This window comes from Schistocerca serialis, chromosome 8 (genome assembly GCF_023864345.2).
Source record: "Schistocerca serialis cubense isolate TAMUIC-IGC-003099 chromosome 8, iqSchSeri2.2, whole genome shotgun sequence".
NCBI classification, from domain to species: domain Eukaryota; kingdom Metazoa; phylum Arthropoda; class Insecta; order Orthoptera; family Acrididae; genus Schistocerca; species Schistocerca serialis.
This window is the reverse complement of record NC_064645.1, coordinates 72,742,314-72,814,402: the sequence shown is the minus strand read 5'-3', so window position 1 is coordinate 72,814,402 and position 72,089 is coordinate 72,742,314.

Here is a 72,089-nt window from a genome sequence, read left to right as displayed (position 1 = left end):
ACACTTAAATCTATACTCGATGGTAACAAATTTTTCTTCTTCAGAAAAGCTTTCCTTGCCATTGCCAGTCTACATTTTATATCCTCTCTACTTCGACCATCATCAGTTATTTTGCTCCCCTAATAGCAAAACTCCTTTACTACTTTAAGTGCCTCATTTCCTAATCTAAATCCCTCAGCATCACCCGACTTAATTCGACTACATTCCATTATCTTCGTTTTGCTTTTGTTGATGTTCATCTTATACCCTCCTTTCAAGACACTGTCCATTCCATTCAACTGCTCTTCCAAGTCCTTTGCTGTCTCTGACAGAATTACAATGTCATCAGCGAACCTCAAAGTTCTTATTTCTTCTCCATGGATTTTAATACCTACTCCGAATTTTTCTTTTGTTTCCTTTACTGCTTGCTCAATATACAGATGGAACAACATCGGGGAGAGGCTACAACCCTGTCTTACTCCCTTCCCAACCACTGCTTCCCTTTCATACCCCTCGACTCTTATAACTGCCATCAGGTTTCTGTACAAATTGTAAATAGCCTTTCGCTCCCTGTATTTTACCCCTGCCACCTTTAGAATTTGAAAGAGAGTATTCCAGTCAACATTGTCAAATGCTTTCTCTAAGTCTACAAATGCTAGAAACGTACGTTTGCCTTTCCTTAATCTTTCTTCTAAGATAAGTCGTAAGGTCAGTATTGCCTCATGTGTTCCAGTGTTTCTACGGAATCCAAACTGATCTTCCCCGAGGTTGGCTTCTACTAGTTTTTGCATTCGTCTGTAAAGAATTCGTGTTAGTATTTTGCTCTGAAGGTAATAGAAAGAAATAAACAGTGAGACGATAAAAATAACACTTTTATTCAAAGACGATAACTACACTGAAGTGACCACGACTTATTGTGGTGCACTGGACATTACAAAACGAGAGACACGTTTCTTAAATGTATGTCCCAGAACGTGCTCCCATGATAGCCACAAGGTTGGTAAGGAGTGAGCCGCGCAGCTCACCTTCCTACGAAGTCCCGGTCTATCTGTTGTTTGTTTGTTCGTTTCTGAGACGATCTTGTCCTGGTGGAGGCGGTGGCGACGCGGCGGCAGCTCAATTTCAGCGACGGTGGCCGCGAGAGGACGCAATCGGCGGCACAGCGGAGGGAGTGATCGATGCAAATCAAGTCTTGTGGGGCGACTCGGGAAAGACGGGAAGTGGCAGCGCGAGTTAGATGTGACCACCAGAACGGACAGAAGGTGGCGTCATCGGTTTTCAGAATGAGAGGCCCGCGGGTGTTCGCATTCGGCTGAAGGGGGTCGTCGTCAGCCCTGGTCGTTTTTCCACTACTTAGTAACCTTCTTTTGCTTCTGTTATTTGGTGGAGTGGCTGCAGTGCTGTGATCCCGGAACGAATTTAGATCCAAGTTACAAAACTCTGACTGTTGGCTTAGCTGACAGCTTACGTGAATTCCCGAAAGAATAAACCTGGGTAGTGCCGACACGGTGGCAGTTGTTTCTTATTTATCAGCTAATGTGAAGGCTATTTACTGACATTTTCGAGGTAATTGGTGTGTGTCCTTAAGCCACACATTGAAATGTGAAAGTTTGTGTCTCCTCCAGACTTGACCCAAGTTGGGCGTCTCTTTGCATTAATTTCTGTGTCTATCTCTTTAGTTGTTCTGGGTCTCCGTAAAGTCTCTTTTGTGTTTTGGTTCGATACAGCCACAAGGGGATCGCGGGTCTTGTTTTATGCCCATTGCCTTTCGAGCCCCTTGTACCTCGGTGCTTCCATATTGGTTGTGCTCCCACAAAGGCATTGTACTAGTTTGCAGTGAACTTCTACTTTTGCCAGCGAGAGGGTCAGTCCTTGGAGAAGACGACGCCAGTCTCATGGGGTGGAAGGATGCCCTACCTGCGACAACCGAGGGATGACAGCCATGCAAATGGCTCACCAAATTCAGGATTACGTAAATCAATTTATACGCTTTTCCAAAACTGAGTTGAAAGCACATATTGGGGGTATCTCTCAAATGGTTGCTCTCCGTAACTGATTAATACCTTTCTTTAGAAAGAGAAAAGAAATTTCCTGTTTGGTAACTGAGAGAAAGATGTAAGGTGTCGCTCCACACGGATATACGTACCTTCAAACAGCTCAAGTATGCGTCTCAGGACCTACAGGATTGAGCAGGACAACGCGATGTCAACTGGACGCAGGTAGTCAGTCCAGCTTCATAGCAAAATCGCTGATTGATGATCTCAAACTGCAAACGGTAGACCGACAAGAACTAACCGTTTGTTCCTTTGAATCAAACCCTACACGCCCAAGCCACCGTAGGCTTGTTCAGTTTGTTTACTCTTAGGACAGAGTATCTTTTACATGTTGTGTTGTATGTTCTGTTACTATGTAATAAAGTGTTGTTAGACTGCTAATCGCTGCTCTCCTGTGATTACGACATAAGAACTTGGGGGGGGGGGGGGAGGATGGTGGGAAATGCTGTCATACACTTGTCGGCAAGTTCTCTTAGTGGTGCAGAAAGTAAAAATGGGCTGCAGGTCAGGCCGAATAGGAGCCTGTTATACCGGTATTGTGTTAGTTCGTCCGTCGTTTGAAGATTTCCTGTTTGATCCTGGATAATTTTGAACCACAAGAATCTAGTCAAGTCTTTGTCCTTTTCGTTCAAGATTAATTGAAGGAAAGCTTGTGTGATATCCGCGACGATAGCCGTAGAGTATAGCTTGAAGCGCAGTAAAATTTCCAGAATCTCTGGTAATAGTTTCCGTCCTACTTCTAATACCTCATTCAGAGAAGGTGCATTGTTTTCGTGAGATGAGGTGTCAAAGACTATTCTCCACTTAGTGGTTCCATATTTCTCCTTCCTCACTGCATGATGAGGGAGATAAAATAGCTCCTTTCCTGAGAGTGGGGTGGGAGCGACCTCTACTTGCCTCTTCGTAATGTAGTCTAGCATAAGATCGAAATACATTTGCTTAAAGGTCTCTTGATGTTGACATCTTTTCTTAAGGTACTTGAATCGTTTTCCCGCGATCAGTTTGTTACTCGAAAGCACTGTATGTAGCCTTTTGGGAAGTGTAACCACTGTTCGATGATCTTTTATAGAGAAAGATGCTCTAAACTCTTCAAGAAGTGCCGGCCGCGGTGGTCTAGTGGTTCTAGGCGCTCAGTCCGGAACCGCACGACTGCTACGGTCGCAGGTTCGAATCCTGCCTCGGGCATGGATGTGTGTGAGGCCCTTAGGTTAGCTAGGTTTAAGTAGTTCTGAGTTCTAGGGGACTGATGACCACAGATGTTAAGTCCCATAGTGCTCAGAGCTATTTGAACCATTTTTTTCTTCAAGAAGTCTCGTATCCTTGTTGTTCACAGGTAGATCCTGATCGGCAAAAATCCCTATAGTTTCCAAGTCCCAAAAGCGTCTGAAATCATTGTCCGAGGGCAGAGGAGATCGGTCACTCTGAGCAAAATTTACCACGGTTGCGTGCACTCAGGCTTGTGACTTGTTACCACTGAGTATCCAGCCAAACAGAGAAGGAACTAACACTAAGGTTTCAGAGATGCGTATGGGCGAATTGTGCTTCACTATCTTCCAATAAAAATCGCCTCCTACAAAAATCTCCACGGGAAGATCTGTTGAATCGGTTTTCCGATCTGCTAGCGTAACCTTACGGGTATCTGGTAAACTCTTTATATGTTGTGGAACTGAAGGCTGGTGAGAAATAACGTGAGTTCTTTCAAAGGCAGTAAGTGGCACTGAAGAATTCTGCCAAAGCCCCTTCATATTAAACTGAACAGCGATTTTGCTATGACGCTGGACTGACTACCTGCGTCCAGTAGACGTCGCGTTTTCCTGCTCAATCCTGTTGGTCCTGAGACGCATACTTGACCTGTCTGAAGGTACGTACGTTTATCCGTGGGGAGCGACAGATACCTTTCCCACGGAAGTAATGTTTGTTTCACCCGCAGGACTCCTAATATCCTTTCGTTCCTCACAAAGGGACTTATGATGCTGTCTTTTACAGTTAACACACCGAGCTTTTTGTTTCTTTTTGCAATTTGACACTTTGTGCCCACGTTGAAGACAAAGAAAGCACCTGTTTGCTAGTTTCAATTTATCTATTCGATCATTAACGCGTACGATCTTCTTACGTAAGGTTCCGATAAATATTCTGGACCCTTTGGGAGTTTAATATCTTAAAGTATTTGATACATATTGCGTAAGTTGTGTTGAAAGCACATTTTTGGAGAGCCTCATAAGCTGTTTGTTTTCTCTGTTAAGTGGTTAACATTTCTCTTAAGAATTGGGCAATTGTAAATCTATCGCAAGCATTAGAGTAGGCTTGTAGTGTACATACGTGTTTTCTATTTCAGACCTTTAAACTTTGTAATGACATCAGCAGTGAGGTGAAAGCTAGAATAGCAGCAAAAAATGTTACTTTGACACACTACCCATGCTTAGAAGCTCATTTCTATCAGCATGTTATAGTCTTCGGTGGAGATTTCAATTTACCAGATATAGACTGGGACACTCAGATGTTTAGTGACATTATACTGAGTGCACTATCCGAAAATTACCTCGAGCAATTAAACAGAGAACCGACTCGTGGAGATAACAAAAAAATGGCTCCGAGCACTATGGGACTCAACTGCTGAGGTCATTAGTCCCCTAGAACCCAGAACTAGTTAAACCTAACTAACCTAAGGACATCACAAACATCCATGCCCGAGGCAGGATTCGAACCTGCGACCGTAGCGGTCTTGCGGTTCCAGACTGGAGGTAACATCATGGACCTACTGATAACAAACAGTCCCGAACTTTTCGACTCTTCACGTGCAGAACAGGAAATCAGTGATCATAAGGCCGTTGCAGCATTCCTGAATATGGAAGTTAATAGGAATATAAAAAAAGGGAGGAAGGTTTATCTGTTTAGCAAGAGTAATAGAAGGCAGATTTCAGACTACCTAACAGATCAAAATGAAAATTTCTGTTCCGACACTGACAATGTTGAGTGTTTATGGAAAAAGTTCAAGGCAATTGTAAAATGCGTTTTAGACAGGTACGTGCCGAGTAAAACTGTGAGGGACGGGAAAAACCCACCGTGGTACAACAAAAAAGTTAGGAAACTACTGCGAAAGCAAAGAGAGCTTCACTCCAAATTTAAACGCAGCCAAAACCTCTCAGACAAACAGAAGCTAAACGATGTCAAAGTTAGCGTAAGGAGGGCTATGCGCGAAGCGTTCAGTGAATTCGAAAGTAAAATTCTATGTACCGACTTGACAGAAAGTCCTAGGAAGTTCTGGTCTTACGTTAAATCAGTAAGTGGCTCAAAACAGCATATCCAGACACTCCGGGATGATGATGGCATTGAAACAGAGGATGACACGCGTAAAGCTGAAATACTAAACACCTTTTTCCAAAGCTGTTTCACAGAGGAAGACCGCACTGCAGTTCCTTCTCTAAATCCTCGCACAAACGAAAAAATGGCTGACATCGAAATAAGTGTCCAAGGAATAGAAAAGCAACTGGAATCACTCAACAGAGGAAAGTCCACTGGACCTGACGGGATACCAATTCGATTCTACACAGAGTACGCAAAAGAACTTGGCCCCCTTCTAATAGCCGTGTACCGCAAGTCTCTAGAGAAACGGAAGGTTCCAAATGATTGGAAAAGAGCACAGGTAGTCCCAGTCTTCAAGAAGGGTCGTCGAGCAGATACGCAAAACTATAGACCTATATCTCTGACGTCGATCTGTTGTAGAATTTTAGAACATGTTTTTTGCTCGAGTATCATGTCGTTTTTGGCAACCCTGAATCTACTATGTAGGAATTAACATGGATTCCGGAAACAGCGATCGTGTGAGACCCAACTCGCTTTATTTGTTCATGAGACCCAGAAAATATTAGATACAGGCTCCTAGGTAGATGCTATTTTTCTTGACTTCCGGAAGGCGTTCGATACAGTTCCGCACTGTCGCCTGATAAACAAAGTAAGAGCCTACGGAATATCAGACCAGCTGTGTGGCTGGATTGAAGAGTTTTTAGCAAACAGAACACAGCATGTTGTTATCAATGGAGAGACGTCTGCAGACGTTAAAGTAACCTCTGGCGTGCCACAGGGGAGTGTTATGGGACCATTGCTTTTCACAATATATATAAATGACATAGTAGATAGTGTCGGAAGTTCCATGCGGCTTTTCGCGGATGATGCTGTAGTATACAGAGAAGTTGCAGCATTAGAAAATTGTAGCGAAATGCAGGAAGATCTGCAGTGGATAGGCACTTGGTGCAGGGAGTGGCAACTGTCCCTTAACATAGACAAATGTAATGTATTGCGAATACATAGAAAGAAGGATCCTTTATTGTGTGATTATATGATAGCGGAACAAACACTGGTAGCAGTTACTTCTGTAAAATATCTGGGAGTATGCGTGCGGAACGATTTGAAGTGGAATGATCATATAAAATTAATTGTTGGTAAGGCGGGTACCAGGTTGAGATTCATTGGGAGAGTGCTTAGAAAATGTAGTCCATCAACAAAGGAGGTGGCGTACAAAACTCTCGTTCGACCTATACTTGAGTATTGCTCATCAGTGTGGGATCCGTAGCAGATCGGTTTGACGGAGGAGATAGAGAAGATCCAAAGAAGAGCGGCGCGTTTCGTCACAGGGTTATTTGGTAACCGTGATAGCGTTACGGAGATGTTTAATAAACTCAAGTGGCAGACTCTGCAAGAGAGGCGCTCTGCATCGCGGTGTAGATTGCTCGCCAGGTTTCGAGAGGGTGCGTTGCTGGATGAGGTATCGAATATATTGCTTCCCCCTACTTATACCTCCCGAGGAGATCACGAATGTAAAGTTAGAGAGATTAGAGCGCGCGCGGAGGCTTTCAGACAATCGTTCTTCCCGCGAACCATACGCGACTGGAACAGGAAAGGGAGGTAATGACAGTGGCACGTAAAGTGCCCTCCGCCACACACCGTTGGGTGGCTTGCGGAGTATAAATGTAGATGTAGATGTAGAAAATCAAACATCCTCGTTTACAAAACAGTTATAAAACAAGTTGTTGTGTGCGGTGCCGAGACGTGGACCATAACTGCAAATGAAGAAAGGACCTTTAGCATTTGCGAGAGAAAGGATCGGCTTAAAATATACGGCCCAATATACGATCAAAAATGTTGGCGTATCCGCACGAGTACAGACTTAGAACAACTTTTTGAGGAACCTGACATTATCACTACCATTAAAATAAGAAGACTGCGGTGGGCCGGACACATGGTCATAATGGAGCAAGACAGAACATGTGAGACAATTTTTGATGGCAAGACTGGAGGCAGACGACGGAGGTGACGTTGCAGAATGAGATGGGTAGACGGAATTAAGGAAGACATGAAAACGTTTGGAGTCAGAGGGTGGAGACGGACAACTATGGATCAGGCAGAATGACAGCACATTGTGATGCAGGCTAAGGCCCTTCAAGGGGTGTAGAGCCGAGAAGTAAGTGAGTAAGTAACCAATCTTTGTTATTATACTTTTTGAAACACCGTGAATGTTTTCTTATCGAAAAATCTTGGGTGTTGTTTAAATAATATTAAAAGATGAAAAATGTTTTCCCTGAACCTCGCCTAGCCGTTCCACGTTCCCTTGGCCTTCTTTCTAAAACTGTTATTACGTTTTGGTTGACCATGTCAAGTAGTCATTTAGAGCGTGGTTTTTATTGCTGGGGCAGGGCAGGAACTTTTGAGTATCTTTCACTTTCATTGTTTATTTAATGATATAACATTTTTGGTAAATTATTTTTACTTACAAATTTTTGATTCTCAGGCTACGATTTACTATGGAGGAGCGGGCCTGCGGCTCAACTTGTTACAGAGAGAGCGGATTGCCTACGAAGCTAAGATCTGCTCTCAGGTTCACAAGGGAAGCGTTACCGATGTCACTGCGTGGTAGAGGGCGGCGTTTCAGCAGACCCTCGTCGTCACTGCACAAACTGTTGGTGAGGCAGGTGACGTGTTGTCACATTATACTGCTGCGTTGGCCACTTTAGCGCAGAACATCCATTTTCTTGACGGCGCTCCTCACACTTGTCAACAACTTGCTCGCCTTCAGGTACAACTAGTGCACTGGAAAAACCGGGTTAGTGATCTTGGCCTTCCTTAGCCTGGAGCCGACCAAGTGCAAGTTATTCAACAACTGCAGGGCCAGGCTGCGAAATTGAAAGGTGTTGTAAATCGCTTGCTTTAGAGGATGAAGCAAGTTCGAGTGAGGACCAGGTTTCTGACACCGAAGTTGGGCTGAATAATCTCGGTCAAGTGGTTACTTTGCCTCAGCGTTTTGCCACGAGTAATTTTAGTAAACTGCCATACCCTATGGGAATTTTGTCGAGGGAAATTGATAAGTAGTCCATTGAGCCCGTGAGTGACGTCGAACCGGTTTTATGGCCTTCTGTTAAATCTGAGCGTCATGGTGATGTGTAGAATTTACCTCACGATCAGGGTCTTCAGTTTCTGTACCCGTTAACTAGTGGGACATTGAGTCAAGTTTTTGCTGACATTTTGTGAGAAGGAAAGGTGTTGAAGGACTTACGTGAACGGGCGAGCAGTTTCAAACCGTCCCCCGTTTGAACAACGAATTGCAGTGTAAGAATTATTCGTGGGTTCAATCAAGTAATGAGTCCTTGAATAAATATAATGAGCTATCCGAACCGCTGTTTTGGCTTCATAATTGCAAGTTCCCGAGGGTCAAATTGTCGACAACATATTGGAAGGCATCAGGCCGGAGTATCGATCTTGCATCACTTTAGCTAGCAAACCCTCCACTTTTAAACAGTTCAGTTATTTGGTTTCCAGAATTGAGGGATAATCAGCGTGTTCAGTCATCTTTTGGTTGTTTGGGAGCTAGCGGTTGTCTGGTGCCACCTAAATTCGATAGTGTCCGGCGACAACTATGAAAAGTCTGACTTCGTTGCCGGCAGATGGGACGTTTTGTTCGTTAGTATCTGGTTCTGTCAAAAGTGGAGGCTGACAGTTGACGGTGTCGGAAGTCGAGAAAGGATTTCATACCTTTCTTTCCCAGGCGTTGTCGTCGTATTGGGGGCGTAGTGGCTGAGCCCTTACCCTTTGTGAGTGCTTAGTTGAATCAGAGCCAGTTGGCACCCTTGTTGATTCTGAGAGTTCAGTATCGCTGCTGGACTATCATTTGTACCTGGGGCAGAGATGTTTATTGTTTCCTGTCTTAAAAACTTCTTCTCGGAAGCGTCGATCTGTTAGCGGCCATCAACTGCTTTTAGTCGGCGAGTTTGTGGATAGTTTCAATATTTTGAAGGATTTCGAAGTTTTCTTGGCCGGTTAAGTTGATAGTTGTAACGTATTTGCCAGTTAATTTTACCCTAGGCTTTGATTTTATATCCCACAGGGGATTAATGTTAGATGGTCAACAACGCGCTACTTGTTGCCTGGGGAGCAACTCGGTTTATGCTCGTGTAATATTCATTGCCGGTGTGTCTGTTTCGCCTGCTACTGGGCGTTATGAACTGAAGCATTTGGAGCCACAACAAAGGGAACATTTGTAGTGGGTGTTCGACAAGTTTTCGGAAGTCGTCACCAATAGGCTTGGCATGACTAACAATATCCAGTATAAAATGCGGTTGAATGACGATATTCTGTTTCGACAATTGCCCTACACATTATCCATGCCCTTCTCGCCCTCTCCCGCTCCCCACCCCCTCCCCCCGTCCAATATTATTGGTTCCTAAGGGCAGTAAGGCCGAGTTCCGACCGATAGTGGATTACAGGTTGGTGAACGAAAAGGTTGTCTTGGAATCTGTACATTTACCTGATATTCATCACTGTTTCACATGGTTCTCTGGATAAAAGTATTTTACGTTTTGGACTTGAAAAAAGCCTGTTACCATATTCCGCTGTCAGAGGATTCCAAGCACATTACCACCCTATGTGCTGATGGAATCTCTTCGAGTTTAACACGGTCCCATTTGCTCTGCCAATAGGAGCGGCTGTTTTATCTGGGTTAGTGGATCGGGTGATCGGTGACTTAAAACGTTTATACATCTACACTCCTGGAAATGGAAAAAAGAACACATTGACACCGGTGTGTCAGACCCACCATACTTGCTCCGGACACTGCGAGAGGGCTGTACAAGCAATGATCACACGCACGGCACAGCGGACACACCAGGAACCGCGGTGTTGGCCGTCGAATGGCGCTAGCTGCGCAGCATTTGTACACCGCCGCCGTCAGTGTCAGCCAATTTGCCGTGGCATACGGAGCTCCATCGCAGTCTTTAACACTGGTAGCATGCCGCGACAGCGTGGACGTGAACCGTATGTGCAGTTGACGGACTTTGAGCGAGGGCGTATAGTGGGCATGCGGGAGGCCGGGTGGACGTACCGCCGAATTGCTCAACACGTGGGGCGTGAGGTCTCCACAGTACATCGATGTTGTCGCCAGTGGTCGGCGGAAGGTGCACGTGCCCGTCGACCTGGGACCGCACCGCAGCGACGCACGGATGCACGCCAAGACCGTAGGATCCTACGCAGTGCCGTAGGGGACCGCACCGCCACTTCCCAGCAAATTGGGGACACTGTTGCTCCTGGGGTATCGGCGAGGACCATTCGCAACCGTCTCCATGAAGCTGGGCTACGGTCCCGCACACCGTTAGGCCGTCTTCCGCTCACGCCCCAACATCGTGCAGCCCGCCTCCAGTGGTGTAGCGACAGGCGTGAATGGAGGGACGAATGGAGACGTGTCGTCTTCAGCGATGAGAGTCGCTTCTGCCTTGGTGCCAATGATGGTCGTATGCGTGTTTGGCGCCGTGCAGGTGAGCGCCACAATCAGGACTGCATACGACCGAGGCACACAGGGCCAACACCCGGCATCATGGTGTGGGGAGCGATCTCCTACACTGGCCGTACACCACTGGTGATCGTCGAGGGGACACTGAATAGTGCACGGTACATCCAAACCGTCATCGAACCCATCGTTCTACCATTCCTAGACCGGCAAGGGAACTTGCTGTTCCAACAGGACAATGCACGTCCGCATGTATCCCGTGCCACCCAACGTGCTCTAGAAGGTGTAAGTCAACTACCCTGGCCAGCAAGATCTCCGGATCTGTCCCCCATTGAGCATGTTTGGGACTGGATGAAGCGTCGTCTCACGCGGTCTGCACGTCCAGCACGAACGCTGGTCCAACTGAGGCGCCAGGTGGAAATGGCATGGCAAGCCGTACCACAGGACTACATCCAGCATCTCTACGATCGTCTCCATGGGAGAATAGCAGCCTGCATTGCTGCGAAAGGTGGATATACACTGTACTAGTGCCGACATTGTGCATGCTCTGTTGCCTGTGTCTATGTGCCTGTGGTTCTGTCAGTGTGATCATGTGATGTATCTGACCCCAGGAATGTGTCAATAAAGTTTCCCCTTCCTGGGACAATGAATTCACGGTGTTCTTATTTCAATTTCCAGGAGTGTATTTTGACGATGTTATCTATAGCCCCACCTTTGAGAAACAAATGCGTCATTTACAAGCAGTGTTGGAGAGGTTTAGGGAGGCAGGTTTGATCGCGAAACCTTCTAAGCATACCTTCCAGCGCCAGCAGATTTCCTTTATAGGCCATTTAGAATCTGCAGAAGAGATTAGGATGGATCAGGAGCGTTCGAATGATCTGCGAAAATTTTCCCCTCCTCTTAATAACGAGGACGTCACCAGATTCACTGGCCAACTATTTCCACAAATTTGGGCCTAACGTCCCACAGTTGGCCACCCCTCTTAATGAATTACGTAGGAAATTAGTTAATTTTCGTTGGGATTAAACTCACCAGGCATCCTTCGAAGCTACTACGCATGCTCTTAGCAATCCGGTCGTCCTGAGTAGCCTAAACGTCGAGTTGCCCTCTGTGGTCCAAATTGACGCCTCTACTTGCCAGGTGGCGGCAGTCCTCCTCTAACAACAGGAAGCGGAATGTGGACCAGTGTCCTGTGTGTCTAGAAAGTTGTCCCTGGCAGTGCGTAAGTATTCTGTCTACGAATGGGAGGCTCTAACAGTCCTTCTCTCTCTAGAAGAGATTAGGTTTTACTATGAGCACCGCGAATTTTTCCTAGAAACTGAAAATCAAACACTAAGTTGGACGATGGAACGCCCACTTAAGATAGGTCGTGTAGCTCGCTGCACCGTTCGGATTTCGGTTTTTCAATTCAAGGTGAAGCACATCTGCGGCCCCGAAAATCAGGTGGCCGACGCCTTAGGTCGGATGTTTGAGGTTGGGCTTCAGCAGTCGGAGAAGTATTCTGGTCTAGAGGATTGTGTACGTGGGATATTATCACAATACCCAGAACTTTTCGGGGACCTCACACATAGACAGAACAGTGATCCCAGGGAGTTCATCAAGAATAAACTACTGAATGACGAACAGGTACCCTGTAATCTCAAGCATAAAAGCACAGTTTGCTGTCATGGGGCGGGGACATGTGGTTTCCGGATCGGTTTGGCCAGTCAGCTCGTCCAGCCTGCGTTTTGGAACTTTCATAATATGGTGGCTGGATGGCGTGTACGTGCCCACAAAACTATCGCTAACGTTTAGTGCCTTATGTCTTGTTGTTCCTTACCAAGGATGTCCGGTGGGTGGTTAGAAACTGTGAAGTTTGCAAAAAAGCCAAACAAATTCTAGTTCAAGTAAAGGTCTTCTGCAATCCTCTAGGGGAAGTTATCCCATGTATACGTGCTTCATCAATTATACTGGTTCTTTGCCACGCACTCGCAATGGTAACCAGTACAAACACGTGGTGGAGGACGCCTTCTCACGCTTCTGTTGGTTAATCCCTAGTTGCGGCGTATTAATGTTCGACATCTCTCGGGGATAATTTCCATCTTTGGCCCTCCGACGTATGTGGACAGCAATAATGCCCCGCCGGCCGGAATGGCCGAGCGGTTCTAGGCGGTACAGTCTGGAACCGCGCGACCGCTACGGTCGCAGGTTTAAATCCTGCCTCGAGCATGGATGTGTGTGATGTCCTTAGGTTAGTTAGGTTTAAGTAGTTCTAAGTTCTAGGGGGCTGATGACCTCAGAAGTTGAGTCCCATTGTACTCAGAGCCAATAATGCCCCCGTTTTTTAAATGTAAGTGCCTTATGAGATTTCGTCACAATTAACCGCTATCATCCTTAACCATCTTTTGCAGAACGTGTTAATCGAAATCTTAAAGGGGCTCTCATGGCCTTATATAGTAATTCGCAGAGTAAGTGAGACCGCTCCATGAGGCAGCTTAATTTTGCACTTAATATGGCCTAACATGAGTAACAGAAAGCAGCTCCAGCTTCCTTTGTGTTGGGTTATCAAGGTAATTCACTCCTGTCCAACTTGTGGTCAGTTAACGATTTCCTCCTGGAGCGAATTCATACTAAGACTCAGCAGGAGAACTGGAGCAAGGTGCTTCGAAATATTCAGAGGACCCATCAGAGGTGGACCGACCGTTATAATAATGGCGTAAAGAATTCACGGGTGAGGTAAGTAATCGGTCAATTGTATATAACTCTAACGTTAATCAGGACAGGGAGAAGGACTATTCTGGGAAGTTAGTACTCCGGTTTCTGGGTTCATTTGAGATTGTCTGAGTATTGGGCCCAGTCAACTTGTTTGTGCGCAGTCTAGAGTCGGTAAGTTTCCCAGCTTTCGCGTCTTCTAGGTTAAGGAGAACTAGCCTTCTGCAACAACACTCAACACATCGGAAAATGGAGGGGGTGTGTGTATAGGTTTGGCGTAGGAGGTTGAGCCGTACATATCAGATTCCTTCGAATTCCCAGGGTCTATCTGTCCGTTGTTTGTTTGTTTCTGAGAGGTTCTTGTTCTGGTGAAGTAGCTGGCCTCGCAGGGGCAGCTGGGTTTCAGCAGTACGGCGGATGGAGTTGTCGATGCAAGACAGCCCTATGGAGCAACTCTGCCTGATTCCAAGTGGTGGAGTGAGTTAGGATCCAAGTGCCAGAAAGGACAGGAGGAATCCCCATTCAATTTCAGAACAGGAGGTCCACATATGTTTGCGTTCGGTTGAAGGGGATCAGCGTCCGTCCTGGCCTACTTAGTGACCCTCTTTAACTTCTGTTTTTTGGTGGAGAGGCTGCAGTGCTGTGATCCCGGACGCGAAATTTGATTCCATTTACAAACCCTGACTGATGGCTTAGCTGTTTGCTTACGTAAATTCTCAAAAGAATAACCCTTGATGGCAGTTGTTTCATATTAATTCAGTTAATCTGAAGGACCCCCACTGTTCTGTTCTAAAAATTTCATCTTCGAGGTAGTGGGTGTGTATCCTTAGGCCACACCATCGAGCTGTGCAAGTTGCTGTCTTGTGTAGAATTGACCGATTTTGGGCAGCTGTCTGGATTAACCTATGCGTCTGTCGCCCACCTCTTTAGTCGTTCTGGGTCTCCGTAACATCTCTTTCGTGTTTTGGTACCATATAACCACGTGTGGTTGCGATCCTTGTCTTTTGCGCAGTGGCTTTTGAGCCTCTGGTAGCTCGGTGCTTCGATATTGACTGTGCTTTCACAAAGGCGCGGTGCTATTTCGCAGCAGAATTAGATTTCCCTGTGAGGTGTATTTACTAAACTACTTCTGGACAAGTGGCATGGACCGACGGTTAACACACGCCTTAGTGTGTCCTCGTTTTGTCTGCGTGAGGGCCACGCCTTGCGGAAGACGGCGCTCGTCTGACGAAGTGGAATGACGACCGGATCTGTCACAACCGAGGGACGACAGCATTGCAAACGGTTCAGTAAAGCAATCCATACGCTTTTGGAAAACTGAGTTGAAAGCACATTTTAGGGTTGTCTCTCAAATGGTGCTTTTTTTCTTAAATGATTAATTCTTTAAGAAATTTCTTAGTTTTTTTAACTGAAAGAAATTTTAAGATTTTACTAAGGAGTGTGGAATCACAGGGATTTTAAAGTTTTAAAGCAATTCTACATAATTGGAAGCTTGTCTTGGAAGCACATTTTGGGGTTGTCTCCCAAACTTTTTATTAAATGGTTACTACAGTAAAAATTTACCTGTTTGTTTAACTGAAAGAAATGACAGGATTTTATTAAGTATGGTTGTATCACTGAGACATGATTGAAAACTTGGTTTGAAAGTAAATTTTGGGGGTGTCTCTTAAATAGCTGTTTTCCTTAAATAGTTAATAACATTAAAAAGAAAAATTATATTCGTGGTGCTTGTTTAACTGAGAGGAAATTGTAAGACTTTGATAAATATTCTGTACTCATTGGGAGATTAATATCTTAAGGGAAATGATACATAACGGCTAAGCTGAGCTGAGAGCACATTTTTTTATCTTAAATAGTTAACGCTTCTTTTAAGAATTGGGCAGTTGTAAACCTTTCTCACGCCATAGAGTAGGCCTGTGGTTTACGTTGCGTGTTTTCTTATGTAAGTGATTTAAACTTTGTTGTTGTGATATTTCCGCCGGCCGCGGTGGTCTAGAGGTTCTAGGCGCGCAGTCTGGAACCGCGCGACTGCTACGGTCGCAGGTTCGAATCCTGCCTCGGGCATGGATGTGTGTGATGTCCTTAGGTTAGTTAGGTTTAAGTAGTTCTAAGTTCTAGGCGACTGATGACCACAGATGTTAAGTCCCATAGTGCTCAAAGCCATTTGAACCATTTTTATGATATTTCCTAAAACACCGGCAATGCTTTCTTATTGAAAAAATTTGGGTCTTGTTTAAAGAAAGTGTGTAAACTAGAGGGTGAAAGATGTTTTCCCTGAACCTTGCCTAGCCGTTCCAAGCTCTCTTGGCCTTGCTTCTAAGACTGTTATTAAGTTCTGATCAGCCATGTCAGGCGTTATTGTGTAGGGCGTCCTATAGACATAACTTCACCGACTGGATATTTGAAAAATGCTTACATGTTGATATTCATCTTCCACATAGTCATAGCCCAATTTTAAACTTATGTTGTACCATCCCATCAGCTTTTATATCTCTTCGTCAAAGAGTGTACTGTCCGGTCCTCCTCTTTTCAGTTCGTGGCAGTATCCTTCCTCTCAACACCCACAGTCAGGCAATGAGTTGTGAAAAGGTGAAAGTAGTTTGGTGCCAGGTGTGAACCGTGCGGAGGATATAGAAAAATCCGCTAGCCCAAAGGTCCAATTGTTTTCTTTCGATTCGCTGTTTTGGCTCGCGAACTGTCATGAAGGAAGATGATTCTTTCGGTAAACATTCAAGGCCGTTTGTTTTGGATTGACCTACGGAGTTTCCTAAGAGTCTCACCAAAAATTCAGATTTTACGGTTCTCAAGCGTTACTCTCGTGAAATTCTTTTATCAAAATTCCTCGGCGGTTCCGAAAAACTGGAAATATCATCTTGCAATCTGACAGTAGCTGCTTTATTTTTTGTGGTTATTGGAAAATGAGTGTGTGCATAGTCTCTGAACTGTTCCTCAGCTGCAGAACTCTTATAGAGCACCCATGTCTCGTCTCCAGTCACTTTTCTGTTCAGAAATTGCTTTCCCCTCTTCATGATAACACCGAACGAATGTCAACGTGAACTCATTTAAGTCATTCACGTTTCTTCACTATCGGTTAGACGTTTTGGAACCCACTGTGTTCAAAACTTATGATAATCTATGACGTGAAGTGGGCCTACTGGCCCTGCAGGCAGCCCTGCAGTCAGCAAACGTATACTATACTACTGACACCTCCAGACAGGTGAGCGGGCGTGAAGACATCCGGCATTGAATCCACAAGCCTCGGAGTCACTAGGAGCGCCAGACTGTTGGAGGCAGAATCGACAATAACGGTTCCAGCGCCGGGACAATCAGGTGTGGCTGGTGATTCGTAGGGCAGCTGATTCGTCCTGATGATGACACTGGTAGGTGAGGCTGAAGCTGTACTGTCACACATTGGACCATCGGGTGGCTTGGGGATTATCACATCGTCGGCTGCGTTCGGAAGTCCAGGAACAAGTACAGCTCCTACCTGGGCGGTTATAGTTAAAGTGCAATTGCTCACGGAGTCCACTGTGGGCTGCAATTACCGTATGGCAGTGGAACTTAGCAGATATGCAGGATGTCCGGCGGCAGCTGCGTGGTCCAGTCTAAATCGCAATCTACGACAGTTGTCAGTCTTGGTCAGCCTTCGACATTCGCCCCTGCAATAGTGGCGCGACCCTCACACTGCACAAAGCTCATTAGTTGACATAGTGTAATAGCTGGACTTCGTTGCTGTTTGTTCCTTTCAAAAGTTTCTTCGCAACGCTTGGAGAAACTACAAGTTAAGTAGATCTTCTGTTTATTGTGTTTACGTGTCCGCTACTCATTTCTGCCCCTGTCCGGTCAGCATCCCCGTCGCGAGGACCCACCTCAGCGTCGCTGTGGCTGCCACTTGACTTGGGTCCACATCCGGTTGCACTGCTCAATTTCAGCCGGCCTGAGGCGGACGTTTGACCTACTCGCCACACTGTATACGGTGTTAGAAAACAATGCCTCAATGACTGATCCAGTTTTACGTGTTATTCGTGAGGGGGCTTTTCACCACACAGTCCAAATGTGCGCGTCTGGGCATCTCTCCCAAGCCTTCACCCTCCCTCCCTCTAAACTCTTCCTCGCTCTTTCTTTGCTGTTTGTTCGCCTTCGTGTTTATTTTTTCCCCATTTGTGTTTCTCTGGCCTTGTCTTTTTAGACTGCAGACTTTAGTGTGTTGCATAGTGGCTGGCTCATCCCACTTTTATTCTAAAAAAAACTACGTTTTGTCAGTGGAGTGAGTGAGCGATTATTTTGTAAAAAAATATTTTTTATTTATAGATGCAATCACATTCTTATGACACATTCATAACCAGTTTCGACCATACAATTATCATCTTCTGATTCTATAACAATACAAAAGAAAATTTATACTGAAACCTAAAAATACATATAGTACATTGCTAAAGGCGGCATACACTGAACACAGGTACACGCATTGTCAAACTAGCTATAAAATGTAAAACACCAGTCTTATACAGATGTGCAAATTTGTTAGAATTTGTTCCCCCTCTCTGCGCTAGATGAGTGCGTCCTCTATAAATAGACTATCTTATAGATAGACTATGTTATAAATAAACTACCTTCTTTGGAGGCCAGCATCTAGGGCAGAGATGGTGAACAAAATCTAACAAATTTTTATATCTATCTAAGACCGGTGTTTTACATTTAATAGCTAGTTTGGCAACGCATGTACCTGTGTTCAGTGTATGCTGCCTTTAGCTATGTGCTACATGTATTTCGCATACATTCAGTTAGATTACTAATAAGCTTGGTTGAATATTGCACTTATATTTAGGTTTCAGTATAGATTTTCTTTTGTATTGTTGTAGAATCTGAATATGGTCATTGTATGGCCGAAACGGGTTATAACTGTGTCATAAGAATGTGATCGCGTCTATAAATAAAGAAAAAATATTTACCTCTTTTATTCTTCCGATCAGCGAGCCCGGGAAATCTCCTACATTATTTTAACAACTTCAACCGCTTTTTTTCCTTTTAGTGAACATTTTTCCCTTTTGGCTTTCTTTTTTCGTTTCCTCTTTCAGTGTGGTTCACAGATAGTTTTCCGCCTTTCTTACTTTCCCCGACTCTTTTGGGGATTGGTTTTAATCCGCGACCTTTTCTTTTTGAATGAGGAAAATGGGACTGATGACGCTGTAGTTTGATCCCTTTCTCTCCAAATCAACCGAGCAACCATCCTGTTAGGCTTCCACACGACGACAGATGCTGCAACACTCTACATCCCACCTCTCTTTACCATTGTATACGAAGTAATATACAACACAGACGACGCATTCTTCAGACGAGTTGCTGATCACCCACTGAGGAACATTTGTCAATAGCAGTGTCGTCCCCAGAGTTTCGACGATATTTCTGCATTGAAGCGCATAACCTTGCTACGTATTTGGCAAGTGACTATCTACTGCAGGACGGATATCAAGTAGTCCTTCACAAGAACGCTATTTAAAAGCAATTATTAGTGAGAGCGTTTGCATAACAACTGTATACAATATATGAAAGAAAAGGTAATCTCGCGTGTTACCTTCGTACTGCTTACTGCCTGCTGTCGATGCTGAGCAGTAAATGACTGGCACTTGTGACTAGAACCAGACAAGTATCTCCACTCCATCACTACATTGTTTGTATACAGTCCACCGTCTCGTTGCATGGAAAATGGGAAAGGGGTGTTTCTGAATTTAAATCGTTGTTTTATGTAAATAAACTTCCATTCATGGTACGTTATTTGGAATCTCATCTTGCTACATTCTTAATCTGAAATCAATCACCACTAACATTTATCATCATCAGCAATTTAAATCCATTGGTTGATAAGTGTCTCCCCTGTAGTTTTTCTTGCGTTTGTTTCTTCCATTAGGCGCGTCCGTGTCGCCGGCACATGTTTTTTAATGATCATTAAGAATAATTGAACAATTTTACCAAATGTGCATGCCTATCGCTACTCAGCTTTAGAGTGAAGAAAGTTTTCTGCTGTGGAAACTATACAGTTCTTTTCTTTTTGTTTCTAAACTGATGACCACCACATGGCTGATGCAAGCAATATCGGTGTAGGATAATCGTCCTGGTCTTGGAAGTATCCGCTAGCTAACTATTGTACCACAGAAGTTCCTAGTGTGCCTCAGTTCATTGGTGCATTTGCAGGACGGAACGCAATTCACGAACTGCCTACTGAATGAATGTGTGAGATGCTATGGATGTTAATCCCTTAGTTGAACGCTACCCCGTATTGTCTGTGAGTACTTTTCCATGTCCATAAATTGTATTAATACTCATATCTGTTGTCTTTGATACGACGTTGGGCTTACACAGAGCTTACACAAGTTAACGACATTTGTTTGGGAATTATGGGTTAACACACGCAACTGTAATGTTAAAAGACATCCATTGATGTACTAAGTGAATTTTTTCTTTCATGCAGGGTTAGAACTATTTAACGCTACACTTTCGAACTGTCAATGTTGTACGTGAGTTTCACACATATGTAACATACAGGTCGTTGAGGCTGGGCACAATTTCCATAGTTGAAGTGACAAAATCTGGAGTTTCAGCGGTATAAGACTTTCCGTAGCTATTTTACAGTTCTGTATATCATGCATGGCAAACGGAAAGTTTTATCGTAAGTTACGTGTTGATTCATAAATTTCGAAAAAGCTGTTGACTCGGTTTCAGGTAATAATTTTAATTTCTGGTTCAGAATGCTAATTTGGATCAATGAATGCCGAATAAAGAGACAGGTAACATATACAATCTTCAGCAATTGTAAGACCTTACGAGGAACACTATGTCAGGGAAAAAAATTTAATTTTAAAAGAATGAAGAAATCCAAAAACGGTACTTGAACTGCCTAAGGGGCCCAAGGTCTTCGATGGACGCGCCGAGAACAAAAGGGAAATATCTCAGTCTTCAGTTTCTTCTTTTGGTGACAGCTCAGATCCGTAGCGCAAGAAAAACTTTTTCAAAGGACAAATAAGTTTCACCATCCACCTAAGTTTTTTGTCTCCATTTACTTCACGCCAGAAATACGAAACTGTATAAATATTCTCCAGCATATGAGTTATGCATGAAGACATTGAACTTACTGCCACTGCTACGTCCATGAAAAGTTAATGACGACTGGGATGGGTTGTATCGGGTCATGAAAAAGAAACACCTCGGCTAGCTCATGCCTTCTGTGTACCTAACAAATGCGGTCTGTCATATGAGCACACAGTCAGATGAAGGGTCTGATAATACATACCCCATTTCTCTTGGAATTTGACCATAAAGCCGAAGAAAAAAGATGGAGAATGTGAAAAAGTGCCATGTAAGAACTACAAGTTTTTCAGAGCACGGTATTCAGTGCTCATTGTTGAACAGTGGATTCCACAATAGTCGACTCCTAAGTGCTTCACGCAACGACATCGTCAATTACGATACCAGATGGCACGGGATCATAGAGATTAGGCCGTGAATAAATGGCAACGTGTCACCTTGTCGAATGAATGACGTTCGGTGGCAAAGCATGTCGATGGTTGTGTCCGATTATGTCGTCACCAGCCATGATTGCTCGAAACATGCACAGCGCCACGGATGATGGCCGTTGGGACTAGTATTGTGTTACATGGAGCATTTACCTTTTCGTCCGTGGCAACTGTGGTCGTAGTGAAAGGGATAATCAATGTTGTAGACTATGTGATAGTGTGGAGGACAACCTGCATCCCTTCAAGCTTGATGTCATCTGCGATGGCCTTGGCAGGTTCCAGCAGCATAAGTGCCTGTCTCACTCGTCCAGAATTGCGCTACAGAGATTCGCCTGATTTGATCCCAAATTAACGCCTCTGAAACGCTTTGGGGTACCAGTTTCGCACCCACAAACCACTAGCCTTTAATTCACAAGAATTCCTTGGGCTGTGTGTAGACATCTGCAGCCACATGCCTCCGGAAGCCGACCGAGGACATGTCGAATCCATTCCACACTTAATCGCTGCGGTATCGCTTTCCGAAGGTGAATGAACACAATATTAAACAGGTAGTGATAATATTTTGTCCCTTGAGTATGCGATGGCTATTCATATTTCAGTCTTCAATAAGCTATTAAAAGTAACCTTCCTTGTCTCTGTATGTGTTGCGTCAGCCTCAGGCCAGACTTTGCATCCAGCCGAGAGGTGTTAACTACTGCTATTTCTTACTAAAATACCGTTCCATGGCATTCTGTAATGCAACAGTCTGCCGTAGAGGCTTGGCTGGGTTTGCAAACGCCGTGGTGCTACTCTACTTTGACAGACACTTACGTGGTAGGAGATGGGTCTTTGTGCAATATGCAACACATAGAGATCCAGTGTGGGCTGTAAATGTCATACGGCAGCGAAACTAGGTAGATATGTTAATGCGTTAATGCGGAACCAATTTACACTCGAAAAAATTAGTTCCAGTTTTCGCAAATCCTAGGCTGTGAATGCGAGAAAGACGTATCACATCTTTCCACATGTAACGGCTTAGGAACAGAATGCGACCAGAAAAGATTAAACAAGTGAGATAGGCATAATACTAGGTACTAGGTACTAACATACACTTACACTATTTGTTCAGTATGAACAAGGGAGACGTCGACGAGACGCTGCATCCGTAAAACTACGAGACCAACAGTTGCTCTCAGCATTTCCTGTAGAGTCCGAGCAACGTGTTTGGGTATGGTGGCCTTCAGATCGAGTGAGACGTATCCAAGGTGAACGCATTTCCTTAGATGTCCCCAGACCCAAAACCCACATGGATTCCGATCAGGAGATCTTGCATGAAATTTATGTGGAAAAGATCTGGAGACAACACTTTTATGGAAAGTTTCATTAAACAGATCTCTCAACGGGCGAACAAAATGAGGTGCTGTCACATCTTGCATGAAAACCGTGGTTTCCACATAGTTGCGTGCTTCCAAAGGAGGACTCACATGATGTACAAAGAGGTCTCTGTAACGTGCAAACGTCACAATATACCTGATAGACCCTCCGGGTGTATTCTCTCCAAACGAGAACGGACTAAGAGTAAATTTGTTTGTGAATCCACACCTTACACTAACATACGGTGAGTGAAGTGACTCGTCGTGCACAACACATGGTTTAACAGTTTCGTGAATTCACTGCACCATATAGTGTAAATGTGCTTTGTCACTCCATAGTATTTTGTCTGGCCATATGTCATCAACTTCGATCCTTGCCAGAAATCGAAGAGTAAATACAGACCGTTGCCTTATGAGGTTACATTTACTTGTATCACATACGAGTGTAGTTGTTGTTGTGGTCTTCAGTCCAGAGACTGGTTTGATGCAGCTCTCCATGCTGCTCTATCCTGTGCAATCTTCTTCATCTCCCAGTACCTACTACAACCTACATCCTTCTGAATCTGCTTATTGCATTCATCTCTTGGTCTCCCTCTACGACTTTTATCTTCAACCCTGCCCTCCAGTACTAAATTAGTAATCCCTTGATGCCTCAGAGCACGTCCTACCAACCGATCCCTTCTTCTTGTCAAGTGGTGCCACAAATTTCTCTTCTCCCCAGTTCTATTCAATACCTCCTAATTAGTTATGTGATCTACCCATCTAATTTTAAGATTTCTTCTGTAGCTCCACATTTCGAAAGCTGCTATTCTCCTCTTGTCCTAACTATGTTTCACTTCCATACATGGCTACACTCCATACAAATACTTTCAGAAACGACTTCCTGACACTTAAATCAATACTCGATGTTAACAAATTTCTCTTGTTCAGAAACGCTTTCCTTGCCATTCCTAGTCTACATTTTATATCCGGTCTACTTCGGCCATCATCAGTTATTTTGCTCCCCAAAAAGCAAAACTCATGTACTACTTTAAGTGTCTCATTTCCTAATCTAATTCCCTCAGCATCACCCGACTTAATTCGACTACATCCCATTATCCTCGTTTTGCGTTTGTTAATGTTCACCTTATATCCTCCTTTCAAGACACTGTCCATTCCGTTCAGCTGCTCTTCCAAGTCCTTTTCTGTCTCTGACGTAATTACAATGTCATCGGCGAACCTCAAAGTATTTATTTCTTCTCCATGTATTTTAATACCTACTCCGAATTTTTCTTTTGTTTCCTTTACTTTTTGTTCAATATACAAGTTGAATAACTTCGGAGATAGGCTACAGCCCTGTCTCACTCCCTTCCAAACCACTGCATCCCTTCCATACTCTCGACTCTTATAACTGCCATCTTGTTTCTGTAGAAATTGTGAATAGCCCTTCGCTCTCCTTGTTTTACCCCTGCCACCTCCAGAATTTGGAACAGCGTATTCCAGTCAACATTATCAAAATTTTTCTCTAAGTCTATAAATGCCAGGAACGTACGTTTGCCTTTCTTTGGTCTATATTCAAAGATAAGTCATAGGGTCAGTATTGCCTCACGTGTTTCAATATTTCTACAGAATCTAAACTGATCTTCCCCAAGGTCGGCATCTACAAGTTTTCCATTCGTCTGTAAAGAATTCGCGTTAGTATGTTGCAGCTGTGGCTTATTAAACTGATAGTTCGCTAATTTTCACGTCTGTCAACACCTGCTTTTTTTGGAATTTGAATTATTATATTCTTCTTGAAGTCTGAGGGTATTTAGGCTGTCTCATACATCTTGCTCACCAGGTGGTAGAGTTTTGTCAGGGCTGGCTTTCCCAAGGCTGTCTGTAGTTCTAATGGAATGTTGTCTACTCCAGGGATATTGTTTGGACTTAGGTCTTTCAGTGCTCTGTCAAACTCTTCACGCAGTACCGTATCTCCCATTTCATGTTCATCTACATTCTCTTCCATTTCCATAACATTGTCCTCAAGTACTTCAGCCTTGTATAGACCCTCTATATACTACTTCCACCTATCTGCTTTCCCTTCTTTGCTTGGAATTAGGTTTCCATCTGAGCTCTTGATACTGCTACAAGTGGTTCTCTTTTCTCCAAAGGTCTCTTTCCTGTAGGCAGTATCTATCATACCCCTAGTGAGATATGCCTCTACAACTTTACATTTGTCCTCTAGCCATCCCTGCTTAGCCATTTAGCACTTCCTGTGGATCTCATTTTTGAGACGTTTGTGTTCCTTTTTGCCTGCTTCACTTACTGCATTTTTATATTTTCTCTTTCCATTAATTAAATTCAATATTTCTTCTATTACCCAAGGATTGCTACTAGCCCTCGACGTCTTACCTACTTCATCCTCTGCTGCCTTCACTATTTCAGCCCTCGAAGCTACCCATTATTCTTCTACTGTATTTCTTTCCCCTCTTCTTGTCAATCTTCCCCTTATGCTCTCCCTGAAACTCTCCACAATCTGTGGTTCTGTCAGTTTGTGCAGGTCCCTTCTCCTTAATTTCCCTTCTTTTTGTATTTTCTTCATTTTTAATGTACATGTCATAACCAATAGAGTGTGGTCACAGTCCACTTCTGCCCCTGGAAATATCTTACAATTGAAAATCTTGTTCCTAAATCTCTGTCTTACCTTTATATTATCTATCTGAAACCTTCTAGTATTTCCAGGTCTCTTCCATGTATACAACCTTCTTTCATGATTCTTGAATAAAGTGTTAGCTATCGTTATGCTGTGTGCAAAATCCTACCAGGCAGCTTCCTCTTTCAGTTCTTAAACCCATTCCACATTCACCTACCACGTTTCCTTCACTTCGTTTTCCTGCTATCGAACACCAGCCACCCATGACTACTAAATTTTGGTCTCCCTTCACTATCTGAATGATTTCTTGTATTTCGTCATACATTTCATCATTATCTTCGTCATCTGCAGAGCTAGTTGGCATATAAACTTGTACTACTGTGGTAGGCGTGGGCTTCGTGTCTATCTTGGCCACATAATCTGTTCACTATGCTGATTGTTGCAGCTTACCCCCACTCCTATTTTTATTCATCATTAAACCTACACCAGCATTATCCCTATTTGATCTTGTATTTATAACCGTGTATTCACCTGACTAGAAGTCTTGTTCCTCCTGCCAACAAACTTCACTAATTCCCACTATATCTAACTTTAACCGATCCATTTCCCTTATCAAGTTTTCTAACCTACCTGCCCGATTAACGTATCTGACATTCCACTCTCCGACCTATAGAATGCCAGTTTTCTTTCTCCTTATAACAATGTCCTCCTGAGTAGTCCCCACCCAGAGATCCGAATGGGGAACTATTTTACCTCCGGAACATTTTAACCAAGACGACGCCATCATTATATAACCATACAGTAAAGCTGAATGCCCTCAGGAATAATTATGGCTGTAGTTTCCCCTAGCTTTCAGCTGTTCGCAGTACCAGCACAGGAAGGCCGTTTTGGTTAGTGTTACAAGGCCAGATCAGTCAATCATCCAGACTGTTGTCCCTGCAACTACTGAAAAGGCTGCTGCCCCTCTTCAGGAACCACACGTTTGTCTGGCCTCTCAACAGATATCCCTCCGTTGTGGTTGTACTTACGGTACATCTGTATCGCTGAGGCACGCAAGCCTCCCCACCAACGGCGAGGTCCATGGTTCATAGGTCGGGGAGGGGGGCGGGTGGGGGGGGCCATGTACGGGTACCAGTGTAAAATAGACGGCAATACTTCCTGCACTGTTGAACACGCGATGGACAACTGTCGTACACTGCATGAACACTAGCACCTGGGACAAGTGCTGCATGGTCAATTACAACAACAGCAAGCTTGCCAATAACTTCTACCAGGATACGACGCCTTCCTCCTGTAGGTGACACACCACTCTTAATTCGGCGATACTCTCTCAATGTAACACTCTACACTTAGGCACCAGAAGTCATGGGATTTGTTTTCATCAGTCTTGGTACTGGTTTGATGTGGCCCGCTATAAATTCCTTTCCTACGTCAACCTCTTCACCTCAGAGCAGTTTTTTACCCTGTATCTCTTGTACTATGGAAGTTTTTCCCCGTTGGCCTAACGGATGTCTTATCATCCTGTCCCTTCTTCTTGTCAGTCTTCTCCTTATATTCCTTTCCTTTCCGAATCAGCGCAGAATCTCCTCATATCTTGACTTAATTTGGTTTGATTTTGACAGGGAAGCTAAAACAGCTTTGGTCGAACCCACCATTGCCCGCACCAAAACCGATTTTATTTTGAGGTATCGCTCCCTGTGTATCTAGTAAAGCAAACCACTGCCCTTAAATAGAGCAAGGAGTTAATTTACCAGTTTTTTGTTAGACACAATTTCTTCCGGCCTAGTTGTCCTGAAGAATCCGTATCTTTTGCTCTCCAATGCCATGTATTGGAAGATTAGGTGTGATCCAGAGATTCTGCATTTAGGATCTTCTTCCGTTATACCCATTGTGTGTAGGTGTTTTTCTTTTAAATTCCCATAGCCGGTCATTAGTCCAGTCATGAGTTTGATCTCTTTCCTGTTCATTCCTAGCATTACAGAGCTTCTTTTAATGCATGGCTTGGGCATCACTACCTTACCATGTTTTTATTTAAGGACCTTGATCCAATATTCTACGTGCTGTTTCCTAAGTCAGTTCCGTAGTTCTAGTTTGATCATAGCCTTGGTTATTGTCTGGACAGGTTCCAGTCCAATAAATGGAGTCGTTGCCCCCATCTTGGCCAATCTGTCGGCTTGTTCATTGTCACTGATCCCTGAGTGGCCAGAGACCCACACTAGGTTTACGCTATTACTTCCCTCTAGCTCCACCAGAGCCCTGTGGCATTTGCAACAATCTTAGATCTCGTTGCAGGAGCTGCCAGTGATTTCAGGGCGGCCTGGCTGTGTGAGTATGTGTAGATGCTACGGTTCTTGTAGCACCTACGCATATTCCACACATGCCCTGACTGCAATAATTTCAGCTTGGAATACAGAGGCCAGTTTTCCTATAGAGATGACGCCCTCCAGTCTTGGCTGAACCCCATACACTACTGCCCCAACGCCTTGCTCTGATTTCGAACCATCTATGAACCGAAAAATGACCCTCTTACGGTGTCGAACTGTTTATTACCACTGCTCCCTACATCCAATCATTATGATATAAGGCTTCTTGAGGCAGTCGGGAGTTATTATAAAGTCGGTAGGCATTTACCCAGTCATTCCTGTATTTACCTCACTCACTATGCTAGTGTGTGATTCTGGATATCCAGATGAGATCCAGTTTTTGCCAGTTGTAAGTCTGTATGCACCAGCTGCTGCCTCCAACTTGACCCAAAGGTGTAGAGGAGGCATGTCCAGCATGACATCCGTCTCAGCAGTTGGTGTGCTGCTAATTCCGTCTGTTATGGTTAAGCAGGCCAGTCTCTGCACCTTAGCAAACCCCTTAGCTACAACTCGCTGTTCTATCTTCTTTCACCACGTTATGGCCAGGTAGTAAATCCCAGGTCTAACCACCGTGGTGTATATCCAGTGCATACCCCTGGGGCTTGGGGCCCGGTTTTTACCACAAGCCCTTCTGGTACTCACTAGAGTACTTTTCGCCTTGGAGCAGATGCGCTTAATGTGAGGGGTCCATGTTAGTTTCTCATCTAAGGTTACGACTAGATATTTCACTATCCCCTTCACAGTTAGAATTTCATCGAAGAACTTTAGATTCCAACTTGAGTGTTCGATATGCCTCTTTGTAAATGGCACCACAACAGTCTTCTTAGGATTAACTGTCAGATCCTGTTTAATGCACCAGTCTTGCACAGTGTCCAATCGTTCTTGTGCCATATTTCCAATTGTGTCAGTAAATTTGCCAAGTATTACCATGACGAGGTCATCTGCAGATCCTTGGCAGAGGCATTGTCTGGAATTTAGTTCCTCAATGAGTTCGTTCACCACCAGTAAAGGGGACAGAACTCCTCCCTGTAGGCAACCTCTAGTGGTGTAAACTACCATCTTTTCATTCATCATAGTAGTCTGTACCTTCCTTCCACTAAGCATTGCCCTGTTCCATCTACATATAGTGATCCCTAGGTCATACACCTCTGCTGCCCTTACCACAGAATCAAAGGCCGTCTTACTGAAGGGCCCCTCGATATTCAGGAAGATGCAGAGAGCTATTTCTAAGAAGTGAAGTGCATTCCCCGCCCTCCCAACGAATTGATAGAGAGCTGTCTCACATGAATTACCTGTTTGACATGCGTGTTGGTTTGAATGTGAAGGGGCCTTAATTAGCCTCCTCTCTCCAACGTATGCATTAACCAGTTTTTACAGTGTTTTGTGAATGAAGGAGGATAGACTGATTGGTCTCATATTCTTGGCCTTTTAAGATCAGTTCTCCCTGACTTTGGAATTAAGACAACCTTCAAGCATTGGGAATGATCCCTACAGCTGGCTAACTCTGAATAGCCTGCATAGGACTCTTATGAGATTCTCTCCTGCTGGTTGCAGGGGAGCTGGAAGCATTCCATCTGGGCCAGGTGACTTGAATGGTTGGAATGTTCGCACCGCCCACTGGATTTTATTGAAGTCCACACTCCTTGACCGATTCCGAGTCCTCTCTTCGAGTGTATGAGAACCATTGTCTCTCCAGGATCAGATTCTGGTCTATGTTGTCTGGCAGAGCATGAGGAAAGTGAATTTTGAGGAGCAGCGTGTCATGTGCTGTCTTTGTATATTCCCCATCCTCCTTCTTCAACGTATCTCCTGGGTTGGTTGGTACTGTAGTGAGGATTTTGTGGAGTTTGGCTTGAGCAGCTGTGCTCTCCACTTCCTCACAGAATACCTTCCAGGTTGCCTTCTTTGCTTGTCTAATTGCAAGGTTTTGTTGACAAGGACCTCACGATATTTTGCCCATTGTCCTTTACGTCTCGCAAGGTTAAACAGTCTTCGTACCTGTATTCTTTGCGTTTGCAGCTTATTATTCCACCAAGACACAGTCATTTTTGTGCACTTCTTGCTGATTGTGCAGTTGTCCTAATATGAGGACACTGCGGCATTCCTATAGGTCATACTCTGTCTGATTCCCATTTCAACCTTGACTTTAATGTACATGTGGTCCGATGAAGATGGCTCTAAGGCCACATGACATTGTTTGAATAGGTGCCCAACGTTATGGAACCAAAGTGTATGTCAATTACTTCTTCCCTTCTGCTATTTCTGAATGTTGGTTCATTGCCCCTATTCAGGACTCCAAGTTATTAGCTAAAAGGATTTCAAACTGGTACACACCTGTACTGCTGGTGTCCTTGCTGTCCCACACTAGGTTGTGGGCATTGGTGTCGCAGCCCACCAGCAATTTGTCATCTTGCCGATGGCAAGCCTCTACCAGTCTCCTCACCTCCAAAGGAGGAAGAGAGCTGTCTTCGTAAGGCAGATATGCTGAGGCCAAAACAATTTCGCTCTTGATACCGTTCTTACATTGCTGCATTCTAGTGGTCACTAGGTCCCTGGAACAGAAATGCACCATTAGCATGGAACAAATCCCATTTCTTACATAGATGCATGATCTGGAGTTTCTTAGATTTATAGCATAAATCAGCTTACCTCCAATGCCACCGAGGCCTGATACACCTCCTTACATAAACAAGTTTCTTGTATCGGGGCGACGTCCTCTTCCTGCCTCCCGAGGCAGCGGTTCAGGGCAGCAGAGGTCCCTTTACTGTTCTGCAACTTAATCTGCAACACCTCCAATCTCCGTCTTGCTGTCATCATTGCCATTGAGGTCTTTGATAACGCTGACAGTGACCTAAGAGAACTCTAAAAACCGTTTTAGGTCTTTCTCTCGCATTGCCTTCAGGGACTTCTCATCGATCTCCACCACCAGGGTTCGTCCTTCATGTACAAACTTCAGGTTGATCACTCTCCTGTCTTCTGTCGATAGTTTTGGGTTCTGGGCCCCTATTTCCTCGAACAGAGTCTTGAGAGAGACATCCTTAAGGATCTTTGGTACCCATATTGATATCTTTGCGGTCTTAAGAAGCTCCGCTGCCGTCTTGACCAGCAGCTTCGCATCTTCCCATGGGGATATCATGGGCACCTTGTCCTTAAGCCATTCCACCGTGTGCACCCCCTCAGAGACAAAAGTGAGGGCACCACGATCTAGGTAGACCCTCCTGAAGTTGCGTCCTGTATAAGCGTCACTCCCCCCCCCCCACCCTAATCTTTTCAAAGAGGGACATCTCTACAAGGTCCTCCTGCTGCGAGGTGATGGCCACCGAGATTGCAGTACTATAGGTCTATTTCCCTATTTCTTGCCTCGATTTTATCTGGGCTTGATTATATAGAGAGAAGGGAGTCTTAGATTCCTTACTTATCCTCTTGCTGCCTGTCTTCGACGTTGTGCGGGTATCCCCTTCAGTCTGAGACAGTTTTTTGTTTGATGTCCAATTCACTTTAATTTCCTCCACTTGTCATTAGGAAGCTATTCTTTCTACACACCAACGTGAATAGTCGTTTTGTTTCTGCTTCCCCCAATGAATTTAGAAATTCTGCTGGAACCTTATCTATCCCTTCTGCCTCATTTCATTCTTTAAATTTTGGGCCGGCCGGCGTAGCCGAGCGGTTCTAGGCGCTTCAGTCTGGAACCGCGCGACCGCTACGTCGCAGGTTCGAATCCTGCCTCGGGTATGGATGTGTGTGATGTCCTTAGGTTAGTTAGGTTTAAGCAGTTCTAAGTTCTAGGGGACTGATGACCTCAGATGTTAAGTCCAGCAGGGCTCAGAGCCATTTGAACCATTTTAAATTTTGAGGCTAATGCTCGATCCCTTATCTCATCTCTACCGACTCCTCTTTATTTTTCTGTCATATCAAACAAATTTTTCCCATCACAGACAACTTCAGTGTAGACTTTCGACCTATGCGCTCTTTCCTTTGCATTTGACAGTAGAATTCCCATTTCACTGTTAATGGTACCAGCCTCGCTTCTAATTTCACCGAAGGTTGCGCTGACTTTTCTATATTCTGCGTCAGTCCTTCCGACAATGATTTCTTTTCCTATTTTTTCACAGTTTCCATACAGCCATTTCGTCTTAACTTCCCTGCACTTCCCATTTATTTCAATGCTCTGTAACTTGTATTTATGCGTTCCAGAACTTTCCTGAACATTTTTGTACTTCCTCCATTCACCGACCAACAGAATTTTTTCTTGTTACCCATGCTTCCTTTGTAGTTGATTTCTTTGTTCCGATAAATTTCCTTCCAACGTTGGCGACTGACCTTTTTAGGCATGACCATTCCTCTTTAGCTGAATTGCCTACTAAGCTAGTCCTCATCGCTGTAACTATAGAGCTTCAAGGGTACGTCTTCATTCCTTAGTGGTTCCATACACCACTTCCTTGGGCATTTACTCTTTCTCATTAATCTCTTAAACTTCAGCCTACTCTTTATCATTCCTAAATAGTGTCTCATTCTAATTCTGCTCCTGGATATACCAGATTTCTGAACCTCTGCCTGACTAAGTTACAATCAGACTGAATTTTTCCCGTATCTCCCAGCCTTTTCCAAGTATACCTCCTCCTCTTATGATTATTGAACAGAGCATTCGCTATTACTAGCTGAAATTTATTGCAACACTCAATTACTCTTTGTCCTCTCTCATCCATAGTACTAAGCCCACATTCTCCCATAAAATTTTCTCCTGTTCCTCCTCTACAACCTCAGTCCAGTCCCCCATGATTACACTATTTTCATCTTCCTTTACATACCGAATTACGCGTTCAGTTCTCTCATATACTTTCTCCATCTCTTTATCTTCCGTTTGCGACGTCGATGTGTATACGTGAACTATCGTTATTGGTGTTTGTTTGCGTCGATTCTGATGAGAAGAACCCTATCACTGAACTGTCCCCAGTAACACACTCTCTGCCCTACCTTACGATTAATACATACAATTTTCTGCTGCTGTTGATACTAACCTATATGCATCTCACCAGAAATCCTTGCCTTTCTTCCATTTCACTTCACTGACCCCACTACTTCTAGATTAACCCTTGGCATTCCCTTTTCAAGCTTCTCACACACAACTCCCCAAGCCGTAGAATATCATCCTTTTGTTGGTTATTCAATCATTTTCTCTCTGGCACCTCCTCTTTGGCAGTCCCCTCTCTGAGACCCGAAGGGGTACTAGTCCGGAATCTTTCGCCAGTTGGGAGATCATGACACTTTTTCAGTTACATGACACATGTCTTGTGGCTACACATTATTTGTCTGTAATTCAGGGGTTTCCATTACCTTCATCACCCTCATGCTGTTGATCATTGCTGATTCTTCCTCCTTTGGGGGTAGGTTCCTTCCCCAAAAAAAGAGAGAGTGCCCTGAACCTCAGTCTGCTCTTCCGCCTTCTTTGACAAAGCCGTTGGCAGAATGAGGGTGACTGCCTACGCCGGAAGTCATCAGCCGCCAATGCTGATGATTTTTATTCGAAATTTAAGCGGTGGTCTGGTGCAAACCCCGAACCGAGAACCTTTTGATTACTAATCAAAGACGCTACCCCTAGACCATGGGTGGTGTCGATATTAAATGCCACGTCCTTTCCCGAGACCCGCCCCCCTCAAACCTCCTCACCAACGTCGTGCACTCTGTATGAGCCCCCACGTCATACACACTGGAGAGGGGGGAGGGGTGGTGTGGGGGTTGGGGGGTCATCGCTCGATGCCGATGGCAATGTGGAAATGGTAGCCGAAACGAACGACAGCTCCCGCCCATGCCCAGGCATACGGCCTGAGTCCACTCAGGAATGTCAGCCAAAAAACTGGGTTCAGATGGTACACACCCACATCCAGAGGTGGAGCAGCAAACGAGGACGAAGGCTGCTCTACGTCTGCAGAGGGATTCGAAGCAACACGTGGGGTAGCTGTTGGGAAGAGGCTCCCATCCACAGACGATGGTGGCTTTCGAGACAGCGACGACCATCTAAGGGCATCGACTTCCATCAGCTTCAGTAGTGGCGCCGGGAGGTGGATGCAGCGAAGGCTGCTGCTTCCAGGTAGCCGTAGACCTGAAAGCACAAAACCTGCAGCAGGATCACGCAGATGGACGAATTTATTTCTGTTGGAGTCTTAGCAAAACTCTCGTTCCCTGTAGTAAAAATATAGAATTTCCAAGAGGTCGTACAATGATGCCTGACTGCCAGCGCCTCAGTCCGCCAAATAATATGCGAAACATCGAATCTTCAGTGTGATACACTGCCTGATAGTAATTCGACAACAAGTCCTGGATTGTGGGAGGAGCCGCAGAGCACTGCATAGAAAGCTTGAAGCGAAATTTACTGAAAGCGTCAATGACGATGAGCCGACGCCTATTCTAGTAAGGACCCACGAAGATCAAGTACGAACTTTGCCGAGCTGCTCGTGCTGAGGTACGGCTGACTGGTGTTCAGGACTGGCTTAGCACAAAGAAGTCAACTGTTCAGTTTTATAGCATTCAGATCACGTCTTGTGCAATGACATCGCATCGACATCTTGGTGCAAACGACTTTCGAGTTACCGACGTATAGCAAACGCAGCACGTCAGGCTAGAGCACCTTATCTAGCCCAACACGTGACTGGTCATTATTGGTACGAAGGAAAATGGCACTTTGGCGAACTGCCGACCGGAAAAATATCGGCGTATTTGTCTGGCTGAGTGTGGGCAACCAGTGGAGAGGAAGTACAACAGAATCTGAAAATCAGGATTCGCTCCTGTGGCCTGGGTACTTTTCCGGTGATTAAGCGAGAAGCTATGGAAAGCTTCGGTGTCTTGTGCATCAACGTAGCAACAAGATGCGGAGGACTCGTCGAATCCTGATTCCAGGCCAGTAGGAAGGCGAAAATGAGCACCTGCAATGGCGTGCTTTGAAGTATGCCGATGTAATTTTACAAAGGAAGATCTCACCGTTGCAGCTTCTGCACTGTGCCAAAGTGGACTGACTGCGAAGGGCTAAACAAAGAATGAAGAGGTTTATGTTCAGTCAGCAAGTAACATCTTCTGGCAAAGAGACGCTGGTTAAACTTAGTTACTCCATACACAATGGCGAGAGACTCCTCTTCAATTTACGATTAATGGTGTTGGGCTTTGGTCAACAACTTTGAAGGAAAGGCAATCGGCCTTTCAACAAAGACAAATGTATACGACAAAACTGCACCAATGCCAAAGAGAAAATATCAACAGCCAAGAACACTTGTTTTACTGGCTCAAAGCCATCGATAACTAAGCAGAGCATCTTTCAGTTTCTGGAAAGTAGATTGACACTCTGGCGACCAATCAAAAGGAACGTTCTTCCTGTGCAAGTGATGCAAAAGAGCCACGATGTGCGCGACATCAGGATATAACAGAAGTAGTACATGAACTTCCCTATCACAGACTGCGGTACCCTCACACTTTTTGGGGTGGAAGGCCAGGTCTAGCAAGCAAACGGGTTTGCAAAGTGTGAATACCCTGGCAGTGCTGACGTACTCAAGTTCTGTCTGAACAAGGCACATATTTGTCGCTGTTACACTTCACACCAACTGCAGACACCACTTGAAACACTGTATGAAGACTATTAATTTGTTCTTGAGGAGTGCTATGCGATCTGAGACGACAATGTCATCTAAATAATTCTACCAAAAAGAAACTTTTGCAGTCATCTACTCCAGAAAATACTCAAATATGGAGGGTGCAGAATCACGTCCAAACGGCAGTCTAAAAGATTTGAAGAGACTCAGATGAGTATTAATGTCAGTGATCTCTGGGAACTGCTTATCCAGAGATGATAGCAAATAAGTGTCGTGCAAGTCAATTTTGGAAAAGTAAACTATGCCACTGAATTTGAAGGGCTTATTTCCATAGTGGTACAAGTCCATTTTTGTTCATTCTGAGATACAGAGTTCTAAAGTTAAATGAGCGCTGAAAATTCTGCTGTTGAGATACCAGAAATATTCAAGCCTATGGCTTCTTGCAAGAGATGAACCTTTCTTTCTGCTTGTTTGGATCATTAATTTCAGAAGCATTATAGGCAGAAAAGTGGAGGTAATGGACTTGTACCACTACTGAAATAACCCCTTCATTTGTTCTGCGCGACAAGGGGTAACTGTAAATGACTGTTGGAGATACCACAGTTCTCTTAAGATCGGCGCGCAACCGGAGTCTTCAGAACAACAAGAGGGGATGGCCGGTGTCTGGCTGTAATGGGTGCTACGACCCCTTTGCCTAGCAAAGCACTAAGTCCCAGCTCCACCAGTTCTCGAAGAGCATGAAGAACAGCACGAGCCCGTACAAAACACAGTTGTGCATTGTCCTTCATTGTGACATGCGCAACAAAGTTACTAGTATTGCCTAAACCCTTAGGGAACAAATTCTGAGATTCTGTACATAATCTAGCAACACTTCTCCAAGGATCAAAGGAAGTAACAGATTGTACATTGTCCTGAATGCTTAATCCAAATGATTCAAAGCTGTGCCGGGAGCATGGCGCTGTAAACATCACTGTCTTGGCCAGATTACCGAAAGTTGCAGGTAAGCTACAAGTGGCCAGGACACGAATGTCACGGCCATTATACGCTGTCAGCGTAAGGCGATGAGCGTTAATGTTCAATGTTTACGGTCAACGTTTATGTTGAGTGTTTAAAAAATCATTAACTTATGCAGAAAACGAAGAAAAATTAATGAAAATAGTTAGATTAAATTTTATATATCGAGGTAAAAAACAAAATAAAGAGAAATCGGTTCATGTTACTGAATTTTAATGGATTTTACAGTTTTTATATGTTTTTCAAAATTTTAACTGAATGTATATAGTTTGTTGAATATCAGGTTTTTTATATTTTTTAATTAAATGGAAATTTCCTTCTTCGGTATGGATAAATTTTTTGAACTGAGACACAGTAAAATCAAAATCTTTGTCTTAAAACAGGAAATTTTTAAAAAGTTGCTCTCTTTGTCTAGAAATGGCATACATTATCTACTAACTAACTTATCCGTTGCCATCAGTGAGACGCCGGTGGGGTGGTATCAGTCTATGATACTACAGCCTGGCTGGGATTTCCGATGTGATTTATTATCCGTTGAGTACACTTCTGGAAATTGATTGAACTTTCGGATTTATTCTAGAATAAAACTCCACAGTTTGGCGTTGCAAAGTGCGTCCGCAAAATAAGTGGCGAGCTCTTCGTGTCTCGCCTCGCGGGATGATCAAGGTTGGCAGCACATTCATTTCGCTGTATACGCTAGGGGCGGGGCTTCAACCGTACTGAGAGCAAGGATTCAATATTATAACAATTAAAGCAATGAGTTTAATTAATACATGACTTACATTTAAATACACTGTACTGCCCAAAATCACAGTGGGTTCTGAAAATATTTTCCTCGTCCCTGAAGGCATAGCTCAACGCTTTCACATTTATTTGTGAACACCTTTGTTTGTACTGAATGCAGAGAATCAATTACTGTAGTCCTCAGTTCCTCTGCCAGCCGCTGTGACCGAGCGGTTCTAGGCGCTACAGTCTGGAACCGCGCGACCGCTACGGTCGCAGGTTCGAATCTTGTCTCGGGCATGGATGTGTGTGATGTCCTTAGGTTAGTTATGTTTAAGTAGTTCTAAGAGCTAGGGGAGTGACGACCCCAGAAGTTACGTCCCATAGTGCTCAGAGGCATTTAAACCATCAGTTCCTTTATTGTCTTCGGGTTACTTTGATACACAGATGTTTTACCCATATCCCAGAGGAAATAAGCGGACGAAGGCAGATCCGGTAAGCTCGGGGGCAGAGACTATTCGTAATTACTCTGTCTCCGAAGTTTTCATCTAAATGTCGTAGGGACTGCTGTGCTGTATGAGCAGTAGCGTTGTCCTGTTGGAAAAATGTAAGATTGATGTCATTTTCTTTCAGCAGGAAAGTAAACGTATAAGTTATATGGAAACAGAAGACATTGGAAGTGACGTTGGTATCGGAAAAGATCAGCCTTATAATTCTGGATGGTGGTGTGGAAACCGAAACTCCGATGTTCTCTGCGTCCAATGGCGTTTCTGTCACGCTATATGGATTTTCTGATGATCAAATCCGTGATTTTTTTAAAAATTTATATAGCCTGGTGGATGAGACCAAGCCTCATCAGAGAAAACGTTCGATCTGAAACACCAACTCTGTGTCGGTTAATAAATAGTTGAAAACAAACACAATATGGTCCATACAATGTATTTGTTTCACAGCATTAATTTTATACGCCAGCATCCCTCGTTCATAGGTTACGGAATTTTGTGCTGTTATGCGAGAGACATTACCCTCTTGGTATAATCTCCTGACTGATTGTGCTGGAATCCGCCAACATGATGTTCGAAATGTCGTCAAGCTTCCGTCTTGTTAAAATTGTGGGGCTACCAGTTAGTTGAGGGTGCATCACTTTTGGTTGGTTGGTTTTGGCGTTTGATGGGGGCTAAACATCGAGGTCATCAGTCCCCTGTTCCAAACAGACATACTTGTAAAAGGGCTATACAGTAAAAACGTAACCTCTGCACCCAAACACCAAGGGGTACATAGCTAAAATGGACACCGCAGTAACACAAAATAGAGGACATTTAAAAGGAGCAGAGCAAATAGTTGACTAGAGTGAAACAGACTACAGTGGTTGATGGACCAGGTAAAAGGTCTACCACTCAACTACAAACGAAGAACCTCCAGCTGGAAAGCGTTGATAGAGGTACCAACACAACTTGTTACCACAAAAGACACTATTTTGGTATCCACGTCACAATCAAAAGTCGCTGGAGTGGGTGTAGCCTGAGAAATCATGCGAGAGCGCCAACACTAGAGCGAGTGATAAAACCCAGCTGCACGGATCAAACGTAGAATTCAGTCAGCTATAGAGGCATCGTCACCTAGAATGAAGGGAAGTGCCGCTGGTAAATTAAAGGATTGCCGCAAGGGGGCTAAAAGGGGCAGTCGATCAGAAGATGGACCACTGTCAGCTCTGCATCACAGCGACACTTGGGCGACACTCACGGCGAAGGAGATAGCTGTGGGTCATCCGCATATGTCCAATTCGAAGACGGCAGAGTCCCTACGCGTGCTCCTCCAGGATGAGTTCCATACGACCGTGGACGACTTTACCATGCCGATCTTATTTGGAGTATTCAAGACAGACCATTTAGAGCTCCAGACATCGCGGACTTTGCGATGTAGGGCTAACCGGAGGTCTCTTTCCACGAGACCAAGCTCCAAGGGTGGCGAAGTGGTGATCAGCTTGGCCAACCGATAGACACGTTCGTTTCCTCCAATGTCGATGTGGCCCAGGGTCCACACAAACGTCGCTGAACGACCACACTCGGCGAGAGCAAAAACAGCATCTTGAATACCGTGCACCAAAGGGTCCCGAAAAAAACACTGGTCGAGCGCTTGCAATCCACTCAGGGAGTCACTGCATATGACAAATGACTCCCTAGGGCGGGAGGAAAGGTGAGCGAGTGCACGATAAAGAGCAACCAGCTCCGCAGTGAAAAACACTACTCCCACAAGGCAGGGAATGCTGCTCAACGTAGTCGACGTGGATGAAAGCAAACCCAGTGCGTCCATCGACCACAGAACCATCGGTGTAGACTACATCGGCATCTCGTAACGAGGCAAGAAGAGCCATGAATTGTTGACGAAGACTTTCAGGTGGAACGGAGGACTTGGAGTCTCAGGACAAATCCACGCAAAGCCGCAAGCGAGGGAGGGACGAAGGAGGGGTAGAAGAAGAAGCCCGGAAAGATGGAGGAAGGAGAAAGGACTCGAGTGACGAAAGAAGGCAACGAACGCGGATAGCGATCGGTGCATCATGAACTGAACTTGTTGTCTGGAATTTGCCGAATTAAAGCACGTTCAGTATCACGATGAGGACACCCCGAAGCAGAGAAACGTAATCTAAATTGCCGCCTCACATGCTCCGTTAAGTTTCCTCCCTCACAGAAAACCTCTTCCACTAAGAACGCTCTGTCTGCCACAATAAAGGCCGGTTCCCACTACGGCGCGGCAGAGCGGCGTGCGGCAACGGCAGCGGCAAATGTTTTCCGCTTTGACGCGGCGGCTCGCGGAATTGGCGTTCCCATCTGGAAGCGGCAGACGCTAGCGGTAGCCAATGACGGACAGCCACTGAGGTAAGGGGCGGGACCCACTGAAACGCCCGGTGTGTTTGGTTAACTGTATCTTACACCTACATGAAGGAAAGACGAAGTTGGGTGAAACACACCAATTTTTCATTTTCTTTACAATGTATCTTTCACATATTTCATTATTCATGTTTTCTCATGACTACCGTTCATGATTGTCCACTATCTCCTAACGCACTAAAACAATGTACGATATAAGAGATTATTCAGATATTTAACCGAAACAAAAATTTAAAATGTGATACGGTAGCAGGTACAGGAAAACAGTAAGAACACAAAGGTTTGAGGGGAGGGATGAAAGTGGAAGCTACCTCATAGAATTTCTCGCAGAGCATAATAGAATCATCGCCAGCACCTTGGTTAAGAATCATGAAAGAATAATATATATTTGGAACAGAGTTTTCGAAACCAGATTTTAAATTGTAAGCCATTTCCCGGTGCAGACGCAAACCGACAATAATTTATTGGTTACGGCGTGCAGTTTACAACTAAAGAGGCAGTAAACTGTAGCAAATTAAGGAGATGGAATTTGAATAAGTTTTTCGATAATTTTAAAGTCACCGATATGCGACGACTGACTGAAACAGGAAAGGACTCCGCTAGATTACGAATGGATATCTTTAAGAGAAGAAGTGGTGAAAACGGGAAAAAGGTACAGTAGAAATCGTTAGACAAAACGTGGTATATTAAATTTAATTGACAAGAGGGAAAAATATAAAAACGCAGCAAATAAAGAAGGCCATAGGAAATATAAATGTCTAAACATGACGTCTTCAGAGAGTCTAAAATCGCAACGCGATTTTGCACTAGGAAAACATAAGAGAATGAAAATGAGAAACAGGAAAGGAAACTTTGTACAAAGGAGAAGCAACTGCCAAGAACTCATTTGGCAAGCCAGAACTAAGCAAATAACAGAAGGCTAGAAAGTGGAAGGAATATGACGAGAGGAGAGGGGAGGGGTTATGCATACTAACATAAGCACAATGTTAGATTCCTGTGAAATGTCTGAACACTCAAGGCAATACTGATCCTACCACTTAGCTAAGTAGACAGATGGAAGAACTGCAAAACTGTGTTTATAGCATTTGCATGTTTAGAGAAAGATTTTGACAATCTTAATAGAAAAAACATTCTTTGAGCACTGGAGATGTCGTCGATAAAACACAGGGTCACAAGATTATCTAGAACTTGTACAGAAACGAAACTGCATTTCTAAGACTTCAGGTGCTTGAAAGGGAAGCAATAATTGGAAGGCAAAACTAGAGAGGACATAAAATGAAGACTGTCAATAGCAAGAAAAGCGTTCTGAAAAAGACAATATTTTCACATCGAATATAAATACTAATGGCTGGGTACTATTTTACAAAGGTATTTGTATGGAGTGTAGCCTTGTATGTAAGTGAAACGTGGACGATGAACAGTTCTGTCAAGAAGACCATGGACGCTTTCAAAACGTTGTGATAAATATGAATGCTGAAAATTAGATATGAGGATCGTGTAATTAAAAGAAGAGGTTCGGAATTAAATAGAGCAGGAAGAGGAAATTATGGCATAACTTGACTTCTAGAGGGGTAAGTTCACACGACATATTATGAGGCGTGAAGGAATCGTCAGTTTGATAATGGAGTCTAAATGGTAGAGTGAGACCAAGGCTTACCAACTGTAAGCAGATTAGAATGGATGTAGGATGCAATAGTTATGCACAGATGAAGAGCCCTGCAGAGGATAGACTACTGTGGAACACTGTATCAACACACAGACAAATTGTATTTCTTGTTAATGCAGCCCAACAGCAAATAACATCACTTTTCATTAGGTAGGTCAGTTGCGTATTTATTGCCGGAATATTTGTTTAATGTACCCTCTAGCGCATATATTTGTAATGTATTTGTGTATACATCTTTTTTAGTCTCTACAAACAGCCTTATGTTAGGGAAAAGTTAGAACTTGAATGCAGTTTTCTCATGGAGACTGTCAGAAAATGATGAAGTTTAGTTACTGTTATGGCCACTCTGCCATTTGTACCATTTTCCGTAAGACATGTATTCCTTCATGAAACAACAACCAGTGAGTAGTTACGTGTCAGCCATGACTTTCGAATGTAGTGGCAGTTCTCAAACTATGTAGAAGTCATCAGGGGCAAATGTATCGTAATGCACTTGTACATATGCTGGCATACGTTTTTTGTGCAGTGGAGGCTTTTCCGCTGATTTCTGATATCATGTGACCATTCTCAGGCATATTAAATGATGCACGAACGTCGTATGAAACCGTTTTTGTTGGGGAAAGCAGGTTAAACAAAAAATAAATACGGTATTTTGGCACCCAAATATGGAATCGGCAACAGGATTATAACGCCTAAAGTGGTAACTGTGGATGCAATTATTATGACCGGTCCTTCATAAATACTTGCAAGACTGTGATCAGTGAGACTTTATGGATATTGAAAATGATTCGCATAGTATTATATTTGGTGCTTTATGGTTCAAATGGCTCTGGGCACTATGGGACTTAACTGCTGTTACCTAAGTACATCACACACATCCATGCCCGAGGCAGGATTCGAACCTGCGACCGTGGCGGTCACGCGGCTCCAGACTGTAGCGCCTAGAACCGCACGGCCACTCTGGCCGGCTTGGTGCTTTATGCCAAGGTGTTTGACACAACAATTCGATCAGGGATGTAAAATCTTTCGGTAAAAGAAAACGACTCATCAAAGACTATACATCTGACTGTAAAGATTGTTTTAGCGATGCTGGGAAGAGTAATTGGCAATCAAGTGTTATTACATATAATTATAAAGTTTTCTAAACGTTGCAAATAAACAAAATATCTTCAGACAAAATGAAATAATACATAAGAAATTTGTTTACGTGGCCATCACCTGCTGCAAGTAAAGAAATATTCGTTTTGTAAATAACAAATGCCATTTTCTTCCTGTGACGTATTTTGTTTGTTCTATACGCTTTTCGTCTTTTACTTTAGGGCACTTCCAGTAGAATCATTGTGTTATTTGCAGATTATGGAAAAGCTGAAGTCTTATTATTTTACGTGAATAAGTGGTAACTGGCAGTTAATCGAATGTGTGGCTGGCGTCTGCATTTCCACCCATTTCGTCGCAGGCTGTAGATCGCACTATAAAACCTTACAAGACGTAAGCACATTAATTTCACGTTACAGACTTTTTCCTTCAAATTTTTATGTCCTTTGCGCTAATTGGGTTGGAGCACAATTATTCTTCTGTCACTAGCTGGGAAATTTTACCAAAAACTGATTTAGAGTCGTAACTACTATGTGTTCAATTTATGTCTCTTCTTATTTGGTTTGTTTATGTACACGTTGCCAACCTAACGAAGCACATGCTGAAAACTGAAGTCTGTTCATTTTGTTTCCTTTATATCTCTTTATGTGTGCATGTAGTCAGTCAGTCTGAGCTGAAGAAATTGAATGTGAATGTAATATATGCCAGACCGTAGCTGAAAGTTTTCGTGTTCAGCTGATATGAGTTATGATTTAAATATCTTGTGGAGGAGTTCATGTGAGACTCAGGACAAAGGGTTTCTGTGCTAGTATTCTAATGACAATCATCTGTTGAAATGTTATTCTACTATTTTATCTATTAATGCGAGCAGTGAATTTACTCTTACATGAACTCCTCCACAAAATATTCAAACCAAAACTGAAATCAGCTGAACATCAAACCTTTGAACCACTGTGTGACAACTACTGCATTCACTTTCAACTTTCTATAACTATCATGGATTAGCCACACACACATAGAGATATAAGGAGAACAGAAATAAACAAACATTTGTCTTCAGGATATTATTCTTCACTTAGGCAACATGTACATAAACAAACCAAACAGGAAGGGACATGAGGTGAACAGACTTTACGACATTAATTCAGAATTTCGGTAAAATGTCAACAGCTAGTGACAGAAGAAAAAAGGAGCGAACTTGAAATTGTGCTTATGTGCCATAAGCTAAATTTTAGGTTAACCTCCAGCATGTGACCAGGTGAGGGGCAACGCAGATATCCGCCAAAAACGTGATTAACTGTAAGTAATCAGTATTTCACGTAAAAAAAATAGATGTGAACTATTTCATAATCTGCAAGTATCACATATCAAAACAAAACTGATTCATTCTACATTCCACTGAAGATGCCTTAAAGTAAAAGGCAAAACGCGTTTTGAACAAATAAAGTACACTGGAGCAAGAAAAAAACGTTTGTTACTTACCAAAGGAAATAATCAATAGCTGTAGATACTTATCAAATTACATCTTATGACATACAAGCAAATTAGTTTCGGTTAACTTCTGTAAGTCTATATACAATATTGTAACTGTTAACGTGTTCCATGTCATTGTAATTCTTATTCCCCATGCTATTAAATGCCGTTTAAAAAAATTCATCTGTCCATTCTGAAAAACTGTAGTTACTTCCATATCTCGGTAGATAAACAGATTTTGGATGTTTATCATGCGACGAAATACACGAGTTTTTACAAATTATCGTTTGCAAAAAAAAATACATTTAAATTTCTTGAACTGTTTACGAAATTTGCGGTTCATACAACCGCGTGGTTTGTCACATCGCGAGCGACCCGCGCGCGGTCACCACACAGCCCGTCCGCCGACATATCACTCAATATCTCGAGAACGGTGATAGCTATCATTCTGCTCTGAGCTTTAAAAACAGTTTCGATATGTTAGCTAATTTTCATATGCAATTACGTAATACCTAAAATGAACTGTACGCAAAGTCCACGCAATGCGTTTTTACCTCTGCACACTCATTAAAATTTCGTGTAATGGTTTACGTAAATGCGATACAGCAAGTAACCACGACGCATGACGAAATGAAATTCGGTCTTTTATCGAGAGAACATATCAGGCTGTAGCATGCATAATCATATTTTTCCACCGAATAGTTTCTTTGACATAGAATGATAAGTATTTCATAGCTACCGCCGCGTCCTCGCCAGCGGTTCGGCGATAGTTAGTATGACCCAGGGGTTTCCATACCTGACGTCACGCTCAGCGCGTTCTGTGATTGGTGGCGCGGACCTGGAGCGCGGCACACAGCAGCGGTAGCAGCTCGACATGGGCAAACCGTGACTCAGACCTCGCTGTGCCGCGCCACTGACAGTGTTTCCATGGCAACCACACTGCTGCCGCGCGATTTTGATGCGCAACAGCCCTAGTGGGAACCGGCCTTAATCCTTCTCACTACACTCAGCTTGCGCAAGAACTAGACAAGTACACAGCAGCTGCAACAGACACGCGACACTACAACCAGCACACTGTCACTGCAGGTCCACAGACCACGTGCAAGCGAGACTTGAATGTGCGGCCAACATTACGTGCCTCGTAAGGCGAGACACACATTGCTCGCTGATGCAGAGAGTCCTAGCGGCTGCACAGTACAGCTGTAAGATTTGAGGACAGAAACCCTTTGTCTTTCAAGTTACTTTAATACCAGAATATGGCTTCCTCCTAGTCACATATAAAATGTTACATCTGTTTAATGTGGAGTGTCACATATGACCTCATACGACTATGTGACTAAGGCTAGTGGACTCTGTACTGGAGTTCACTTCCCATACTTATCACTTTTTAGTGTCTTTGGCATGAACAGCAAAGTGAGGTGTCTCATAATCCACAGTAGTGACAAAAGACCCCGTGAGATTGATTTGAGGAGATGTGGAGAGACACTCAAAACTAGTGTTTCATGATAATGGCAAACCTCTTGTAAACTAAACATTTACATGAAAACTATAAAAAAATAAGGTGTCCTACTTACTTTCAAGCAACAACTTTCTATACTTCCACAATGCACTGCATACTGCTGCTGGGCGTTCTATCACTCCATACTTGAAGCAGTGAGCGACTGGGCAAAAACAGTCTTGATCACAAAACAGTAAGCTTGATTACCAGTTCCATTTCACAATACTAACTGCATTACCTAACTACACTTTACCCATTACCTCAGTACCAGGATTGGATTAACACATAGAGCCTACTGTATTAAACCCAACACAATCTTCCGTCCTACTATTCTTTCACTGTTGTTACATAAGAGATTTTTCATTGCTTTCAAATAGCTGTTGTTGTCGTTGCGACTTATACTACAGGAAACAGGTACTCACTATTAACGCTATAACGTGCAGTGCTATTTGAGGTCTGCCTATATATTGTAGTATGTTGATGACCACCAAGGACTGTGTGTTTTTTAATTCTTTCTTTCCCCCGAAGATTTGGTTGATGGTTTTATCCTATAAGACATGAATTGTCATGTGCTGTACGGGTTCCTCTATTGACAGACGTTTGGAGACGTTTTACTGATCATGCAGGGTTCGGACAGGACGACTATCTGCGTTTCATTCATGGTTTTTTTGGTATCGATGCCACAGCACAGTTTCATACGTTGGCACTAAGAGACACGGACGAGAGCGCACTCTAGCCGGAGCGGGAGAGCTCTACGAACTCCGCTCCAGTATCAGCCCATTTGATGAAGAGCAGACGACCGGGACACTTCGCACCTCTAGCAAAGTTATGCATTCATTTTTACTAGAGAAGGTGATTTAAATTAATACTGCAGTACCGACATGTATTACCTTTTCCTGCTCCTACCCATGTGCCGCCTTCCAGGCGGGATATAAAGGTTTTCTGAGTAGTGACATGCTTGTATGTGAACTTGCACCTTGGAAGTCGTGGAAAATGAAGTACTAGTTGTATGTGACGTGAAGATATTTCTCCAGGGTATGAAAGCGGTCGTCATACTGGGATAAACACACTAAACAGCTACCGCGGATTTGGACTTTCACTCAGTTTAATACAGACTATTTTACCATCTTTGATTCTAAATTGTTTGATTGTCCTTCACATTATGTGGTAGCTCTTTAGCTGTGGTCGCCCAACCTGTAAGGTTATTTGTAGTAAATGCTCACTCTCCGAGTTCTGCAAAACACTCACTAATCGGACACCTAAGTTTCACTGGTGTGGTGACATGACTTTTTTCTTTTTTGTTCTTCATCACAAGCCACACTAAACGCGAACAGATATGAAATCGAAGTGTTCATCGGTCGACATCACTGGTTTGTCGACATATAGCTACTGCTGGAGAATTATATTAGATCACTGGTTTACTTGTATGTGTTGTCCATATTCAGCGCATGCACCTCTGTGTAACAAGGCTTCATATGCCGGAACATTTATCTAACCTTTGTTGTGCATCGCAGCAGAAACTACTAATTGGGTAAGTCAACTAGTGATTGTTCCGATAAGTACAAATTACAAAATCCAGAACGACAACTATGTGGTATTTCATGAAACTGAAACGAATAAAAAAATCCAATATGGTAGAAAGGTGATTTCAGAACTAAGCTAAGAGAAACCAGTCAAGAAATGCGGGAATATGTTTGGAAGTGTGATCACATGTGTACCACTCACTGCACATGCGCCTTCCGTCATGTGTCAGCTCCTTGCACTTGCCATACAACCAACCGGTGTTGGAATGCTGGGAGTACGAAACACTTGTCTCCTTGGCTACAGGATGTGGTTTCCTCAGCGACGTTTCTCATAAATAATGCGAGGCAAGTGGCTTGGATGTATACTGTAAAAGGAAATCTGTTTACTGTTTATTAGGCATCGATAAACACCCGCTAGTTGTATATTTTACATTCAGACTTTAGTGACTGACTCTTAAACAAGGTATCAGTCTTTGCATTCACTGACCCCCCCCCCTTTTTTTTATCATATGTCTCCTGATATTTTTAATGTAACACACCAGGAATCCCCTCATATGTCTGTCAGAGTAGCACTTGCAACAAACATCATCATTTATTCGTTGGTTTTATTTCAGTCTTAGTTCTCTATTACAACTGTTGTCCTCTATTCGACCAATGTAGTACCATGGAAATATGTCTTAGCACATATGTCCTCTCAGCATGTTGTACCTCTTTGTCGTTAGTTTGCCACACATTCCTTGCACTGTCGATTGTGCAGAACTTCTCATTTTGTAACATTGCATTTCATTTTTAACGCTTCTGTTCTCTACATATATTGTTATCAACAGTCTTTGAATCATTCCCATAGAATGTTGGCAGGCTGGAGTGGCCGAGCGGTTCTAGGCGCTACAGTCTGGAACCACGCGACCGTTACGGTCGCTGGTTCGAATCCTGCCTCGGGCATGGATGTGTGTGATGTCTTTAGGTTAGTTAGGTTGAAGTAGTTCTAAGTTCTAGGAGACTGATGACCACAGAAGTTAAGTCCCATAGTGCTCAGAGCAATTTGAACCATACAGTGTTGTGCTCCGAAATTACATTATCAGAAATCTCTTCCTCGAATTATGGGATACTTTGATACTAGAGGATTTCTTTTAATGAGGAATGCCATCGTTTCCTGTGCTACAATGATTTTCATATCCTCCTCACTTTGTCCGGCATGCGTTATTTGCTTCCAAAGTAGCACGCATCCTTTCCGTCTTCCGCAACGTTTTCCTCCACATTGATAACGCGTTGCTGCTAATCTCATATCTGCTGCACCTCATTTCTTTACTTTGGTTTTGCTTTCAAAATACACACCTCAAAAAATGTTTTGCATCATCCCGGTTCCCAGAACTCCTGAATACAGACGTTGACTGTGGATATTCTGTCACAGGCACAGTCCCTTGGCTGTTCAGAGATGTCACTAAACCCGTGCAAAGATGTAAACAACTATGCATGAGCAGCGCCTATTAGACGGAGGGGATTCGACAGCCGATCAGTTTCAATCATTACACCAAGAAGGAGGTACACGTCTCGTGTTGTGTGTAGTTCAACCATGTCTAGAAGGTCAATACCGCGTTTCGATCATGTCCGCATTGTTACTTTGTGCTAGGAAGGGCTCTCAACAAGAGAAGTGTCCAGGCGATGTTGTTCGGACATGGAGGCGGCAGAGAGAGACAGGAACTGTAGGAGGAACCCTGACAACAACGTCACCATGTTGAATAATGCTTTTTATGAAGCCAAAGGTCGTCGTGTTATGACTCAAACAGTGTGCAATAGGCTGCATGATGCGGAACTTCAGTCCCGACTTCCATGGCAACCACGATATCATGCAGCGCGGTACAGATGGACACAACAACATGTCAAATGGATCTCTTCATCGATGAATGTCGCATATGCCTCAACCCAATCGTCGGAGACGTGTTTGGAGGCAACCTAGTCAGGCTGAACGCCTTAGACACACTGTCCAGCGAGTGCGACAAGGTGGAGGTTCTCTGCTGTTTTGGGGTGGCATTATGTGGGGCCGACGTATGCCGCTGGTGGTGAAGGAAGGCGTCGTAAAGGCTGTACGATACGTGAATGCCATCCTCCGACCGATACTGCAACCATATCGGCAACATATTGGCGAGACATTCGTCTTCATAGACGACAATGCGCGCCCCCATCGTACACATCCTGTGAATGGCTTCCTTCAGGACAACGACATCGCTCGAATAGAGTGGCCAGCATGTTCGCCAGACATGAATCCTATCGAACATGTCTGGGATGGACTGAAAAGGGCTATTTATGGACGATGTGACCCACGAACCAATCTGAGGGATGTACGTCGGATCGCCGTTGAGGTGTGGGACAGTCTACATCAACAGTGCCTTGGCGAACTTGTGGATAGTATGCCACGACGAATACAAGTACGCATCAATGGAAGCGGACGTGCTACTGGGTATTAGAGGTAACGATGTGTATAGCAAACTGGACGACCACTTCTGAAGGTCTCGCTGAATGGTGGTACAACATGCAATGTGTGGTTTTCATGAGCAATTGAAAGGGCGGAAATGATGTTATGTTGATCTCTATTCCAATTTTATGTACAGGTTCAGAAACTCTCGATACTGAGGTGATGCAAAATTCTTCTGATGTTTTACATTCTGTGCTCAGTGGATTATTCTTTCTACTCAAGACGTCCTGTGATTCTGCCTCAGGTGTGCGATTCGTAATGTTCCCTTCTAGGCTTTGTACATTTAATGAGCCATCCGTCTTCCCGTGAAATTGTTCTTACTGTAAACATCTTACGCCTTTGTACGTTGCTAAATGCCCAGATCGACAGGTCATCTGAAAAGTCAAGGTCTTCTCCAGTCATACTTCTGTTACCGAACTGAACATCGGAACTGCCACCATGTGCCTGTACGTTCCCAAAAGGCTGACTGATCGTCATATAATATTCTTTATTTTCTTTTCCTTTCTTCTGTGTGTTATTATAATCATAAATTTGTGTACACCAGTCGTCAAGCTGCACCAGGATGTTGAAGGTAGTGTTCCAATACTTGTCTGCGCTAAGTAACATTCCAGCAGGGAACTGTCTAGGAAATTCATGTGATTTTCAGCCCATTCATGAAACAGAAACGATTTATGACATAAACGATTGGAAGATTCGCGTGCTTCATAATGTTTCCCTTCTCGACGTTACGTTGCATGGCTTTGAGAAGTTATTTAATGCTCTGGCACTTACTTAAAACTTTAGAAAGAAAGCTGTTTTGAAAGAAACATTATGTCAGGTTTTCCGTTTAAGATTATTTCGCAGTCAGGCAGTTTATAGCAGCACGAAACTTTAAGCGAACATAGTTGCTCTTTGTCCCAAAAGACCGGCTTGACAGAGTAAAGTGATGGATGGTCTCGCAAACTGAGTGCAGGACCTGCTTAGTCCATTCTCTTGAGAACACACAGGAGACCTTCGCCTGGAACGCTGAAATAAAATGCAGTTTACTTACGATCAGCTTCGAGGAGTTTGGCTAGGTGAAACATGAAGACGTAATATGTGTCTAACGTAGTCCAATCATTTGCTCCCCACAAGTGTATTCTGTTATGTACTAAGAGCACGGTCGATTTAGCAGACCGGTGGTCAGTAATATTGTACTCTGCTATAGCAGTTACTCCAAGCAGATAATTTTGCGATTTTCAATTCCTGTCTCCCTACTCTACTTCCAGTAATCCGTTTAAGAACACAAAGAATTCTGATACAACAATTTTATTTCCCGCTTTTCGGACATATAGGCTACATCCTTTCATGTATCACAGAAGTGCTCGTTACGTTACGTTGCATGGCTTTGAGAAGTTATTTAATGCTCTGACACTTACTTAAAACTTTAGAAAGAAAGCTGTTTTGAAAGAAACATTATGCCAGGTTTTCCGTTTAAGATTATTTCGCAGTCAGGCAGTTTATAGCAGTAGTGCTCGTTAAGTCGTCAGCAGTCGTTCAGATATATGGAGGAAGACGAATGATTCGTAAATGACGAACGTTTCAAGAAAATAAATCTTTTGCTATTAGAGCTGTGTGGTTGAATAAGCTAAGGGACAGAGGCCACATTCTTCCAAAGTTTTGGTGAGGCACGGTGGTGTAACTTCTGGTGTCATAGTGTGGAGAGAAATCGACTGTGGTCTTACATCACGGCTGGTGGTAATCGAGGAAATTCTCACGGTGCAGTAAGAAGTCACGAATGCCCTGCATCCCCATGTGTTATCTCACATGAAATATTATCGTTGTGCCGTTCTTCAACAGAAAGATGCTATGGAACTTGACTTTATGACTACCTGCACGTTGTTGAGAAGGAACAGCAGATCTGTCCCAGAGAGAATGTCTGCGGGAGAGTCTGGCGTGAGGCACAATGACCGCTCTGTTGAGCCATCCACGCAGTCTGAAACAGTACAGTTATCTAGCACTATATTATTCATGTGACACTATCAGTAAAGAAATTTTCTATCAACCAAAAAATGGTACATACAATGCCGCCCTTTGTCATGAAAACCTTCCGTTCACACCACAGCTTTCCGCTTCATCGTATACAAACACTTAGGCTACAGTCAAACTTTCTGCTGATAAATACCATTCCCCACAGATCGATTTGTAAACCAGATTCATACAGCAAAGTCAGACTTCAGCAAACAACTTTTCTTTTCCTCAGACAGATGATGCGAACGATCAAAAATCAGACGCCACATAGATTTCAGTCTCAACACAGAACAGAGTTTGTTTCCTTCCGTCACGCATACTAAAAATATTAAATTGTCACTGCGTCACAACGCTAAATTTTTTGAAGAAAAAGACGACTTCCCTTACATTGAATCTCTGCATTGTGAAACTTATACTGTGTAAAAGCAAATTACTTATACCCTTCGCAGCCCATTGACATACTTAGCAGCCCCTACTGATAAGAAAATTTTTTCCTGACAACACATTTACTAATGCTACGGATAATTGGTAAAAGTGATTCCTATGTTGAGTAACCCCAGAATGTACGTAAACAGTTTTGATATGTATAGGCTAGTTAGATACTTCGCTTTTATAATGTTTCTAAGATTTGTCGACACAGCTATACGTAATTTGATGATTTGCCTTTCTGGTTTTTAGTGATATTAAATCGTACTTGCTGTACAAATCTCATTGTTTGTGATTACGTCAAGAAAGAAAAATTTTCATTTAGTAAAAAAGGATGTAAATTATCTGAGTAATGTAATTTCAATTGTCAAATGTTCTGAAAGGCCAAAGTTAACTTCGAATACAACTTCACGACTGAAAAAGTCAGTGTCAGTAATTCACCCAAATCACTACCGCCTCTCTGTCCCATTCATATGTTTTCTTAAAGGCACTGAATTTTTCTTAAATGTTTTCATTGATCAGCGAAAAGAATTTCGCATATATTTCAAAGTATTACGGCTAGCTTTGCACACCACTATGCCTGTAGCTAGTTATTTTATTCTTCTTCATGAAAGAGTAGAATATAACGCGATCCACAGTTGTTGCTTAAGAGGTAAGACAATTTTATTTATTTGTATTGTGCACATGAACCGAAGTTACCATTTTGAACAGGGCCAGGGGATTCAGTAACTAAGGGACAGAATGTATTTTGCAGTGACTGTATTTCTTTTTTGGTTTTGGGAGTTTAATTGACCAGTCAGTTCGTATTAAGTTTTGCTAACAATAACACAGAGTAGGCACACTACTTACAGAAAAGACACGCTACGCGATAACTCCAGCTTTTTATGCATTCCCAGTTGAGGCATTCATTTATGTATTTCAATAATATTAAAGGGCGTTACAAGGTCTTTAGCCTAATCAGATAGGAACGTGATAACAACGCACTCACAATCGTCTATGACGTTGTTACGACATAAATGCTACGTATAGACAGTTAATAATAGTACCGGAACTGTCAAGAAGTTACACTTGGTCATGCATATGTGAGAATGCACAGCTACGTTGCTTTTGCAATCCGAAGATGGTCTGATTTTGGACTGAAATCGATCGTGTTTAATAAAAAAATTCTGGTACCGCTGCACATTTTAATATTCAATTTTTGACCTTACTAAAAGCCGATCAGCACTACATACACAAAATACTTCTAAAAAATTAATGTTCGCCGATGACTACAATTCTGTTGGCAGAAGGAGAGGCACGTTAGTTGCAAGGAATGGTATATGTTTTAAAAGGAAGTGTAACATGAAACTGAAAGAAAGAAATGAAAGAGTAAAGAAATGTCTTCGGATTAGGATCGATGAAGCTGGGCGAATCAGAGAAGGAAATCAGGAAAAAGTAGTAGATGTGTCTTATCTTTTTAACAGAAAAACAATTGCAGAGGCAGAAATGAATAAAATATGAACTGTGAATAGGCAACAATTATAAAATCCTTCATCTCAAAGAAGTTTCCTTTAAAAAATATATATAAATTTTAGTAATACGAAATATGTGGCTGCTCATTTAGTGAGGCTTTAGTCGAAAGATATTACCAAAGTCCGCAAAAGTCATACTTAGGTTGAAGAGCAAATTTCTGAAAGCCGCTACCATGGCCGCGAACACTTTGCCCCCATCCCTGGGTAACGGTGTCTGACGAATTAGTGGGCGCGGTGGATATTGTCTCCGTCACTGGGAAGCCAGAAGGCTGACTTACCTATAGGCTGAGCTACAAGTGGCCGGGGAATATCGGACGCTGCAAGTTTAACCGGTTAACGCTACTGGTTGCAACAAAGTATATGTAACGCATATAGTTGCTACGGAACTATAGCACTTCCGGGAACTGCAAGGCTATCAGCAGACACCGAACGGATGTGGGTTGGCAGCTGCAGAGCTTCCTGTTAATGTTAATATTTATGGTCTCCCGTCAGGGAGTAGCAAGTAAGACAGTACGGTAGAAGGGAGACGAATGACCAGTGTGAGCACGTCTGTGGATGTTGATGAGGCAACTAACCAAAAGAGTGAAGAGACCAAAGATGTGTGTCATTGTACGGAAGCTGGAAGGGCACAGAGTCAATAACTGTTGGGCTAATAACATTCTGCGTGGTGTCTGTTTGTTCTATATCGTGTCTCCCAACCACTTTCGCGCAAGGACGCTCTGAGCGTGTTTTTTAGGGAATTGTCTAGTTTGTACCTGGGACCTGTTGCTAGTAAGGAGACGTCAGACCACACATGACATGTAGAATTCAGAAGAGTTCAGTGAGACTAGCGGTGATATAACCAAATACTTAATGATTTCAGCGTCAGCTCCACTGCACTCCCTGTAAAAGAATCTTAATACTAACTAAATTTAGTGGAAGGGGTTCAAGGCTTTCCTATTTTTAGTTAGCTGGTAAAATAACGTGGAAAAAGCAGTTAAGTTTACCATTGGAAATTTTATTCTACTCACAAAACATCGTTTATAAATTGCACTATTAATAAAAGGAAATGTTTTAATACAGCATGGTAAAAACCAACTGTGTTCAACACAAATGTGAACGAATATTCCCTGAATGGGTTTCCAAGTTCTACAATGGCTCGAAGGATGACCTATGCCATATCACATTTATAATCTAGGTTTAAATTAAGTTTCAGAAAAGAGAAAACTATCAAAATGATCTACAGTAACCCACAATTATCGTTAATTACTTATCTAACTTGTCGTAAATTACAGTTCCTGATATGGCTTCTCAATAACTATATAACAGAAAAATCATCGCATTTCGGATTTGTACTTCAAGTGGCAAATGTGAATACCATGAGCTTTAATTGACGATCGACACTAGTATTACGCAAAAAGGGGGTGTAACAGATGAAACTTCTGCAGTTCTCAGTGAAGCTTTATGCGGTGTTATGCGGCATCGCATGCGTTCATTATCTTGTCGGTGTTCGTCAGGGGGCGGCGGACAGCACAGCTCCGCTCACCTCGTCATCTCCGAAGCAACTCTCTCCTAACTTCTCCTTACTACAATTTAGCGAAGTTGGTTTAAAAAAACTATCTGGCTGTGTTTTCATCTTACCAATCAGGTTCTCAATGTCAACCTTAAGCTCCGCCTACAAAAATTCTATCTGTCCAATGAGAAACACTATACTTTTCGTGGTGGGGGAACGTTTTTAAAGTTTGCAACGTAACAGAGACGCGAAAAAGTCTCACCCTAAAACTTGCAGCTGGTGTGGTCCTTTTAGCGTTATCGTGAGATCTATACTGTTCTTCTGGAGGGTTCTATCTTTTAACATGGACTGGGGGTGGTCCTGACGTAACAGAGACGCGAAAAAGTCTCACGCTAAAAACTTGCGGGTGGTGTGGCCCTTTTTGTGTCATCGTAAGATCTATACTGTTCTTCTGGAGGGCTCTAGCTTATATCATGGCCTGGGGGGTGGTCCTAACGTAACAGAGACGCGATAAAGTCTCATGCTAAAACTTGCAGCTGGGGTGGCCCTAGTGGTTAGCTGGCGGCGTGGGTGTCCAGTCCGTCCCTTATCGCAGGACTTTCTAGCTTAACACAGTTCTGCTCTCGGCTTCTGTTCTCGTTTCTTCCCTCGGAACTGCGTCTGTCTCACGGTGGGAAGGTATGACATGCATTTAGGCGTTCTTGTGTTAGTCTGTGGCATTCCATTTGCTCACTCGTTACTCGTATTACTTTGGTTAATTTAATGTCACGATTTATTCGGTGCTATGTGACATACTAAAGGATTTGCTTATCATGTCAGGGTTTTCATGGAAGGTGTTGGATTTGCTTGACACCTTACAGGCTGGTGCTGGCCGCCAATAGATTGACTGTCAAATGTAGTGTGTAGCGATAGGTGCAGGAACTCGTTTGCCAAAATTGGCCATAAGCTTGTAAACAATATTTGTGATCCAGAATGAGATTTTCACTCTGCAGCGGAGTGTGCGCTGATGTGAAACTTCCTGGCAGATTAAAACTGTGTGCCCGACCGAGACTCGAACTCGGGACCTTTGCCTTTCGCGGGCAAGTGCTCTACCAACTGAGCTACCGAAGCACGACTCACGCCCGGTACTCACAGCTTTACTTCTGCCAGTACCTCGTCTCCTACCTTCCAAACTTTACAGAAGCTCTTCTGCGAAGAGCTTCTGTAAAGTTTGGAAGGTAGGAGACGAGGTACTGGCAGAAGTAAAGCTGTGAGTACCGGGCGTGAGTCGTGCTTCGGTAGCTCAGTTGGTAGAGCACTTGCCCGCGAAAGGCAAAGGTCCCGAGTTCGAGTCTCGGTCGGGCACACAGTTTTAATCTGCCAGGAAGTTTCAATATTTGTGATCTACAGAAAACAACATCTCATGCTCTTTACACAAACTGTAGTTTATGGGGATTTTCTTAAATTTCATTTGAAGGTAATCTTGCATTAGTGCCACTCGCCTTGCCCTTTTGAAGTGCGTCAGTGTACATGATATACATTTCTTTAGCTTACTTTTGTCAGCTGTTAGTTACAGATCTGAAACACAGCTCTTTTCGGAAGGTTCTGACTGCCAGAATCTAGCTACATGTGTAAGTAAAAAGTTGTGGTTTAGCTGCGACCAAAGGTCTTTGGTTATATTTTGTTTACTTACTGCGTTCCGACTGAGAAATGCGTAAACATCGTACATTCAGCTGTGCTATTATACAACCGTGCATGTGTTTTCTATGTTAAAGATGCAGACAATAAACAAATTTTACACGAAACGGAGGTTTCGAGCCAATTACTTCAATACATTATACACATCATTTGATTCGACAATCGCTGATGGCAAATATGTGTACATGCGGTAGCTCTAAACGTAAACTATTTCACTGTGAATGTACACTACTGGCCATTAAAATTGCTACACCAAGAGGAAATGCAGATGATAAACGGGTATTCATAGGACAAATATACTAGAACTGACAGGAGATCACATTTTCACGCAATTTGGGTGCATAGATCCTGAGAAACCAGTACCGAGAACAGCCACTTCTGGCCATAATGACGACATTGATACACCTGGGCATTGAGTCAACCAGAGCTTGGATGGCGTGTACAGGTACAGCTGCCCATGCAGCTTCAACACGATACCACAGTTCATCAAGCGTAGTGACTGGCGTATTGTGACGAAACAGTTGCTGGGCCACCATTGACCAGACGTTTCCAGTTGGTGAGAGATCTGGAGAATGTGCTGGCCAGGGCAGCAGTCGAACATTTTCTGTATCCAGAAAGACCCGTACAGGGCCTGCAACATGCGGTCGTGCATTATCCTACTGAAATCTAGGGTTTCGCGGGAATCGAATGAATGGTAGAGCCATGGGTCGTAACACATGTGAAATGTAACGTCCACTGCTCAAAGTGCCGTCAATGCGAACAAGAGGTGACCGAGACGTGTAACCAATGGCACCCCATACCATCACGCCGGGTGATACGCCAGTATGGCGATGACGAATACACGCTTCCAATGTGCGTTCACCGCGATGTCGCCAAACACGGGTGCGACCATCATGATGCTGTAAACAGAACCTGGATTCAAATCAAACGACTCTGAGCACTATGGGACTCAACTTCTAAGGTCATCAATCCCCTAGAACTTAAAACTACTTAAACCTAACTAACCTAAGGACATCACACTAATCCATGCCAGAGGCAGGATTCGAACCTGCGACCGTAGCCGTCGTGAAGTTCCAGACTGAAGCGCCTAGAACCACTCGGCCACCCCGGCCGGCCCAGAACCTGGATTCATCCGAAAAAATGACGTTTTCCCCAGGTTCGTCGCTGAGTAAACCATCGCAGGTGCTCCTGTCTGTGATGCAGCGTGAAGGGTTACCGCAGCTATGGTCTCCGAGCTGACAGTCCATGCTGTTGCAAACGTCGTCGAACTGCTCGTGCAGATGGTTGTTGTCTTGCAAATGTCACCATCTGTTGACTCAGGGATCGAGACGTGGCTCCACGATCCGTTACAGCCATGCAGATAAGATGCCTGCCATCTCGACTGCCAGTGATACGAGGCCGTTGGGATCCAGCACGGCTTTTCGTATTACCCTCCTGAACCCACCGATTCCACATTCCGCTAACATTCATTGGATCTCGACCAACGCGAGCAGCAATGTCCTGATTCGATAAACCGCAATCGCGATAGGCTACAGTCCGACCTTTATCAAAGTCGGAAACGTGATGGTACGCATTTCTTCTCCTTACATGAGGCATCACAACAACATTTCACCAGGCAACGCTGGTCAACTGCTGTTTGAATATGGGAAATCGGTTGGAAACTTTCCTCATATCAGCACGTTGTAGGTGTCGCCACCAGCGCCAACCTTGTGTGAATGCTCTGAAAAGCTAATCGTTTGCACATCACAGCATCTTTTTCCTGTCGGGTAAATTTCGCGGCCGTAGCACGTCATCTTGGTGGTGTAGCAATATTAATGGCGAGTAGTGTAGTAAAGGCAAGATTAGTGGTATTGTAAACAGGGGAATAATTAAATATTATCATGGACATAAATAATTTTGAAGAATCATGAAAAATGCAGTGAAATGTAAACACTGCTATTGTGAAGCAAGTATCGAATTTCCTGAGGACTTCTCCGCAAGGAAAGGTCCTTCAAGTCGCAGAGTAATTTGCTCTATCTCGTGTAAAATAGGCACTGATACTACGACGTCACCAGTAAATATTAGTCGACTTAGAGTACAGCTATTCAGCTTCTGCGAGACGCTTGTAGGGTAATGGAAGAGGAAGGAAAGTTGCCTAGACATTTTGGCACTGTCGTGTGTTAGGTAAACATTTGTAATGTTTATCTAACAGGCGGTAGGTGACGGTTGAGGTGGTCACTGTAACGAGTAGATATCTGCTAATAACAGTGTTGCTGGCCCCTGTTTTGATCACAAGCTAGTAGATTATTCCTACACGTCGCTCAGGGGCCTGAAGATGGCATAGTAAAACGCCGAAACTATTTTCCCAATAAAATAAGGTTGACTACTGATGGCTGAAAGGGGTTTAATTTGACACTTGTGCTTAGGGATGATTTGCGGCTGTGGATCTCGTTGAGGATACGTTCCATTTACGAGTCAGTCACTGTATTACAATCCATGCAGCTACAATGACGTTGCCATGACTCCCCCCTGGGCGTGAAACGGTAGAAACATGCGGCAAACGACCAACCACGTGCCACACTTTGTGCTTGTGGTGCCAGTGGTACAGAAGATGGCAGGAACACTTGCAGAGGACGTCGGTTGTCCAAAGGGAACTCACGTTTCTGTAAGTGGTGACCGGAAGGAGAGCAACTGTACTGCTGCGGTCATGACCCACTGCCGCTGGACAGGAGTCGAACTGGTGTTGGAGTTAGCCTGCAGGTGGCCCACTAGTGGAAAGGCACCACCTCCCAGAAGGAGATGCGGCTGCTGGCTGACCCACGGCGCAGCGCTGCCTGCAGTAGGCCGTCATCGCATGCCTGCAGGACTGTAAGTATCTTTGTTAAAAATATACTTATACAAGATAGCGGCCAATTCGTTGTGGTGATGTGTAGCTTTCAGTCACGTTTCATACTAAATTTCCACTGTCCGGCAGTGGATAAAACACTTGGCCCGTTCTGGAAGATGCCTACTTTACTGCTGCAGTGGCAATATTTATATCTTGTATCCACGGCCTTTGATGTATGAGATTGAAAGCAAATCTTATTGTTCATTGTTACATTTACAACTGAGTGATTATACAATTTGTTGATTAAAATTGATTTATTCGATTTTATTCTCCATGAACCTTAAAAGAATTCTCTCCCCGTCCACTGCCGTCAGTAAAACCAAGGAAACATTTCAGGTGCTTGAGACTTCAGTTTTAAATATTTAAAACGCAATGAACGTTTGCATTGTTATGAAACTTCCTGGCATATTGAAACTGTGTGTCGGACAAAGACTCGAATTCTGGACCTTTGACTTTTGCTCGCAAGTGCTCTGCCATCATTTTATTATTATTTCTTTGTTTGTAAAGCATTTATTTAAGGAACAATGTTAGACATTCGAAACACATACTGAGTACATGTAATGACCGTGGACGCATGTTATACATGAAATGAATTAAACAAGAACAGTTTGACCATTGCAGTTATACTGATGTTAAAGGAATACAAAAGAAGATTGTGTTACTGCCTAAATTACCTCAAAGAATTAATTTGAACATCAAGAAAAGTTTTTTAAAAACATTCAATCGCCTCTCAGACACGAATAAATAAAAAACTGCACTTTGAATTAGATGTGCTCCAGTCTTTATAGAAGCATAAATAGCATTTTATGGAGGATATCAGCAAGTTTTTGGGATAATTTTCAATATATTAATGTACGCAAGGAAATCGTCTCTGTGAGCGACAGGTTAAGGGAAGAATCTGATCTTTAACCTTCTCAGCTCAGCCAGACAAGCTATGAGCATTTCACACTGTTATATGGAAATCACCAAAACTTATACAGAATATGGAAGATTTATGCCCATTGCACATAAAAACAATTTAACAATCATATTAGACAATCTATTAAATACTTGAGAATGGAGGAAAAGAGATATTTTAAAGTTGACTAGCTTTCCAACTAAACTTTCTGGACATTAATGGAATGACAATTATATGAAGTGATAACACCTATATAATACGCCTTTCACTGGAAAACTGACACATCACAGTGCAGAAATGAACAGGGCAATTTGCCAGCCATTGAATATTACATAAAGTCTGATACAATCTTATGGTTTTAACCAATCGATAAAGACATTTCCATAAAAACTGTCCATTTTCATAATTATACTATAAACCAATAATGCAGAATTAATGTTTTGTGTTTTTACTTTATTAGGCACACAATCTGACTCTCAAATAAGTTCTGTACATTAGCTTATAAAATTTCAAAAACTACTCTCTGAAGGAGAAAAAGCTCACACAAAAAATTTACATTAAAAATTTAAATAATATCCTTAAGGTAACTATAATACATCACTGTCAACGCAGTCTTCTCTTTTTATATTAACTAATGCCCATTCTTTCAAATATAAATTTTCAACATATTACCGAACTTTTTCCTTGTGATTTGAATACCTTCTAATTTTGTGGTATTCACGCAGCATGTGCACCTTGAACTCTATGGTGCTGTCGGATCTTAGTTTGTTAATGACGTAATTAACAAACTTACCAAGCAGCCAGTGCACAGCATTATTCTTAGCAGCTGAGAAGTAGCGTAATTCAAGCGTGTGTATCAATTACAGCGATATACTCTCAGCGGACGTCCTTGTAATCAGAGCTATTTGCTGTCGAACTCACTTCCAACTGTTTATGTGACCGCTGCAAGTGCATCTATCAATTATTGTGTCAACTAGTTGGCATTGTTGACATAAATTTGTTTCACCGAGTCTGATTGCTTACAGAATTTCATTGGCACTAAGTATGTTGTTAACTGTCTCGTACTCCATCTGAGCTACCCAAGCACGGCCCCACAGCTTTACTTCAGCCAGTACCTCATCTCCTACCTCCCAAACATTTCATTCTGTATGCATTCTTGTCTTCAGCCATATTTTTATCAAGTCGCTCATATTTGTTCTCATTGTTTTTGCTGCTGATGAACAAGTAACACGTAAATAAAGAACCTTCACATGATAGTATAAATATAAATATAAAGAGTCGTTGAAAACTCTTGGAAAGAGTCAGACTGTGCGGCTGGTCCCGGCGGAGGTTCGAGTCCTCCCTCGGGCATCGGTGTGTGTGTTTGTCCTTAGGATAATTTAGGTTAAGTAGTGTGTAAGCTTTGGGACTGATGACCTTAGCAGTTAAGTCCCATAAGATTTCACACACATTTGACCAAAGAGTCAGCTTTAGATTAAAGTGAAGTGGATGATTAGGTGGAAGAAGCTGGAACTAATCCACTGGCTGAAAATGGAGATGAGGTTCAGCCCATTCCACATAAGCTTACCATACCAGCTGTGGATCTGAGCACTATGGGACATACCTTCTGAGGTCATTAGTCCCCTAGAACTTAAACCTAACTAACCTAAGGACATCACACAGGATTCGAACCTGCGACCGTAGCGGTTGCGCGGTGCCAGACCGTAGCGCCTAGAACCGCTTGGCCACACCGGCCGGCTACCAGATGTCATCAATACATTGCCAAATGTGGACGCGAGTATGTTACGGAGTTTGGTTTATTATGGCTTTTCCTGTGTCGTTTGAGTTTATCGAAGATCAGGCAAATATGATAGTATGTGATCAGTTTATACAAACTTTGCGCGCTTGACAATGGCATTGTGGGTAAGGTAAATTTACCGTGATTTTTCTGAAAATATCGGACTTAGGTTCATACTGGACCTATGACGTAATTTGTAACACGGAAATTTTAGCCTTTCCAAACGCCATTTAATTGTAACGATAGCTTGTAACATAAATGAAGCACAACATTAAATATTACTACTGTATTCACAAAACATGATATTAAATTAACCATATAGACACTTATGATGCAACGGCCCTGCCGCAGGGGATACACTGGTTCCCGTGAGCTCACCGAAGTTAAGCGATGTCGGGCGTGGTCGGCACTTGCACGGGTGACCATCCGGGCCGCCGTGCGCTGTTGCCATTTTTCGGGGTACACTCAGCTCGAGATGCCAATTGAGGAGCTACTCGACCGAGTAGTAGAGGCTTCGGTCAAGAAATAGTAGCGGCTTCGGTCAAGAATACCATCATAACGACCAGGAGAGCGGTGTGCTGACCCCACGCCCCTCCCATCCGCCTCCTTCAGTGAGGATGACACGGCGGTCGGATGGTGCCAAATAATTATCTGCAGCGATGGCAGATATGCGTCCGATCAGGACGGCTTTCAGTACAAAAAAGGTGCCGTCTTTTCGGCAAGACAACTGAACTGCATAATTATTCTAATGATTTAGCGGTTGCATGCCACAATCGATACAACCGCCTATACTAATTAAAATCTGATGTAATTCCTTAGTTATAATCTGAACTTATATCTACATTTTTGCTATATATCCACGCCCATTCTGCAAATGTGCTTTTCAATTGCCCCCTGAATGGCGAAGCGAAAGGGCGCACCTGCAGGCGATCAATTCACCCCAAGGCACATTCAGTACAATATTTACGTACATATTCAAGTACATTTCATGGTATACAATATTTGAATGAGGCGCGTAAGCCCAGTGGATTTCAATGTAGGTACTGCGGCTGCGGCGTATGTGCAGTCGCGTGTATTTGTCTGGCAGTAGCCGTTAGTTGACTCGCGACACGGTGATCAGAGTTTATATACAGTTCGTGTGTGCGTGTGGACATTCCAATCAGTTTTTTCAAGAAATATGAACTAACATCTAAAACAGGTACAATAATCTTAAAGCTACGACATATGTTACAGCAAAATACATTTCATTATTGGTCATTGTCTCTCATGGTAAGTATAGCTCTTAAAATGTCTTTCTGTTATAGATTAGCTGTCCTTGTACGACGTGTCGTCCTTTGCAGCTCATTTACACAAGACATACAATAATAACGCAAAGGTGAGCATTGCTTTGGTAGTTTGCCTACGTTAATGTCATTGCATATCGATGACACTGTTCACAGATGTGTCAATCGATATGTGGGCACGTTTACTCGTTGCACTGTTTATTTTCACTGATTATACTGTTCTTCCTAGGTCATACGCCGCGTGATATAAGACCAATGGATATCCATTCCGCAACATAAGTTTCGTAAAGGCATGGATGCAAGACTTCGGACGGGTAACTGCTGGCATCTACCCTCTATTTGTCCACGTAAGAGTGGCCGTCGTATTCCGAGGACATTTCATTCCCTGAAGTCTGATCCAAAATTCCTCCACCTGTGGAGTTGTCTTCTGTGCTTTTGTGCGTCGCGACCGGACGTCCAGTGGTTTACCAATTTCTTATTTTGCACAGTTGCATCATGGTAAGTGTCATTAGGCAATGCACTACAAATGTTATTGCACTTTACATGCACAGTTCCATCACGCTCACAGTTTATCTGGCGACGTACAGAGAATGTTAGTTTTGAGGTTTTTGCATAAATATTTCATCGCGATCATTCTTATAGCGATGTATACAGAACATTTGTTAATAATTTTGCACACATACTTCATCGCGTTTACAGGCATTGCGATATACGCAGAATGACTTTAAAGCAGTCTCTTTCACATAAATCTCGTGGTTTTACACATTTTGATACATATTATAAATTCAGGTTACATTTACATACCAACGTATTACATTTGGCTTTACATCAATATAGATAATTATACATAGATACATACATTACGTTTTGGCTTTATTGGAATACATGTACTTATATAATTTTACAGACATTACAGATTTTGGAACCAAATTTTGTATTGGCGCAATGATGTCACCTGGAATTGGAATGATTAGACACAACATCTGGATACATCAGCAAACAAGCCCAAGCGCAAATATGTTAATGGACAAACGTCTAAAGCAACACAAGAATCGAACCTACTGAGTTCTCGCGTTACGAGTGTGTGTAGAGTGTGTATATGGCCTTGGCTTCATATAAACATGTGTTATGCAGTATGAAGTGCATCTAATCCGCTCCTTGGTGATAGAGTTTGGTTGTCGTGTGATTTAGTGTATACGTCAATCAGTCACGAATAGTCCTCGACCGACGCTACAGTTAGTCAATTATGTTGTCTCCAAAATATTTTCATCGCACTTGCGTAAATGTCGTCATAATATTTGGGTTAAAATTTAGGCTGATGTTGCTTATGTACGTTCGGCGAAGTACATATCTCTTCTTTCTTCTTCTGCTGCTAGCTGGGTCAGCTGAAATAAAAAATTTTATGCTACCTTATTTCTTTGCAGTAGTACTGAAAGATACGCGTGTTTTATAAACATACAGTTTACTTACTCATTACTAACAGATATACGTTTACTGCTTAGAATGAAAGACTTTTAAGTCTCGATGAGCGTAAAGCCCCAAGATTCTATTTGTTTTTGTATTCTGCAACAGGTATGCACCACGATGCGGTGTGTTGACAGTTACATAAAGAACGTCGTACAGCAGACGCCACTTCGCGTTCCATCGTTTTAGTGCAGAAGATTTGTTGTGAGTACGCAATAGTACATGCATGCCTACCTTGAATTCATGCTTTCGCTTAATAGTACTAGAGTAAGTACATTAGCATGCTGCGTCAGCGAAGTTAGTACTTCTTTTATCTTTTCATCGTGCGACTCCTGCTGAGGTGAAAGCTTTAGCAGCGGATCCCTCCAATCATTTGGTTCTTTGCGGTCGAACATAAGCTCGGTAGGTGTATGGGTTATGTTGTATATATTCAGGTTGTTGTGAACTTCTTCAAATAGTGACAAATAACATAATTATAATGTTGTGTAGGTATATACGTCCTCATGAATCTGTTCAGCTCTCTGAAAATTCACAGTAGGATTAGGTTGTGGGCTAAACTTCGAGATGAAGATGCTCTTAATGCTATTGGCCTTCAAGAATTTACGCCATTTGTGCTCTGTGTAGTACGTGGCGTTGTCAGATAAAAACGCCTTTGGTTTTCCCGTGCGAGGAATGTAGTCACGTGAGAATTGTCTAATGATTGCATTAGCAGTTGCAGATTTTATGGCGTACAGCTTAACGTGTTTAGAAAATATATCATAAAATGCTAAAACATACTTCACACCACCGCTAGTTGCTGGATGTGGATCTCTTATGTCCGTACTTACAGTCTCCAGAGGTTTGTTGGGTAGTACGGAATGTAGATCTGTCTTTGAACATAGGTTTTGAGGTTTAGATTTCTGACAAGACATGCAAGATTCAAGTACATCCTGAATTTTTCGTCTCGTATTAATAAAACAACAATACGTGCTAAGTTCTGCAAGGCACTTCTTCCTTCCATAATATCCCCAAACTAAGTGTGTGTGCCAGATTGCGTTCCGAGTCCTTGGGAATACACACATATCAATTATAGCCATCAGCATGATGATAGAACAACACATCATTATATATAAGATAACTGCTAGACAGTAGATGGTCAGGTTAGTCTATGACTTAAGTTCTTAACTTGTTCCAGAGTGCAACAGATTTTTGTACAGGGTGTTTCAAAAATGACCGGTATATTTGAAACAGCAATAAAAACTAAACGAGCAGCGATAGAAATACACCGTTTGTTGCAATATGCTTGGGACAACAGTACATTTTCAGGCGGACAAACTTTCGAAATTACAGTAGTTACAATTTTCAACAACAGATGGCGCTGCAAGTGATGTGAAAGATATAGAAGACAACGGAGTCTGTGGGTGCGCCATTCTGTACGTTGTCTTTCTGCTGTAAGCGTGTGCTGTTCACAACGTGCACGTGTGCTGTAGACAACATGGTTTATTCCTTGGAACAGAGGATTTTTCTGGTGTTGGAATTCCACCGCCTAGAACACAGTGTTGTTGCAACAAGATGAAGTTTTCAACGGAGGTTTAATGTAACCAAAGGACCGAAAAGCGATACAATAAAGGATGTGTTTGAAAAATTTCAACGGACTGGGAACGTGACGGATGAACGTGCTGGAAAGGTAGGGCGACCGCGTACGGCAACCACAGAGGGCAACGCGCAGCTAGTGCAGCAGGTGATCCAACAGCGGCCTCGGGTTTCCGTTCGCCGTGTTGCAGCTGCGGTCCAAATGACGCCAACGTCCACGTATCGTCTCATGCGCCAGAGTTTACACCTCTATCCATACAAAATTCAAACGCGGCAACCCCTCAGCGCCGCTACCACTGCTGCACGAGAGACATTCGCTAACGAATAAACCATTCCGCCAGACACGTTGTCAAAGGTTTCGGGTAATTTCATTCAGAGACTACGCCATATTATTGCTACGCATGATGAATATGTGGAAAATATCGTATTATAGAGTTTCCCAGACCGCAGCGCCATCTGTTGTTGAAAATTGTAACTACTGTAATTTAGAAAGTTTGTCCACCTGAAAATGTACTGTTGTCCCAAGCATATTGCAACAAACGGTGTATTTCTATCCCTGCTCGTTTAGTTTTTATTACCGTTTCAAATATTGATGACGGCGATATGCATGGGGGCAGCATTTGGTTTACTGACGAAGCTTATTTTTACCTGGACGGATTCGTCAATAAACAGAACTGGCGCATATGGGGAACCGAAAAGCCCCATGTTGCAGTCCCATCGTCCCTGCATCCTCAAAAAGTACTGGTCTGGGCCGCCATTTCTTCCAAAGGAATCATTGGCCCATTTTTCAGATCCAAAACGATTATTGCATCGCGCTATCTGGACATTCTTCGTGAATTTGTGGCGGTACAAACTGCCTTAGACGACACCTAGTGGCTTATGCAAGATGGTGCCCGGCCACATCGCACGGCCGACGTCTTTAATTTCCTTAATGAATATTTCGATGATCGTGTGATTGCTTTGGGCTATCCGAAACATACATGAGGCGGCGTGGATTGGCCTCCCTGTTCGCCAGACATGAACCCCTGTGACTTCTCTCTGTGGGGACACTTGAAAGACCAGGTGTACCGCCAGAATCCAGAAACAATTGAACAGCTGAAGCAGTGCATCTCATCTGCATGTGAAGCCATTCCGCCAGACACGTTGTCAAAGGTTTCGGGTAATTTCATTCAGAGACTACGCCATATTATTGCTACGCATGGTGGATATGTGGAAAATATCGTACTATAGAGTTTCCCAGACCGCAGCGCCATCTGTTGTTGAAAATTGTAACTACTGTAATTTCGAAAGTTTGTCCGCCTGAAAATGTACTGTTGTCCCAAGCATATTGCAACAGACGGTGTATTTCTATCGCTGCTCGTTTAGTTTTTATTGCCGTTTCAAATATACCGGTCATTTTTGAAACACCCTGTAAAAGTGCCATATTTCTACACAAATTAATGTAATATTCGTATTATTGTTTATTCTGCACTAGGAGTATTCTGTAGCCGTCGACATCATCTAGATCAGATTTGCAATCACCCATCCCTTTTGAAAGATGGGACAGAGCATCAGCAATGATGTTGTCTTTACCTTTAGTGTATACATTCGCAAATGAGTAATTCTGCAGAGATAAAGCCCAGCGTGATAATCTAGGATGAACTAACTTACATGTTAACAAAAATGTCAGAGCTTGCTGATCTGTATAAATGTTCATGTGTTTACCATACAAATAATAGTTAAACTTTTTGACCACGCAGACAATAGAAAGAGTTTCAAATTCCACGGCTGAATAAGTACATTCACATTCACTTAAAGGACGGCTTGAAAATCCAATGATTTTTACCTGTTCCTCTTCTCCACTCTTAATTACTTGAAATAGGCATCATACGTCATACCAAAATCTAAACTAAAGTCTGGATGGTCTAAAATGTTTGCATTCACCAATGCATGCCTAATGTTATCAAAATCTGGCTGGCACTGCTCAGACCAGATCCATACCTGATTCTTCTTAAGTAAATCTAGGAGATGCTTACTGTTCAATAGTTGTTGTGACAGGAAACGTCGAAAGAAAGAACAATCCCTGAAATGACTTCAGTTGTTTTTCAGTACGAGGACTAGGAAAATTCCTTATAGCGTCCAATTTACCTGGATCAGGGCGTATACCTTGTGCATTTATTATGTGTCCAAGAAACCTAATTTTACTACAAGCAAATTTTGACTTCTTTAGTCTAGCTGTGTAAGTAGGCTGTAAGTCAGATTGCGTTGCGCTAAACATATTGTGTGTCAGTTTAGTGTTGATCAGAGTAGGTAAAGAGCGAAATGTCTGAGTACGTTCAGTTTTGCTCAGCTGTTTGAAAATCAAATAACGTAAGGGGTTTACCAGCACAGTAGTTCACTAATTTTTCTAAGGGGAAGTTACAGCTGTTACACAAGCTTGCGCAAATGTATCCAGAATCCTTCTAAGGGTGCCAAGATGTTCATTCCAAGTCTTTGTAGCTATCAAAAGATCATCAACATAGTGTGTAACAGTCTCAAGTAACTCGTCATGCGCCCGCATCTCGTGGTCGTGCGGTAGCGTTCTCGCTTCCCACGCCCGGGTTCCCGGGTTCGATTCCCGGTGGGGTCAGGGATTTTCTCTGCCTCGTGATGGCTGGGTGTTGTGTGATGTCCTTAGGTTAGTTAGGTTTAAGTAGTTCTAAGTTCTAGGGGACTGATGACCATAGATGTTAAGTCCCATAGTGCTCGGAGCCATTTGAACCATTTTAACTCGTCATGGAGCACAATATCCAAAGCAGTAATAGGCACGCTTGAACTGACGCCCAGTCCGAAAGGAAGAACACGGAATCGATATGTTCTCCCCGGAATATGAAAGCAGTATATTTTCTGGAATCAGGAGTGGTTGCAACTTGGCAAAACGAATTTGTGAAGTCGAACGTGGAAAAGTACTTAGCATCTAAAAATATCTGCAATTGTTCGTCTACATTTTCTGGTTTAGTGGGTACAAGTAGTATAATTTCATTTATGGCACGTCCGTCCAACATCACTCTACTATTTTCGTTAGGTTTCTTGACAACGAGTAATGGACTACAGTAGGGAGATGTGGAAGGTTCCATGATCTTCCACTCCAACATCTGTTTAAGTTCTAGCCACATTGCAGGTCGTTGAGATAGTGGATGATTTTAGATTTTGTGAAAGAAAATTAGGTAAGGCTTGAATTAAATTTTATAAACATATGTCTTAATGACACCTGATCGTGTGGTAAAGACCTGTATATATGTAGATAGTATTTGATAAGGCTCATTGCGTTCATCATCAGTAATAGCTGTGGTTTCACTTAACTTATGGCTAACCAGTGTTTTCAAGTCATCATATTCTTTATCAGGTGCGAGTGTCTGTATGTTTGTTTCGTCGCTCTCTTGCAAAAATTGAATTTTGTACCCTGTTCAATACCTGTCATGATTGAGAGTCCTGGTATCCGAGTGAATCGTGATTTCACTGCCCTTACGTCTAAGGAAACATTTACGTTTCGAGAAGTCAATAATACTGTCCTTCTCAAATAACATATCTAACCCTATAATACAATTACTAACTACATTATGGACCACGAGGAATGGCCATTGTACTGGTCCATTACCTATCTTAATGGTCACATAAACCTGTTTCGTACCTCTACTATACTTATTACCTACGGAAGATAAACTCTTGAACTCTGGTACACGTTCAAATTCAATCATTTTCTTATAGAAATTATATGACAAAACACTCACAGCCGCTCCTGTGTCCAAAACAGTACTGGTTGGAATACCTCTTACTATACCATTTGTTGTAGCTAAAACTACTTCATTGCTAGATGAACGACATTGTGTATTTTCCTGCAATAGATAAGCTCTCATCATGATTGTAACGTATAAATAATAGTGGTTGCAGCTTAAAACTATTTGCTACATAATCAATGTGTTGTTTATCACTGGGTGTGTCAAACAATGATTGATTGAAGTCAATAATACTGTCCTTCTCAAATAACATATCTAACCCTATAATACAATTACTAACTACATTATGGACCACGAGGAATGGCCATTGTACTGGTCCATTACCTATCTTAATGGTCACATAAACCTGTTTCGTACCTCTACTATACTTATTACCTACGGAAGATAAACTCTTGAACTCTGGTACACGTTCAAATTCAATCATTTTCTTATAGAAATTATATGACAAAACACTCACAGCCGCTCCTGTGTCCAAAACAGTACTGGTTGGAATACCTCTTACTATACCATTTGTTGTAGCTAAAACTACTTCATTGCTAGATGAACGACATTGTGTATTTTCCTGCAATAGATAAGCTCTCATCATGATTGTAACGTATAAATAATAGTGGTTGCAGCTTAAAACTATTTGCTACATAATCAATGTGTTGTTTATCACTGGGTGTGTCAAACAATGATTTGATACTGAGGTCGCCCCCCCCCCCCCCCACCACCTCCATCACCCACGACCGGAGGCACAGTAGTGGCTGTCTTTAGTTTGACGTCGTCGTAATTGGTGCAGGTGATGATACAGGCGGAGGCGGAGTTTCATGGCAGAGCGATTCTAGGCGCTTCAGTCTGGAACAGCGCGACCGCTACGGTCGCAGGTTCGAATCCTGCCTCGGGCATGGATGTGTGTGATGTCCTTATGTTAGTTAGGTTTAAGTAGCTCTAAGTTGCAGGGGACTGATGGCCTCTGATGTTAAGCCCCATAGTGCTCAGAGCCATTTGAACCATTTGCGGAGTTTCACTTGACACTTCTATTATGTTTACCTTAAGGTATTGTCTATTCCACTCTCCCATCAGTTGTGGCTTTTGCGGTTGGGCACCTTGCCTTACCTGCTGGTTGGTGGGGAAAGCCCAATTTTGGTTTTGTACAAGCTGGGGAGGTATTTGCCACTGAAGTGGTGGACCAGTATTTAGGCACGTATTACCGTTGTTACTGTTCCAGTTTTGCTGTTGGTTTTGTACAGGCTGATAATTGTGTATTTCTTTTCTTCCAGTTTTTGTTGTTTCTATTTCTGTTATTTCCATTACTGTTCTTGCGGCACCTCTTGTGTGGGTTGTCGCTTGTTGTGTATGACATGTTATGATTTTTGTTCATACTGGAGTATGTCTGCTGATGTTGGTACTTGTATTGGTTTGCGCAAGGAAGCTGTTGATTCTGCTGCTCCACGTAACCGACGGCGGCCGCCGCGCCAGAATTGAGTTGGCTAGCCTGCGCGTTTTGCATGCCACTGACGTACACATTGCGGCAGCTGTTTCGCTGTGAGGAACGTTAATCCTCATATAACATATCAACAGAATCAAGCACAGATAGAAAATATTCTGCATCATTGTCTGGAATGTGCATTAACTCCTCTTTAACGTTTAAAGGTAATCTGGCCGTCACGTTGCAACAGGTTTTCTCAAGGAAGTGGCCCATATTCAAATATTTCTAAAAATACCTGCACAAATTGGCATGTTTAGCATTGTCGGCTACATTATATGACCAGACAGCTGCGTTACCTTGGATCTGACATACAACGTAAGAAATTCTCTTTCGGTCACTGCATACTCTTCGGAATGCCTTTCTAAATGCTTTCAAAAAAATTACAGGATTTACAGTACGTTTTTCTGGGATGAAAGGTTGAAATTGCCGATGTTTAATCAGACTTTCTTCTTCTTTGGCACTGTAATGTCGATTTCTTTCACTGTAATTATTGTACTGATCGGGGGGTGAATGGAAAGCAATGTACTGCCCATAAATGTCCCGTTTGTAATTAGGTATCATGTGTATTGGTGTCTACAGCTGTTACTGTGGGGCAAATGTTGTGTACGGAGAATACATGCCATACGTATATCTGTTTTCATTACCAA